The sequence below is a fragment of the Elaeis guineensis genome, chromosome 2 (genome assembly GCF_000442705.2).
Source record: "Elaeis guineensis isolate ETL-2024a chromosome 2, EG11, whole genome shotgun sequence".
NCBI lineage: Eukaryota > Viridiplantae > Streptophyta > Magnoliopsida > Arecales > Arecaceae > Elaeis > Elaeis guineensis.
The window spans coordinates 98,720,288-98,792,376 of NC_025994.2; the positions used below are offsets into that span (position 1 = coordinate 98,720,288).

Here is a 72,089-nt window from a genome sequence, read left to right on the forward strand (position 1 = left end):
TATGGAAGTCATTTTCATGTGAAGAGCCCATGAAGGCCAATGTGGGCTCCGTCCATTCCAGTTCCTGTTCATGTGTGTTGGAGCACCAATATATGTTTCTTGTCCTCCATACAATTTGCCCCATGGAGGTTTAAGAGATCTAATGTAACTGATTGGTCGATCGATGCATGGACACACTCCACGATGCCGGCACATTCCGTAAGTTCATTGGAGGATCATATAATAAAATTCAAGCATTCATCAAAGGTGTTGAGGTCTCTCACCTTTATTATTGTTTCCATTGATCATGGCTGGATAAGCTATTAAAATGGTGGCACCAGCCAAGCAAATATTATAAACAGTGGATAATGGGAACCCCGGCACCTGCCACAGATCCCTTCTATATCTTTAGCGGAGGCATGAATGATCACCTGGTCCCCTTGTCTATATCAATGGGGGTGGTTATGCATTAGGAGGGAACTCAACAACGAGCAAAGATCGCTGTGTCGAGGAAATAGAATAAGGCAAAGCAGACAGCGATTGAAGGCAGGGGGGAGGTGACCAAAGGAGATGAACTTATTTATGAGGATAAGTAAAGGAGTGGGGCCATCACATTAAACCCCCTATTCTCTTTTGCTAGCTTTCTTTTGTTTTACTGTTACAACCGTTACATCCTCTTTGTGCTTGACCTTCTTATGGGGGCACTATATGTCCATCCACAAAGGATGGTAGAGCCGAGCTCTTGTCATCTCGTGCTTGACTTCAGATGGGGATTGGATGGACCCTCAACAAGGATTGTCTCAGAGCCTGGCCCACTCAACCAACCTGCTTTTAGGTGCAAGCTTTTGGGTCCAAAATCAAGAGCCTAAACTGATAGATTAGGACAGCCCAATCAATACAGATGACATATAACTAGCACACTGTGTACATGCCTTATAGTATTTCAGTGTATAATATAGGTGCCAAAGAATTTGAATGTAGGACATGCATTTACTTGATTGTACTAAGGAGTTAGAAATTACTGGTGGATGGCAATAGATCAAATTGGACTGGACTTAGCTAGGTCCAAGGTATCAAGTGCACAGAAGGCCCAGGACAAACTCTGGCTTGGCCTAGTCCAGTCCACCGAACATGCAGTGTTTGTTAGAACTGGAAGCAAATAATTTGCTGCGAATGAACCGTCCATACGTAAGGTCATGATTATTGATATTTACCATAGAAAGAGGGGATCTTTTGTTATATGGAACTAGAAGTATTGCTTCTGATCTCTGCATCTGAGGTTGGATAGCCGAGGTAAATATTGTCAAAGTGATGCTGCTGCTAGAGTTCCGTCCGAGTACTTGCAAAAAATCCTCATCCTCCGACGTTCAAGTCACCAGATGGAGAACAATGAGAAGGAAAGAGTAGAAGTGGAGAACTTATTTGGAGAGTCTCTGTATCTCTTTATTTATAGGGAAGGAATAGAAGTTGTATACGTGTCGGAATCGAGATTGCTTTCCGGATTTGACGTGCAAATTGATTTGGAAAAATTATTCTTTTTTGTGAGAGACTGAATCATGGAAGAATCTTGTTTTCTCTGAACTTCCTCAATTTAGAAGAGAGGCGGACTCAGTCGAAGGAACACATAGCTCGGCTGTAACAGAGCTAAAATAAATCATCCACAGCCAAGATAAAATTCCAAGTATGGGCCTGAGTAGTGAGGACTGCCGCTGCTAGCTTGATGGAATGTATTCAGCAATCTTCACGCCTAACCCAACTAATGCCCATCTTTTATATTTCAGCTAGTGCCGAGGATGCCTGTAGCCAAGGCCGAGGTGCAGACCCATAAGAAGTGGTATGGATCATTTAGCCCCGATAAGAAGGGGCCTAAACTATATTCCTGGTGCTCTGGTTGATATTGAGCTCCAATATCAACCACAGAGAGGATTACACCTGACCACACAGGACATGGTCTGAGAGACCAGTCATAAAGAGGGTTAGAAGTGATCTCCGATCTATTTCAAAGGCAGGTCAGTTCCGGGCCTGATCTGATCTTTTTCCCAAATGATATCAGTATTGAGACCACGATTCACCCTCATATCAGATCCTTAAGCAGCACTAGGAATATCAGAAAGAGATGGCGCCGTTTTCAGAATTTACCATTTTCTGAAATGTGTGGTGGCTTTTACCGCTGTTTTGCTATAAAAAAAAAATCACCATTTTTGTCCAAGAAGAACAGAAGAAGAAAATTAATGGTGGACTCGTCAATATTATGGTAAATAAAGATGTCCACTAAAGCATAAAGATCAGATCCTGATACCAGTGCCTGGTATCCTTCCCTTTTTTCTTCATTGTGATAATAAAATGCTTCAACCAAATTCCAAGTTCCACTTCAAAAGTGTATGCTCGACCAAAGTAAAAAAGAAATGTGAGTTATATATCACAATACATATATATATGGATATGTGAAAATATAATATGCCATAATACTCCTTTTTTTCAGGACGCCCTTTGGGCAAGCTCTACTAATATGGACAGAAAACCTAGAGATGGTCTCACGGTCCAAACACACAGATCTGTTTGAGATGCATCAATATCATAGGACATCACCTTCCAAGCTGAAACATTGAGCTTCTGAAAGCTTGGAGAAGCTTTATCTTCCTCCAATTTATGTCAAAAAAGAGCTTCAGAAAGCTTGATGAGAAAGCAGACACTCCATGCTTTTTAATATATATCTTGCATCCTAGATCATATCCTCATAAAAGTCGATGAATCTGTCTGAATTACGATACCGTTATGTCTGCAGAAGAAATTGAAGGAAGAAATGAGAGTATAAAGCTTTTCAGGTTCGCAACCATTTGCTCAAGCTTTCTGATTTTTCAGCAAAATATCAAGGTTAGTCTTATCCTTCACTACATTGAGTGGTCTAAACTAAGATCAGTTTTTAGGCAGAAACCTACTTAAAAAGACAAGGACAAAGAAACAAAAGGAAAGTAAGAATAAAATAATATTAGTAGTAGTAACAAAATTACATGGGACTTCGCATGTTTTCTTCTTTTAAAGTAAACCCTGGAATTTGAGTTTTAGATGGAACATTGTTCATGAATATGAATTATATTAAAACAATAATGACATATTGACGATTTGAACTCAAGTTTGTCTTGACAGTGAGCATAAGCAATATCTGATGCTTCATCAGAAGGAGAAAAGAAGGAACGAGGAGGGGAGGGAGCAGCATTGTAGAGTACCCGCAGCATTTTTCATTTTTTTCTTTTTTCTCTCGAAGGAAAGTACCTGCATCATCTTAATTAGAAGATTCCGAGAACCAAGGAACATCCTCTCCAAAACATCCAATTAGAAAAAGTTTTCTAAAGAAATGCAAAGAACAAATGTGGTTTTTATGAAACCAGCAAGAAAAGACATATCTTGTCCATCATGGTATACAAAATTTTGTGGAAACTAACAATCTAAGATCAATGCCAATTATTGCAAGAATACACACACACACACACACACACACAAGTACTGTTGGAAAGATTCACAATGGACCCAAGAAACCAGACTGAGGTGCGCATAGGCAAGAGTTTGCAAGCAAGGCATATGGAAGCACATAAGTGTGATAAGAGAGGCTTCACAAGCACAATATGGTGCACAGAAGGACATGACTGGCGCAAGAAATTGCCCAAGAATAACAAAGGCAGACACAGGCATATAGCAAGGAAGAGGTCACATAACCATCCAAGATGCGCACAAAGCAAGCAACAAGCATGAAGCTCTAGAAGGAAGAGTTTGCAAACAAAGAACAGAGGCATGTGGCTGTGACAATGATGGCTTCACAATCACATGCTTGTGCAGATGTGAGAGGTTGCACAAGCATAAATGGTAGAAAGAAGCGTCATATCAAGGAAGAAAAAAGAAAGTAGTTGGCAAATGACGCATGCTTCAGAACATGGGCATGAGAGGAGGGGAAATGTAAGGAACTATGTAAGCACGCAAGAGCAACAGGAAGCATGCTAGCAAGGGAAAACGTCACATAGTTGCACAAGATACAGCAGAAATTTTGGTGGAGTTATAGATGAAGCACAGGAAACCTCGAGTCACAAAGCAAGAGTTTGCTAGTGATGCACTTAGAGGCAGGGCATGAGAAGAGAGTAATTTTAGGAATATGATAGGGTACAAAAACATGGTGTAGGAAATAGACTACTCAAGCACGGATTAGGGTATACAAAAGCACACTTGCAAGGATGAATGCAATGTAATTGCACAAGGTGCGCAAAAAGACAGAGGTGGTAGGATATAAATAGAGATAGCAAGGATGGAAGCATAAAAGAAAAAGAATGTAAATGAGGCATATATGGGAACGGGGGTATGATAAGAGAGGCTTCACAATCACAGACATGTCCAAGGCAAGAAGACTGTCCAGGCATGAAATGCAAATAGAAGCAGAATAGCATGGCAAAAGGCCACAGGATTGCTCAAGTTGCGGTAGAAACACAGAGACAAGGATATAAGTGAAGCATGAAACATACATGGAGGCACAGAGGCAAGATTTTCCAAATACTATGCAAGGAGGCACATGGGTATGAGAAGAGAGGCTTCACAATCAAACAGTCTTTAAAGGATTTCCAATGTAAGAAAGCAAGCAAGCACAAGACCCCAGACAAAAGAAAAGTAGCAACTCCAGCAGCCACATAATTGCACAAAGGTGCAAAGAATAGCACAATGACACCCGTAGGACTACAAGCTAAAGAGGACACATGCACGGTCATGACTCACAATAGAGAGGGGAATGTTAGGTGGTTGTGCACAAAGTAGTGGCAAGATGCGAAGTGCAGGGTGCAATGAAATCTCATAGTGTAAGCAGTGAAGCTCAGAACGAAACATGTGCTAGTAGTAGCACACTCTGGTGCACATGGCCGGAAGTTTAAAGAAGCACACAGAGCAAAACTACGCGGTTGAAGCAAAACATGGAGGTCAGATGCATATGTTCTGTGGCAAATGAATGCGCAAAGCATAGGCAAAAGTATGACCTGCATGCGGATGAAGCCAGAGAGAAAGGAATATATGCAATAAATTGTACCAGACAAGCACAGAGAATGAAGGGCTTTGAGTTTGATGCAGAATGGTGGGGAAAGAGCATAAAAATAAGAAACGAATAGATTAAGCCTTTCCCCAGTTATGATGTCAAAATTAAAAGAAAGTGCTTGCAATGACAGTCAGCAAGATAATATGGATGAAATTGAACAATTGCGTTATACTGTCGTAAAGGCCACAAGTGTTTGAAAACAGGCTAACTCTGTAAAAAGAGATTATCAGGAACCAGGTAATTTGCATGTAGGATGGAAACATACTTCAAGGAAGAGTGTGAGTCTTCATTCAAGTAGGAAGACTAACTGTTCTAAAACCAAGTCACATAGATACGGTGAATAAACGCCAGCCTCACAAGGTCTACGATGAATGGAATCTGCATCACGAAAAAATAGTGGATTGCAGTTAAAATGTTGAAAAATGTATCTGTCTTTATAAATTACCCGAAAAGGTTTACCTTTTACATTTTGTGACAATACGTTAGTGAGTGGCTTAGCAACAAAAGATGCCCCCCACCCACAAAAAGGTATCCTCGCCTTAAAGATAAAAAATTAATGTTGGGGAATACCCACCGACCAACCGACCGATGGCCGGAGGAACCGACCGACCGACTTACGGTCGAAGGGACCGACCGACCGATGGTCGAAGGGACCGACCGACCGATTTACGGTCGAAGGGACCGACCGATCGACTGCCGGAAGAACCGACCGACCGACCGACGGCCGGACCGACCAACTGACGGACGCCATCACCGGCTAATTATCGGCTCACGACCGACTGAGGATATGTCGGGCGCACCTTTCCCGACCGACTGAACCCAGAGGTCTGATGACCGACTCACGAAAGACTCGCCGACCAACGGAGGGGCCCGACGCCACTCAGCTAGCCACCGACTTAGGGTCGGTCGGCTCCTCCAATCGCCGTACAGCCGCCAGACCTTGTCAGCTCTGACAGCGACATGCGGCACGGCTATCTAGGGGCATTGTCCCGCCGAGGGCATTGTCAACCCTGGTGATTTGACGGCCACACGGCGACATGACACTTTCACGGCGACTCTGACAGTCTACAGTGAGTTGACGGTTCCTCACTTGTCTGCGCCATTAATGACGGCGCCATACCGTGCTCCACTATATAAACCGGGGAAGGCAACAGTGCGAAGGGGGGGGCTCCCACTTCTCGACTTCGAAACCACAGGCTCGCTCCTCTCTCTCTCTCTCTCTCTCCTGATCGAGCTCTCTGTCTTCATTTCACTGTTGCCCAGTCACCTCTCTGACTTGACCGTCGGAGGGTCCCCGTCGGAGCCGCCTCCGGTCAGTGTGGACTTCTCATTTTTGCAGGTGCACGTTCTCCGGCGATCAGACAACGAGGCGATTGGCCGCAACAGATTGGCACGCCAGGAAGGGGGGACAGCATGACAAAGACAAGAGCTCAACGATCGAGGATCACCGGATCGGTTAGGCGCTCTTCCCGCCGGGAAGAGGCCCCCCCATCACCGCCGGTGGCGGAGCCCAGCTCTCCGCGCCCCGCAGTGACCACGGAGGCGCAGATTGCGGCCATCGTACGGCAGATGACCGTACTGACGGACGCAGTCAAAAGCCTCCAGCAGCAACCGGCGGCCCGTCCGATGCCCTCCAGGAGCAGCCGCCGGCGACCGCGCCGATCCCCGTCGCCTCCATGCGAGCGCCCTCAACAGCGCTCCCATGGAGAAGAGGAGGGACGACCATGGCGCGACGACCGACGGTCCCAGCGGCCCTCTCCTTCCCCGTTGGAACGGGCAAGGAAGGAGAAACGACCGCGCACGCCGTCGGCCTCACTCTCAGAATCTTCCGGAGACTCCACTCCCGGGGTCTCCCAGCATCGACGAGCGGACGACTACGAGCGCCGGTTCGAGGAAATCGACCGCCGACTCGTCCAGTTGCAGATGGACGACCAGAAGTCTTCGAACGACGTCGACTTCCAGACCGTCCAACCTCTCTCCCGACTGGTCCTCGACGAGCCGATTCCCAGTCGGTTCAAAATGCCGCACGTGGAGCCATACGACGGCTCCACCGACCCAGTCGACCACCTCGAGGGCTATAAAGCTCTCATGACGATTCAAGGGGCAACCGACGCTCTTTTTTGTATCGGCTTCCCCGCTACGCTCCGCAAGGCTGCCAGGGTCTGGTACTCCGGCCTCCGGTCGGGAAGTATCCACTCCTTCGGGCAGCTCGAGCACTCGTTCGTGGCCCATTTCAGCACCAGCCGAAAGCCACCGCGAACGTCGGACAGCCTTTTCTCCCTCAAGCAGGGGGAAATGAGACGCTCCGACACTTCGTGGCACGATTCAACACAGCCACGTTTGAGGTCCGGGACCTCAACGAAGACATGGCTGTCTCAGCCATGAAGCGGGGCCTGAGGGCGTCCCGATTCACCTACTCTCTGGACAAGACCCTCCCCCGGACATACGCCGAGCTACTGGAGCGCGCGTACAAGTATATGCGTGCGGACGAAGGGGCGTCCGACCGACGTCTGGCTGAACCCAGGGGCCCGAAAGAGAAGCGGAGGAAAGGTCGGGAGCCCGCCGAACCCAGCAGGCCCTCGACCGATAGTCAGATCTCGCCGCCCCGACGAATCCAAAAGTCACCCCGGCAACAGACTCCGAGGCCGGCACGCCCCAGGTATGACTCCTACACTCCTCTCTCCGCTCCTCGTGCGCAGATCCTAATAGAGATCGAGGGGGAAGAATACCTGCGACGGCCTCCACCTCTGAAGGCAAAAGGCCTCGACCATCGGAAGTACTGTCGATTTCACCGAAGCCACGGCCACGACACCGAGCAGTGCATCCAGCTGAAGGATGAGATCGAAGCTCTCATCCGCCGGGGGTATCTCGGCAAATTTCGGAAGGGTCCGCCGACCCAACCAGTTGCCGATCGACGACCCCAGCCGACTGAAGAAGCAGCGAACAATCAGCCGACGGCCGGAGTCATCAACATGATCTCCAAGTGGCTGGGCCCAGGGACGTCTGCGGGAGGGGAGCCGACGAAAAGGCTGCGCCCGGATGACGTAATCACCTTTACGGAGGACGACGTTCGGGGCATCCAAACTCCCCACGACGATGCTATTGTTGTGTCGGCGACAATAGCAAATTATGATGTAAAACGAATTTTTATTGATAATGAAAGTTCAATGAATGTTTTGTTTTACTCGACCTTCTTCCAGATGCAACTGTCAATCGACCGACTTAAGAGAGTCTCCGTGCCCCTGATCGGTTTTGCCGGAGACGCCGTCACGACAGAGGAAGAAATCACCCTGCCCGTGACGGTCGGTACCGAACCACGGTAAAGCACGGTCCACCTAACTTTCACGGTCGTCCAAGTCCCTTCGGCTTACAACGCCATACTTGGATGACCCGGACTGAACGCCCTCAAGGCGGTCGTCTCGACGTACCATCTCCTAGTTCGGTTCCCGATCAAAAACAGAATCGGAGAGATGCGCGGAGATCAACAGCTCGCCCGACGATGCTTCCAAATCTCCGCTCAAAGCGACGAGTCGAGGGGTTCTCTGACAATCGACAAGCTGGACCAACGGGAGGAGGAAGAACGAGGTTCGCCGGCCGAGCAGCTCGAGGCGATTCTGATAGGAGAAAATCCCGACAGGAAAGTTTGGGTCGGGTCCCAACTGCCCGACACCGAACTACGCCGACTGACGGAGCTGCTAACGGCCAATGCCGACATATTTGCTTGGTCGGCAGCAGATATGTCGGGCATCCCCCTAGAAACAATAACCCACCGACTCAACATCGACCCGACGATGAGACTGGTGAGGCAGAAGAAAAGGTCCTTCGCTCCAGAAAGGCAGAGGGCCATCGACGAAGAAGTGGACAAGCTACTCGAAGCAGGCTTCATCCGAGAATCCATGTATCCCGATTGGCTCGCCAATGTCGTCATGGTCAAAAAAGCCAACGGAAAGTGGAGGATCTGCATCGACTACACCGACCTCAACCGAGCCTGCCCAAAGGACAGCTTCCCACTTCCCAAGATCGACCAGCTGGTGGACGCGACGTCCGGATTTCGACTGCTCAGCTTCATGGACGCCTTCGTCGGGTACAACCAGATCCGGATGGCGCCTGAAGATGAGGAGCACACCGCGTTCGTGACTCCCAAGGGCCTCTACTGTTATCGGGTGATGCCCTTCGGACTGAAGAATGCCGGCGCCACCTACCAGCGACTTGTCAATAAGGTCTTCAAAGACCAGATCGGCCGCAGCATGGAGGTGTACGTGGACGACATGCTGGTGAAAAGCACGCAGATCCCGGACCATGTTCAGGATCTCGAGGAGACCTTCCACACCCTTCGACGACATCGAATGAAGCTCAACCCGACCAAGTGTGCTTTTGGGGTGACCTCAGGGAAGTTCCTCGGATTCCTTGTTTCTCAGAGAGGGATTGAGGCCAACCCTGAGAAGATAAAGGCAATCTTCGACATGCGTCATCCGAACACCAAGAGGGAGGTCCAACAGCTGAACGAAAAAATTGTCGCTCTTAGCCGATTCATTTCTCGATCAGCTGAAAGGTGCCTCACATTTTTCAAAACTTTGCGTCACGCAAATGGGTTTTCTTGGTCGGATGAGTGCCAACAGGCCTTCGAAGGCCTGAAGAAGTACTTGGCTTCCCCACCGCTGCTCGTAAAGCCGTAGGACGGGGAGACCTTGTATCTCTACTTGGCCACATCTTCTGAGGCGATCAGTTCGGTGCTCGTCCGAGAGAATGAGTGCCGAACCCATCAGCCTATCTACTACACCAGCAAGGTGCTCCACGGCGCAGAGGCCAGATATTCAGAGACGAAAAAGGTGATTCTCGCCCTGACCGTCTCCGCGCAACGACTCCGTCCATACTTCCAGGCCCACGCCATAGTGGTGCTCACCAACCAGCTCCTGAGAACGATACTGCACCGACCCGACACATCTGGATGACTCGCGAAGTGGGCGATGAAGCTCAGCGAGTTCGACATTCAGTACCGACCAAGGCCTGCCCTGAAAGCTCAGGTCTTGGCCGACTTCATCGCCGAATGCCCGACAACCGACCAAGGGTCGGGAGCTGAAGACCCAGGACGAGATGCGGTCTCTGAGTCAGACCCGATCTCCACCTGGGTACTCCACATCGACGGAGCCTCAAACGCTCAGGAAAGCGGGGCCGGGCTCCTACTTACGAATTCGGATGGGGTGGTCACCGAGTACGCCCTCCGGTTCGACTTCAAGGCCTCCAACAACCAAGCCGAATATGAGGCACTCCTCGCTGGCTTAAGGATGGCGAAGGAGCTGGGCGTCGACAGCCTCCGGGCATTCTCCGACTCTCAGCTGATCGTAGGGCAGGTCAAGGGCGAATTCGAGGTGCGAGATCCGACCATGGTCAAGTACCTTCAGAAAGTGAAGGGCCTCGTGGCGCGCCTCAAGTATTTTGAAATTTCTCACATCCCTAGGTCGGAGAACGCCCGTGCCGATGCACTCTCCAGACTGGCGACCTCGGCCTTCGACTCCTTGGGTCGGACGTTCGTGGAGAACCTCGAGCAGCCGAGCATCGATCGGGTCGAAGGAGTACAGCAGCTAACATCCGAACCAAGTTGGATGGACCCGATCGTCCGGTATCTGACCGACGGGATCAGTCCCGAAGATCCCACGGAGGTCAAGCGACTCCGATGGTCGGCCTCACAATATATCATCATGGATGGCCGACTCTACAAGAGATCGTTCTCCCTTCCCCTGCTTAGGTGTTTGGGACCGACCGACGCCGACTACGCTCTCCGAGAGGTTCACGAAGGAATTTGCGGGAATCACCTGGGGGGCAAGTCCCTGGCCTACAAGGTCTTGCGACAGGGCTACTACTGGCCTACCATGAAGAAGGATGCGGTCGAGTTGGTCCGGAGGTGCGAGCCATGTCAAAAGTACGTAAACATCCAACACCAACCGGCCAGCCAAATTGCTCCTATTGTCGCTCCGTGGCCCTTCGCCCAGTGGGGAGTCGACATTCTCGGTCCATTTCCACCAGCGTCTGGTCAGAGGAAGTTCATAGTCGTCGCCATCGATTACTTCACCAAATGGGTGGAGGCCGAACCATTGGCGCAGATCACCGAGCGGAAGATGGAGGACTTTATCCAGAAATCCGTCATCTTCAGGTTCGGATTGCCGCACACCATCATCACCGACAACGGACGGCAATTCGACAACCAGGACTTCAGAGACTTCTGCGCCAGGTTCCACATCAGGCACCGACTGACTTCGGTCGGGCACCCCCAGTCCAACGGCGAGGTCGAGGTGACCAACCGAACCTTGCTCCACGGACTCAAGACCCGACTAAACGAAGCCAAAAGTCTCTGGGTCGACGAGCTGGGCTCCGTTCTGTGGGCTTACCGAACGACCCCCCGCATTCCGACCGGGGAGTCGCCTTTCAGTTTGGCCTACGGAACGGAGGCCATGATCCCGCTCGAGATTGGCCTGCCATCTTCAAGGGTCGAGCGGTATCGAGAGCCGGACAACTCCGAGAGTCGGAGGGCCGACTTAGACCTCCTCCCCGAACTGCGGGACGAGGCCCAAATTCACATGGCTTCGTACCGACAAAGGATCGCCTGGTATTACAACGCCAAGGTCAGACCGAAGCTTTTTAGGCCTGGCGACTTGGTCTTGAGGAAGGCAGAAGTGTCGAAGCCCTTGGACCAAGGGAAGCTGGCTCCCAATTGGGAAGGACCCTACAAGGTAGCAGACACCTACGGTCCGAGAGCCTACCGACTGGAGACCCTTGAGGGGAGATCCATTCCCCGAACTTGGAACGCCGACAACCTGAAGCTGTATTGCCAATGAACTTTGTAATTCGATAGTCGGAATATAAATTCAGTTTGAAAGTTCAAAGTTTTAACTCTTCGACTGATGATCGGTGCTCATCAAGGTCAAGCCCCGACATGCCAATGTGGACTTAGTGTCCTCCTGGAACCAACGGTCTTATCGCCGATGATCCATCGGACTCTTGCGAGGACCGACTCGTCTACATGGTCGGGAGTTGACACTCCTTCGATGATGCGTCGGACCCTTACAAGGATCGATGAACTCTTATTGACGGGAGTTGACACTCCTTCGACGATACGTCGGACCCTTACAAGGACCGATGAACTCTTATTGACGGGAGTTGACACTCCTTCGACGATGCGTCAGACCCTTACAAGGACCGATGAACTCTTATTGACGGGAGTTGACACTCCTTCGACGATGCATCGGACCCTTACAAGGACCGATGAACCCTTATGGACGGGAGTTAACACTCCTTCTACGGTCGAACTTTCGGGCCAAACCATCGGCTGACAAGCCGATCGGACCCCGACCAAAAGAGAGGCGAAAAGCCCACGCGACTATCGTCGCGACTCCCGACCAGGCTACGGCCGGTCGAAGGATATTCGGCTTACCACCGTCTATCGCACAACGCGACCTTAGTCGCATCCACGACTTGCCGACCGACCTACGGCCGGCTGGACGATATTCGGCTTACTACCGTATATCGAAAGACACAAAACGAATACCCGACGCAAGAGCATGGGGATCCGACTTGTTGTCGTTCCCCCGACACTGCGTCGGACGACATTCGACTGATCGCGTCCATGGAAGCCCGACTACCGAACCTTTGCCAGGTTCGGTCGGCTCCCGACTCGACAAGACGCGCCCGACTGACAAGCTCGACTATCAGAAGCCGACCTAAAGTCGGGACTTACCCCTCCTTCGTAGCGGCACGAGTTGCCGAACGTCCTACCGACTTATGAGAGTTAGCGACTTACACAAGTTAATGACTCGCTAAGGCATTCAACTATACATTTGGAAAGAGGAAACAAAGGGAAAGCAGAAGAAATTTTCATTCAAAATTTTCATTCAAAATGTACAAAGTCGGGTCGAAGCCCGATTACATACATTCCAAAAAACAGAAAAAGCAAAGGAATCGGTATGGCCCGATCACCCATCTGAGTCGATCTCCTCAACCGACGGGAGATCGGGGATGACTGGCGTGTCGGCCACAAGTGGAGCCGGGTCGACGGCTGAAGCTGGTCCTTCGGTCGGCGGGGGACTGGCAGTCGGCGCCGCTTCCTCCGGGATGACTTCCTCCGCAGCAACTACGCCTCCCGACGGCTGGTCGGCCATCTCCTCGGTGGCTTCCTCCTCGGCCTCCGGTGGGACGATGCTGCTAAGGTCAAGCTCCGGATACAAGGCCCGGACTGCCTCCCGACCGTCTTCGTACCCCACCCGGTACGAGGCGAAACCCGACTCGAGCATCTCCTCCCGATATTGGTCGGAGACCCTGAAGTCTTCAACCGCCCGGTCGGCCGACTCCCTCGCCGACCTTGCCTCTTCCTCCGCCCGACCGAGCGACTCCTTCGCCGAATCCGCCTCCGCCTTTGCTATGTCGGCATCGGCTTGGGCGATCAAAAGCTCCTCCTCGGCCTTGGCGAGCTTCTCCAGGCTCACCCGAAGCTGCTCGCGCTCGCCTTGGAGTTCGACGGTGGCACCGTCCCGTTCGTGCCGAAGACGACGCACGGCCCGACCCTTGTGCCTGGCCTCCTTCTTGGCCGACTTAAGTTCGGACCCAAGCCGGGAGACCTCGTCTACTAACTTGGCCTCCCGGTCGGCCGATTGCTGAAGGTGGTCGGCCAACATCGCCCTCTCGGCTTCGGTCGCCGCCGACCTCTCCTTATAAGCGGCCCGGACATTGCCGAACCTCCGGTACCCGGCCTCCAGTTCCGACATTGTATAGATCAGCTGTCGATTGCAAATGCTTCGTCAGGATCACATAACAAGAAAAATTTCTAAGGAAAAGAGAAGGTGATGCGAAGCTTACCTCGACCATAGTCGGATAGAACCTGGACAGCATCTCGGTTACCTGCCGAGATCTCAGCGACTCAACGTCGGTCGGAAGAAGAATCCCCTGGCACAACCTCCTCGCCAGGTTGTGGTCGGCCAACGCCGACGCGCCTTCGGGGAACTGTGCGCTGGGCGGCACGGATCGGCTCCCCGACCTTGTCTCGTCCGTGGGGTCCATCGGGGCTTTCCCTCGATCGGCCGCCCCGACCGACGGAACCGGCAGCGAGGGGATGCTCGAAGTAGAACCAGCACCCCCCACTGCGGCCACAGACGCCGCCGGATGATGTTCGATTTCCCGAACTACATCCGGCTCCACCACCTCCGGTGATGCCGCCGACGTTCCTTCGGCCGCTTCACCCATCGGCCTCTCCTCCGAACGCGTCACCGGAGCCGCGAGCGCGATGACGGGCTCGGATTGATCGGTCACCGACGCTTCGATGATCGGCGCCGCTGGAGCAGGCTTCTTCGGCGGACGCGAAGGTCCGGCCCCCGATGCTGGCCTCTTCCTTGTCGCGAATTGCCGAATCTCCGCGTCTGTCGGCCGCATTCTTGGAGGTGTCCTTGCAATACCGACAAAAGTGTTAACTAAGGAACCGGACTAAGGGTCGGATGAAAAGGAGACCGGGAAATCGGACGATACCTAGTCGGGGGACCAAGCTTAAGCCGGCGTCATAGAGAGCTTGTTCGGTAACAAGCTCCCTCTGCTTCGGGACCGACATATCTTTCAGTCGGTGGAAGTCCTCCCGGTCGTCCGCTTCCACCCGACTGTTGTCATTAGCTTCGGTTCGGGGCACGCCCCAGTGAGAAGGAAAGCCCCAAGAAGATGGAGAAGAAACAAAGAAGAATTGGTTCTTCCACCCATGAATGGACGATGGAAGACCGGTGATGAAGGAAAGACCCTTCCGGAGGTTGAAGAGCCACCACCCTCGGGCTTTAGGGTGGGGTCGGAGCACAAAGAAGGCCCGGAAGAGAGAAATACGAGGGTTGGTCGGCAAGAGCTGACACAACAACGCAAAACTAATTATGAGCCGGACAGAGTTCGGCGCTAGCTGCGCCGGACAGAGTCCGTAATAGTTTAGAAGATTCCGGACGAACTCCGAAATCGGGAGCCGAAGACCTGCGCGGAGGTCCTCGACATACAGCGCCAGCTGACCAGGCGGAGGGCTGTTAACCCGACCGCCGGTCCCTGGGGCGGACAGTTGAAACTGCTCCGGGATGCAATATTGCTCCCGAAGCCGATCAACATTCGGCCCCGAAAGCGAGGAAACCTCATCTTTCGGAGTCGACCGGGAGTCGTCAGTCGGGTTCCCTGACCGAGCTCCCTGAGTCGGATTTCTGGCCATTGTACCGGAACCGAATGAGAAAGGAACGAAGAAGAAGAAGAAGATGAGGAGGACGAAGAGGGGACCACGAACCGGAGGAGCTCTTCTGGAAGCAAGAAAGCTCTGCCCGCGACGACTGAAAAATCGCCCGGACAGAGTTTCGACAGCGAAATGGCAATGGTGGGGTCTTGGGTCCGAGAGGTCCTATATATATAGGCCCGACCGACGGCCAAGATGACTCCGCACCGACCGAAGCTCCATGGATGCGCGACACGTGGCGGCCTCCGAGTGGCTGAGGATTCGGCGCACCCCGTCCCGGGACGGCCGCACCGCCCGTATTAAACGCGGGGGCACCGGCCAACCACCTTCGACACGCGGCGCGCGGGGATGCGGTTCCGCATTTATGCGCCCGCGCCGATTCGCGTTCCCGATGGGACGCCTGCCAGCGCCCCACGCTCCCATGATCGGCGCCGGATATTCGGTCGTCTGACACCGTATCGTCCGGTGCCCGATCTCCTGACACCGACGTAACGTCTGACGACGACAAGATGCGACGCCTGACATCAGACGTGACGTCTGACACCTGACGCCGACGTGACATCTGACACCGACTAGACACCCAAATCGCTTGGCATTTATGAGGCGCCTGACATCGGATCAATCGGCGGTACGGTCGGATCCGTGCATACGACAAATCCACTCCCAGTCGCCCAGGATTGCTGCCCGAATGGAAGCATCGGCCAGCTCACCATCCGACTCAGGAGTGGAGGGGGGCAACTGTTGGGGAATACCCACCGACCGACCGACCGATGGCCGGAGGAACCGACCGACCGACTTACGGTCGAAGGGACCGACCGACCGACGGTCGAAGGGACCGACCGACCGATTTACGGTCGAAGGGACCGACCGATCGACTGTCGGAAGAACCGACCGACCGACCGACGGCCGGACCGACCGACTGACGGACGCCATCACCGGCTAATTATCGGCTCACGACCGACTGAGGATATGTCGGGCGCACCTTTCCCGACCGACTGAACCCAGAGGTCTGATGACCGACTCACGAAAGACTCGCCGACCAACGGAGGGGCCCGACGCCACTCAGCTGGCCACCGACTTAGGGTCGGTCGGCTCCTCCAATCGCCGTACAGCCGTCAGACCTTGTCAGCTCTGACAGCGACATGCGGCACGGCTATCTAGGGGCATTGTCCCGCCGAGGGCATTGTCAACCCTGGTGATTTGACGGCCACACGGCGACATGACACTTTCACGGCGACTCTGACAGTCTACAGTGAGTTGACGGTTCCTCACTTGTCTGCGCCATTAATGACGGCGCCATACCGTGCTCCACTATATAAACCGGGGAAGGCAATAGTGCGAAGGGGGGCTCCCACTTCTCGACTTCGAAACCACAGGCTCGCTCCTCTCTCTCTCTCTCCTGATCGAGCTCTCTGTCTTCATTTCACTGTTGCTCAGTCACCTCTCTGACTTGACCGTCGGAGGGTCCCCGTCGGAGCCGCCTCCGGTCAGTGTGGACTTCTCGTTTTTGCAGGTGCACGTTCTCCGACGATCAGACGACAAGGCGATTGGCCGCAACAACTAATATTCTAATAACCCGCAGTACATGAATTTCAGATGATAAACATTGTCCCATGCTTTGTTCGTTCAATTAGCTCGAGCAAATTGTGTTCATTGACTGACATTAAAAAAAAAGAAAGGACCTCGGATAATATTAAGCAAGAACCAGTCTAAAAAGATATCAAATAGTTCATCTATTTTCTCTCATCAGCATCAGAGAACATATCTCAGCAGCTCACTCGAAAAATCAAAATTTCAACTACGTTAATAGAATATTGCACTGTAAGTATTGCGAACAGAACAGATCGTTATCGCTAAAAAAAGAACAAACTGTCGATGAGAATTGACAAATCTACATCAAAGAACCACAAATTTTGTAATTCACAACAACGCAGCCAATAATGACTAATTAACTAAAATAATTGTACTCAAATCCAAAGAAAGGAGGAAACGGTACACTTTTCTAAAAGTATTGTTTTAGGATGATAGAGACGCGAGCTCTCTCTTCCAAACGATCTAGACCTTGAGGGAAGGGCAATTGCACATCACGAGGAGCCCTCTAATCCGCGGAGAAGAAGGCTCCTCGCTCTCTTGTCTCTCCCCTCTCTCCCCTCTCCCCTGGATTCTATCCGAAGGGAAACTTCCATCGGCGATTGAGAGCAAATCAGCGAAGGCGATTGGGTCGGTGGTCAGGAGGGAAGGACAATGGAATTAGGTAGTTAAGGAAACGAAACGAACTCAGATGTAATATTAGATTATGGTAGGGGTGTCTATGAAATAGTCTTTTGCTGCGAAACTAAACTAGTTCCGGCACATCGCCCGCCGGCATTAGTGAAAAGTTGCCACAATAATTATTTCAGATGAAGCACCATCAAGTGGATATATTGTATATATGATATCGAAGTTTCTCATTGCAACTTTTGAGATAGTCTTGACACCTGTTGCAGGTATCAGACGAACTTTAGAAACTAATCATTAGATATAACACCCTATCAAATACATATATTATATATATTTCTCATATGGGACTTTGAACCGGTCTCGGCAAGCAACGGGCTGACACTGGTTCGAAACTGAGAAAACAATTATTACATATAACCCCCTCAAGAGACGAGAATTATAGGTAAGTTTCCGATGAAACTGTATGTCCATCTATCTTAGAAAACTTGAGGGCATGTTTAGTTCGGAGTAGTTGGCTATGAAATAGGAATGAGAACGGGCAAGAGTGGCTCCTATTTCATTCATTTGATTTGGAAGAGTTTCATTTCTATTTTGAATATTAAAAAAAAAGTCATTCCTAACTCTTCCTTAGTTTTCAAATCCCATTAAGATTCCGATTTTGATTCCAATCATAAACCAAATGTTTGTAAGAATATGACCATTCAAATTCATTCCAATACTAATTTAGATTCCGATTCTAATCACGAATTAAATGCATGCTCAATATTATTTGTTATCTTCTACATTTTAATATTATGTAACATGATTTTGTAGATATTATACAATATATAAGGATTAGATATTAATATTATTAAATATTATGCTAGTATATATTCTAATGATAATTAAATAGTACTACTAAATTACTAATCCAAGTTAAACCTATGTTCATTATATATAATAAAATAACAAAAATAAAAATATATAAAGTATATAATTAATACACAACTACAATACATCAAATTTATTCTGAAATTGAAAATTTTAGTACTCCTGTGGGGTCAAGTGACTAGGAATTTCTAGCACATGCAATTTGAAGTAATCATTTTTCAGTAAATTTCTATATAGGATCATTGCTTCTATCAAATCTTAATATTGAACCACTTAGTACCGGTATAGTATTTATATTAACAACACATACCTGATTTTGATGTCTAAATTTGATCACCAAAGTTGAGATGAATTAATTATTAGTGCGGGGATCATGGAGTATAATCTATATAGTCAATGTGCATCATAATATTAAATCCCATAGAATTCATTGTCTTCTTATCATAACATGATATAGCATATAAGCTTGCACATGAATTCATGCAAACATGCAGGTTAAATTGAATTAATTATTAAAGGTATAGAGCATGGAGCATGATCTCTGCAGTCAAATAACATTGTTAAGATTTTCCCCTAAAACTTTGGTATCTTTTTATCAAGAACATCATGATAATAATGCACCCACAATGTTTTAAAATATGCTGCATATGGCTATATACGAGCCTGCATATGCGAATTCTATCCCTCAACTTCACTACGTTATGCATAAAAGGTTATCATATGCTGTCACATTATATAGAGATCAGAGCAATGCTCTTAAGATTATTCAGTCATATATGCAACCTTCTTGACGTGGTGCTGCACAATTCACCTACAATTAGTATTAGATGAATGGTTCAGCCACACGAGAAGATGAGAAGAGAAGAGAGGGAGAAAAAAAAATCCTTAAATCAAGCCCACAGAAAAAGAATGACAGCTCCTCAGGTTGAGCTAGCGATGGAGCTTACGGACCACCGCAGGTGAACATCATTAATCATTACTTGGATGGCTAGGGATCAGAGGATCTTCGAGCAAACCCAGGTGCAGCAAAAAAAAAAAGGAAAAAATCAAATCATTCAAAAAGCAGAATTCTGAGTTGTTGAAGGTAATACTGCCTCAAAACTTCCTCAGCAATCAAGGAAATCTGAGGAGGCCCTCCTAAACAGAGCTTTGAATGGCAGCTTATCCACTTCCCTCGTTCGCCCCCCTGCCAACCCCTGCAATCGTGAATGTTAGTTTTATGGCTCTGTCAAACATGATGGATCCTGTGGAGGAGCGGGTCTTATAATTCGCAGTCATCACTCGAGGATTCTAGCTGCTGGGGGAACTCATTTATGTGACACCACTGTGCCCATAGCCGAATTGCGGGCAGTTTGGATAGGAGTCGGAACCGTTGTTCCCAAGTTGGGGGCTACCAAGGTCTGGCCGGAAGGTAGCACGGCCAAAGTCATCAATTCGATAAAGAAGAGCTTTAACCAAGCGATGGATACCCATCTATTTATAACAATTGAGAACTTCATTCAAAAAAATTTATCCAAAAATATCATTTTCATTTTTTAATTTTATATAAATATTTTAATTTTTTTTAATAAATAATTAATGTGAAATTAAAAATACATCCTTATGGATCCTCGTACTACCATTGATACTATTATCCCCTGAATTTTCCTTCCTGCTACAAGATATTTTACAGCCTGAACATTTTGGTTGCCAGTACAGTCCTATTATATGAGGCTACCGATGTAATAGAGAAAAAAAGACATTTATTTTTAAAAGAATTATAAAAATATATATATATATTTTATACATCATGGGAGGTACAGTTTGCGGTTCGTGGTGATTGACTCATGTATGAAATCAAATACAATATAAATTTTTTTTTTTTTTTCTATCCTATGCGGGAGCCGATTATCATGAACGGTATGTACGGAGCTGCACTGTTCGTGATGCACAAAGTATTTCTCAAAAAAAAATCATCTTAGGATTGCCATGGTGAAGGTTGGCTCATTTGCCATGCATTGCTTGATGCAGTTTAAAGGTTGTGGTTGGAACCTCATCAAGGAAGTTTCAGAGGCCGCCATCGGAAAAAAAACAAAGTATGAAATGTCATGTCCTGTGAGCCACATCTTTTATTTTTTTATAAAATAAGTCAATTAAAACCAAATGAGTATAACTACATCCATAAGAATCAGCAAATAAAACATCCATTAATTGTTCAGAATGAAAGAAAGCTAGGGCAATGGTATCCATTTTAGAGGTAGGAACCTCTCCAATTAATTTTTCAAAATGTTTGTTGTTACACAAACATACCTGATTTTAGTATGTTTGTTTTTGTCACCATAGTTTTTGAGTGCTTGGCTAATTAAGAAGTTCTGAGTCCAACTTGAAAAGGTGGCATTTCCATTGCTATTCTTAAAAGAATAAATAATAAGTGTTTTAAAAAAAAAAATACCTATTGAATTATCTTTTACGTCAACCTCATGTAGGGATGACAATGGATAGAATTTGAAACGGATATTATATTATCCATCTCCAAATTCGAATTTAATATCCTATACCCAAACCCTATCCGATATCGGATAGGATAAGAAAAGAGATACCCATCTCCATATCCAATGGGTTCGGAGATATCCATGGATAATCCATTTCCCCATATCCAATCCATACCTACCCCATACCTATCGCATACTCAAAAAAAATAAATAATCAAAATAATTTTATGCATATTATCAATCAAAACAAAATTACCAATACAACCTACAACATAATTTATAAGTCCAAATTTATAGAAATTAAACATAGAAATAGAATTATAATTCAACATAGAATATATAAATAACCAAAATAATTTTATACATATTATTAATCAAAATAGAATTATCAAAACAGAATTATAAACATATATATTCGCGTATAGATTCGGATATTATCCATACTCGTAGATTAGGGTCGGATTCGAGTTCGAGTTTGGATAGAAAACAGCCTACCCATATTTTACTCATATCTGTGCTATAGTTTTCAGATTTTATCCAAATCTGAATCTAAATCCTGTCAAACCCTATGTTTTGGATTTTATCGGATTTGAATAGGATGCATACCCATTGAGTCAAGTCGATTTTGCCATCCCTAATCTCAAGAGCTATGATGGCTGAGCCCAACCAAACAATCCATGTAGATAAATGAAAATAAGTGGATAGCGATGATCCTAAGATTTAAGTTGTTTCTAAATAATAAATATACTCTCACTTTTAATTACAAACATTATGTTGTTTTTCTTTTAAATAGAGAAGGAACAAAAGCGACTAAGGTGATGTAATTAATAAATTATACGTTTTTATAAACAATCAGCACCTATTGACAGATTGCTTCCTAGAACCCAAGAGGCATCAAATATTTCCACTCTGCTTTTGTTCGGGGTGGACCTGACCCAATTACAGAAGGTTTGAAGGCCCAAACCCACCCCAGCTGTGCCTGGAGAAGGTCCAAATTTTCCCACCTTACTTGAACCAGCCTTGTTCACCAAACGGCTCATCAAGAAAGGAGAGGAGAGGATAAGAAGGCGCCAAATATCATCTCTCCCACACTCACCAGCACTCGCCAAGAAAAATCTCTCTCAGCCAAGAAGCACAATGCTCCCCATCCCTCCTCCACCGCCTTCCGCCGCCTCCCGCTTCCTCTCCCCACCCCCGGCCTTATCTCTCTGCCGCGCCTCTCCGCCCCCCATCACCGCCGCGTCCACCACCGCGGCCTCTGCCGCCCCCAGCCCCCTCACCTCCCTCGAATTCCGCCGCTACGACTTCGCCCCCCTCCTCGAATTTCTGTCCTCCTCCTCAGCCCCCACCGCTGACGCCGCCGCCCCCCCGGCCCAGCTGGACCCGGCGGAGCTCCGGCTGGCGGAGTCCTACCGCGCCGTCCCCGCCCACCTCTGGCATGCGCTCCTCAAGTCCCTGGCCTCTTCCCCCGCCACCCTCCCCTCTGCCGCAGCCCTCGTACCCTGGTTGGAGCGCCACCGCCTCTGCTTCTCCTTCGATCTCCTCTACTCTATTCTCATCCACGCCCTCGGCCGCTCCCGGCGCCTCCACCACGCCCTCCTCCTCTCCACTTCCGCACCCGGTCCCCCCTCCGCCCTCACCTTCAACGCGCTCATCTCTGCCTCCGCCATCAACGGCCGCCCCGGCCAGGCCCTCCACCTCCTTTCCCTCATGCGCCGCCACGGCTTCCTCTCCGACCACCCCAACTACACCCTCGTCCTGCAGTCCCTCCTCCGCTCCCCCGACCCCCCGGATCCCTCCCTCCTCCTCCGCCTCCTCTCCGACCTCTTATCCCAGCGCCTTGAGCCCGATGCACGCCTCATCTCCGACTTCGTTGTCGCCTTCTCCCGCGCCGGCGAACCGGACCGTGCCTTCTCCCTCCTCGCTGCCGCCCAGGCCCAGGGACTCACTCCCAAGACCTCCGCCGTCGTCGCCCTCCTTTCCGCGCTCGGCGCCGCCGGCCGGGTCGCCGAAGCCGAGGCTCTCTTCCTTGAGTTCCACGCCGGCGCTGAGCTCCAGCCCCGTACCCGCGCCTACAACGCCCTCCTCAAGGGTTACGTCAAGATCGGAGCTTTGAAGGACGCAGAGCTGGTGTTCGAGGAAATGGAAAGATGCAGCGTGTCCCCTGACGAAGGGACCTACAGCCTCCTCATCGATGCATACACCAATGCCGGCCGGTGGGAGAGCGCAAGGATCTTGATCAAGGAGATGGAGATGAACGGCGTCCAACCCAATTCATACGTGTTTAGCAGGATCCTCGCAAGCTTCCGGGATAAAGGGGAATGGCAGAAGTCATTTGCGGTCTTGAGGGAGATGAGGAACAACGGAGTCCGACCTGACAGGCATTTCTACAATGTGATGATTGATGCTTTTGGGAAGTATAATTGCCTTCATCATGCCATGGATGCTTTTGAGAGGATGAGGTCCGATGGGATTGAGCCAGATGCAATCACCTGGAACACGCTTATCAACTCACACTGCAAGGCAGGGAGGCATGATAAGGCAATGGATCTATTTCAGGAGATGCAGGAGAGTGGATGCATGCCATGCACTACAACGTATAATATCATGATCAATTCATTGGGTCAGCAGGAGAGGTGGGAAGAACTGAAGGAGATGCTGGAGAGGGTGAAGGGGCAGGGATTGTTGCCAAATGTGGTGACCTACACTACACTTGTGGATGTTTATGGGAAGTCGGGTAGGTTTAAGGATGCAATTGAGTGCTTGGAGGCCATGAAAGCTGGAGGGCTGAAGCCTTCTCCAACCATGTATCATGCCTTGGTAAATGCATATGCGCAGAGGGTATGTGTGGTAACATTCATTGGCTATTATCTTGTTTTTTTTTTTCTTTTTCCTTTTCTTTTTTTGTTTTAATACTTCAATGGCTTCTAATATTTGTTTGTGAAAAACTTGTATGCACTTAGGGCATGGTTTGGATGAATTAGTATGTAGCATATGTAGGATCACACTCAGCTACATGTATGAATGCCAATCCAATTGATTGGAAAATCTCTGTTTTCTAGATACTGCATACAAGTTTTGTTTGTGTTCTCTTTCTTTTAAGGCAGCACATGTCAAGATACCATTATGCAATAATGCATCTTTCATGATTAGACTCCTTATAATGTTACTTATAATCCACAGCTGAGTATGAGTCGAATGCCCTATTTGATTTAATTACTTTTCTGTGCACCACTCTTTGGTATCATATATTGAAATCTCATATAAATATAATGGCTGGTCCTAGTTTGTATCTATCCTTTCTGGATTTATGTAGCTTCATAACATAATATGTGCTAGCTACTTATTGTGGACAATAAATGTACTAACCGTGCAGTCCAGCAATTGGTTGAAGGATGTACGACAAGGTTGTCAAATTTCTTTGCGCTGGCTTTTCTCTGTTACTCTTCCAGGCTGGGATGCTCCACTAGTGGAGTTTTTGAAGTACATCTGTAACATTTTTGCTGATTTTTGGGGCTGAAACTAGATATAATGTTGTTCTTTGGTAAATATTTGACCAACTTAGCCACAACTTATTAACTTCCTGTTGGCTTAATATATCTTCACTTTTTATCATTGCTAAGGCCAGATCTACAAGGTTTTTCATGTGCTCTCACAACTCTCACCCAATCCCAAGGATTGCTGTTTACTGGATTTTGTTCTCCGTGTGCTCCTTTGTAAATGTGCTGCGGGTTTCTCATTGACATATCCTTTACTGATTGACCAACTGACCCGTCTCCTGATACATCCATTTCTAATTTCTAACCCTATTATTTTAGTTTGATGGAACATCAACTTTAGTACTATCATCTCAATTATGCTCATGTTACATTCCAGCATTCTATACCTTAAACATTGATATGGCAGTTATTAGAAGCAAGTTTGCTTATGCTGTGGTGTTAAACTCAATCCTGAACGATAATCTCGTTTTTATGCTCTCATTTCCTGTGCAATTTGAGTTGTGTCAAGCTACCTCAATCAATACCTTTCTGGGTGATGTTCCTGCTCTTAGCCTCTTATTGGCATTCCCATTTCCCAGGAAAAAAAAAGTGGAGCTTGGTGAAGCAAATTTTGATTTTATTACCTGTCACCTGTGGTGAAATATTTACCCAATGACCTAATCAAAATCACATCATTTGAAAGTTATCACCATACAAAGTTACCATATCATGTGGTTTGAAGGAACTAACAGAACAGAATTCCTGATTGTGTTTCTGGATACTTGAGTTCACCGCATTTATTTCTATCATCATGCTTACTGACTTGCTTCATTTTGCAGGGCCTATCAGAACAAGCTATAAATGCATTCAGGGTCATGAGAGCAGATGGTATAAAACCTAGTATCATAGTCCTTAACTCATTGATCAATGCATTTGGTGAGGATCAAAGAGATACTGAAGCCTTTTCTGTACTGCAGTTTATGAAGGAAAATGTAATTGCCTGTTTCATTCCCCCCCTTTTTTGTACGCATGGTTTTGCAAGCATGCGTTATACATCCTCTCAGTATATGTATTCCCCAGAAGTCAAATTTATCCTGAATCTGGTTTGTATTAACAACTTCATATTTTGTCTATGACTGCAGGACCTGAAGCCAGATGTTGTGACATATACAACACTCATGAAAACTCTAATCCGAGTTGAGAAGTTTGAGAAAGTAATGACTCCTGTCCTGCTCTCTCTTTTCGAGAAACAAATGTACTTGTTTTGTAGTTTTGCAGTAGCTTTCCCAAACTTGTCTATATGATGTTAGGCTAGTACTTTAAACTGGCTGCTACTAGTGGTGGACCCAGGGGAGGCCGGGCCCCTCCAATGGATCTGAAAACCCCTCGAGAGATATGTATAGGGTTGGTGCCTCCTTAAAACTTGAACTCAAATTAGAAAAAAAGGTGCCATATTTCATTCTTTAAGAGGGAGGGTTGGTTTTGTAGTTTTTCAGCCACAAGATCCCATTCATTTCTGTCTCTACAATCATATCCACTCTTCATTGAAATCTGGCTATTGCTCTCCAAAGTCCAGATCTGACGTGTCTTTAGCTCTCTCATGCACACATTAAATGAAGGAAAAAAAAAGAAAAGAAAAAGAAAAAGATAAAAGAATAAGAAGAGGAGTTCAATGAACTCCATAATGTGCCATGCACATTACATTGAAAAGCCACTCCCATAAATCCTAGTAAAAAGAACGGGGAGAAATATTTACGATCGATAATCCAGGCACAGCCATTTGCTCTTTTCTGATGAAAAGGGGAAAAAGAAAAAAAAAATTGTATTCTCTTTGACTGACTGACATTTTTTTGGGGGGAAGCTCACTGTTCTTTTGGTTATTCATTATTTCTTCATCGATTAGACTTATTAGATTCCATAGTCTTTGTCATTCAGTTGTCTTATGTATTCACATGGTTATTAAGGCATGTTAGTCTAGCTGATTACTATTAATATTCTTACCATTACAATTAATAAGCTTAGATATCCAATCACAACAGTCTCTCATATTTTATTATTTAGCAACATGAATTTGACACTTTTTTGATTCTATTTATTTGGATCAGATCAAACTGAATTACTGTTTACTACGTTCCTTTCCTAAGCATAGAAATAATTTTTATTATTTGAATAACATTTTCTCCTTTTTTAGAGCACACAACACCAAGATTTAAAAAACTTAGGTAGAACTTGACAGACGTCACCTTTTCAGTAGTAAATTTTGAGATCATACTATCTCATAAAAAGAAAAATATTTAAAACTTAAGATATATAAATATATCCAATGGCTAGAATTCTAGTTAAGTTAAATGTTTGACCTTTATAGTGTAGAGATTTATGGATTACTTATTACTTTGGCCTGCTCAAGGAATAAATCCTAGCTCCGCCTGCATGCTAAACACTTGACTCCATGTAAGTATTCCATGCTCACATGCTGTCAATATCAGTTAGAATGAAATTTCATAACCTACACGATGTACAGAAGAAAATCTCTGCTCCACATCACTTGCTATGCACATGATTTAGGAGTTCACCACAAACTGATAAAATGTCTGTTTGTCAAACTTGTTCATTGGATGGTCTATGTTGTAGAACCAGATGTGCATTTTGTTTTCTTCTTTTCATTAGTAAATTCTGAATTTGTTTTTGTTTTCATTTCTAAGTGATCAATTGTCTGAACTATACTTATTTATTTTATTTATTTTGATATGCATCAGTAGCCTAGCATCCTATTGTTTTTCGGTCAGACCAGGTTGATTTGTCTGATTCAGATTTCCAGAAATAGATCTGTCAAGTTTGATGGTCAAAGCAGATGGTTTGTGTATAAACTAGATCATGGAAGCATGTGGTTCTGGTAGAATCAAGATTTGTAATAACATTGGTTTTATCTACAATTACAGAATTTGCCAAACTTATTAAACAATAGTGAATTATTCATGTTCAATAGCTTAATTGAAAAATTTGATGAATAATTCATCAGTGCACAAGTTTGTCATCTATACATCACAAAATTCATGATATCTGCGAATAGTTTGTGAACATACAAATTATTCATTAATAACTTGTCAACAACTGCTTCGCAAATGATTTCACCACCATGTTTGCGTTTTGAGGCCCTGAAGCGGGACACGACCATGGAGCAAACTGGGATTGGGAAAACAAGGTTTTGACTTGAGAATTTTTCTTTCTTTCTTTTTTTTTTTTTTGAAATGGAGCATTCAAAGCTACTCTGTAGCTCTCTTCCATTCTCTATTTTCTCCTTCACCATTCCTTATTTTTTCCTTCACTTCTTCTCATCCTTCCTAACCTCCCACTATCCACAATCGCATCTCATCCTCTCCTTTTCTCAAAGGAAAATTATCTCCTTTTTAAGTTTGGATCAGTTGTATATTATGTTAGCATATATAACTATCATATATATATATAGTATATATCAAGGTACGCTGTCTTGATATCAGGCCCTATACTAGTGTCATCCTGTTATTGAATCAGTATGTTCGGTATGAAGGCCAGTTCGGCATATCGAGTGTCAATGCGCCCCTTGTAGCGCATATCGGTTTGATACCAATATGGTACGGTATGATGCATACCATCTGGTTCGGTATGGCATGGCATACCTATATATCATATTGTAATGTTATAATATATATCATATTGCATATAGAGTTGGATTACATTAACTTCTTAAAAAGAAGTTAATGATCCAAATTCAATGATAACTTTCCAAATTGAATATCGAAATAGTTGAAACATGATCTATATTAGAAAAAATGCCTAGAAGTCAAAATTTGTATATTTTGGTGGTCTCTAACCTTTGCATCAAATCAGTACAAAAATGAATGGTCTCAATTGCACTAGTATAGTACAATATATGAAAGGGCATACAAATTGAAAATCCATTTTATGGATCATGATCTAAATATCTTAAAACATGGGTAGATTTAAATTCACAAGATTTTGATGACTAAATCATAAAAGATGTAGTATCATGCTATTAAAGCCCTCCATGTTGCTATTTATTTGATGATTGGTTTAGAAATGAAAAAACACATGAATTTTAGTTTCTAGGCATTATTTAGAATGTAGATCATGTTCAGCGACAAATCTTAAATTTTAATGGTCCATCATCGATTTTGAATCATTAACTTCTTGAACAGGAAGGAGTTAATGTAAAGTGTGTAGTCCAACTCTTGTATATAATAAGATGTATATTATACTGATAAGCACTTCAGAAATGATTTCATCACCATGCTCGTGCTTCGAGGTGCTAAAGTGGGCTGTAGTCATAGAAGAAATTAGGATCGAGAAATTGGGTTTTGAGTTGAGAATCAATTATCTTTTTTTTCTTTTTTTTTTTTGGAAAGGAGCATTAAGAGCAACTCTCTGGCTCTCTTTCCTTTTCTTTCTCTCCCCCTTTCTATCGTTATTCTTCTCTTTGTCTCATTTGCCCCACCCTTCCATGGTCTACAACCTCATCTTATCATCTCCTTTTTTTCCCAATGAAAAATCTTCTCCTATTTAACTTTTGATCAGTCATATATTGCTATATTAATATGTGTGTATCATATACAAATATCATACATAATATATAATAAAGTATGTATATATATGTGTGTGTGTGTGTGTGTGCATATACATATATATATGTATACATACATATATATATGTATATATCTATGTATACATACATATATATATGTATATATCTATGTATACATACATATATATATGTATATATCTATGTATACATACATATATGTATATGTATATGTATACATACATATATGTATATGTATATGTAGGTATATGTATACATATATGTAGGTATATGTATACATGTATATATGTATATGTGTATATGTGTATATGTATATGTGTATGTGTATGTGTATAGGTATATATCTATACGTATATAGATGTATATATATACGTATATAGATGTATATATATATATGCATATGTATGTATGTGTGTGTGTGTGTGTGTGTGTATGTATGTATGTATATATATATATATACACACACATACATATATATATATATATCTATATCTATATATGTATATATATAGATGTATATATATACGTATATACATATATCTATATATATGTATATGTATATATATAGATGTATATATATACGTATATACATATATCTATATATATGTATATGTATATATGTATATATATACGTATATACATATATATATATATATATGTATATGTATATATGTTTATACACACACACACACACATACATACATATATACATATACATATACATACATATATATATATATATATATATATATATATATATATATATATATGTATATATATATATATATATATATATGTATATATATATATATATATATATGTATATATGTATATATATATGTATATGTATATATGTATATCTATATATATATATGTATCTATATGTATATCTATATATATCTATATATGTATATACATAGATGTATATACATACGTATATATACGTATATACACATATATGTATCTATACGTATATATACGTACGTATCTATACGTATGTATATATATGTACGTATATATACCTATATCTATATGTATATGTATGTATGTATATGTGTGTGTGCGTGTGTGCATGCGTGCATGCGTGCATGTGTGTATATATATATGTATACAGGGCAGACTTGGGTAAGATCGATCGGATTTGGACTCAGCTCCGGTCAGGTCAAGATTGGACAATGGGGGTCCTACATCAATGATTCAAGCCGTTGGATGTGATCTACTACCCCAAAAGTGCTTGTATATAAAAAATTATATGATTTGAAGACCTCTAGCCTATACATCAAGTGATCAAAAAATATATCCAATTCAATTTTATTTAGGCTATCCAATTTTTGATTACTTGATGCATAGGCTAGGGGTTTCCAAATCATATGATTTTTTGTGTGTAAGTAGTTTTGAAGTATTAGATCACATTCAACGGCTTAGATCATCGATGTAGAACCTCTATTATAGAGTTTTGACCTGACCGGATCTGAGTTCAAATCCGATCAACCTGATTCTCTCTCTCTCTTTATATATATATATATATCATGTGATATAATATTATATATCATGCTGTGTATAGTATTTTATATAACATAATATAGATAACATTATGAACATTATTTTTTTATTAAATATAATAAACTTCTCTAGAACTTTTTTTTTTGAATTTGTTTGGTTTTTTTCTGAATTGTCAACTTCCTAATCTTTCTAAGTTGTGTTCTTAGACACTGAGCTTGTGACTATGATTTCATTTATATGTTTTGATGGTACTCTTTTTTGAGTGTCTGATCTCATTCCAGGTCTTAATTGCCAGCACATGCAAATGTTTTGAGCCCAATTGTTTGGATGCATCGCCTCGGAGCTTTGCTAGGTCGGGCCACCCAAAAACCTGGATTTATGAAGATCTGTTTAGGTGCATCAAATGGTTGAGCTGCATCACCTGTGTGTTCTAATTGCTATCCACCCTTCCAGTTTATATGTTAAATATGAATAAACCTTATTTTAGGGCTCGATCTAAGTGAGATAGGGAGAAGACTGAGGCCTGCATGATACCCATGTGAAGGGGAGAGAAGGAGTCCCTCTTATGGCATCCATGGTAGATAGCTGATTGCTGTCACCGAAAACCATTGTTGGATATGTGGTTCCATTGCTAGATCTGTGATGGAGGAGCCCACTGTCACCAGATTCATGGTAGAGGTGCTCAGTATTGCTAGATCAACAACATTTTGTCGCGAAATACATGATGAAGGATGTCCTCATTGTGCATCAATGTTGGATAATGTCCATTGTCTCCAGATAGATAGGCAACTATTAACAGGATATGGAGGAGGGCCCACGATCCATAGCAGATGATGCCTGCAATGATTCATCAACAATGAGATGATGGACTGGGCCGACTGACAACAAATCTCTCTTCCTCTCTTAGTCCCTCACTCCCTCCTCTTCCTTTCTGCTTTGGCTCAACAACAAATCTAAAGTATAAGACCCCATCATAACTATTGAAACTGGGAGAAGCAGATAACAGATTGACCTGTTTTGACTGTGATTAATCCACAGTGAGACTAATAACCATGATCCTGACAATGATGATGAGTTGGGCTACGTCAGCAGGTTCAGAACACTGTGTGCAATGCACATGCTAAAAGATTCATTTAAGAGAACTTGGTCATCAACTTTTTTTGGGGAATGGTTTTATTTTTGTGGAGCCTAGCTTCACATGTCTGATTTTTAAGAGTTCTTTTTATATATAGCAGATGAGGAGTAACTACTACGATTAGATAATGTTGTTATAATTATCCAAAGACTGTTTGTGCATTCCATATTATAAAAGCTTATAGTGCATACAAACTCGTGTCAGGCATAGCAAAAACTGTCCTATCCAGAAAGCCAAGCTGACCTGATTCTATTTGGGCTCAGTTCCAGAGGTTTTTTAATTAGGATTAGGTTTGGGTCGAGTTTTCAGACAAGAACTCTTAATTGATTGGGTATGGATTAGGGCTTTGAAGCTACTTGGGTTATGAGGGAAGTGTTCCATTTGGTTTGAAAAAATTTAGGTTGGGCTAAGTCACCATCTTGGATAAGGATATTTCAGGTCATTGCTCTTTATCTAATACTAGTTATTTATATCAGCTTAGAAAGGAACCAGCAATATTGCAAGGATTGGATTCAATATGTTAGGTTGGGTGCATTGGAGATTGACCCTTGCATATGAATTTGGTGAGGTTAAATGGATCATTTAGGGTCATGGATGTTGACCATAGGGGGGTATGGATAGAGAGGTTCTGACCCCATGTCGGGATGGTTTGAGCATGGGTCAAGGTTTTGCATGTTGTTGTCCTTACTTGACCCTACTTGAACTGGACGTGACCTGACCCATTGCCACCCCTACTTGTGTTGAAGCAGGTCTGGCTGGTGACAATACCTACACCCAAGAGGTTCCAATATAATTCTAGATTCATGAGATGCTTTTTTATTTGTAATGCATTAGTTATGTGGCACTAGATTTAAGTGATTTCGCATGAAGGGAAATATTCACCTCCTCTTTACCCTTACTATACACATAAGGGACAGAGAGCATGGTAGATGCTTATTCCTCCTTTCGGAACTGACCTCTTATCCTCACCCTTTCCTGAAGATCAAATTAAAGAAAATGTGAGTATGAGAGCAGAATTTATCTAGACCTGAAATTCTGTGATGCATCTTTAGATCTGCATGCATATTGCTGGTGATGACTTCACGATCTTCCTTGATCTGTGCTTTTTTGCTCCATTATAAATAAGAGAACTTTGAAGGAATTGCATCTTAACCCTCATACTAGGATCCTGTGGCAGCATATGCATAACAAGGGGTGTAGCTTATTGCATGCACTATCTTACAATAGTCAGGACTTTGCATTTTTATTTTTCACATTGTCTACTTCGGTACTCAATTTCTTAATTCCTATAATATGCTTAGTTGATAAAAAAGTTACTTTTTTCTGTAACTTTGTCTCTTAGCATCTTATTGAGATACTCTATTATGGAACACATTTACACTTGCCCTCATTCATGCACTATGAACAGGTTCCAGCTGTATATGAAGAAATGATTTTATCTGGATGCACACCTGATAGGAAAGCTAGAGCGATGCTGCGCTCAGCTCTGCGATACATGAAACAGACACAGGATTCATAGCACAGGCAGCACATCGTCATTCAGGGAGCAAATCACATGGATTCAAGCTGCTGCTTCAATTCCTAAATACCCATTAAAGGTTCATTTAATCCTTTGTATAAATAGAATTAATTGTTAGGAAACAATATTTTTTTTAAGGAAAAAAAACTTATCTAAATACTTACTTTTATGGATAACATGCTAGTGAATGTAAGTCCTTTTCTTGTTATGTTTACTCTTTTAGCTAGACTTCTAAAATTACCTAGATGACTCCAGCTAGAAAGATCAAAATTCAGAAGAGTCGATATTGTTCCCTCATCGCTTAGGCATCTTTAACTGTTGGAGTAAGAGTTTTGCAGTATAGATTTTCGGCCTTGTGCAAGATTTCATATAGTTTGTGCCCTGCAAAGTGATCAAATCCTTTACGTTTTATGTGTTATGGTGAGCTTTTCTTTTTTTCTTTTTTTTGTTTTGGAGGGGAAGAAAATTTTCAATTTTATGGTGAGAACTTGGTAGCATCATAAGAGGCAAAGCTAGAAACTCTAATTGAAGCCATAATTATCAATCATTCATGCACAATACGTGTATCAATCTTTTCCTCCAGTCTGACAGGGCTTTAATGTTCACCAGCTGCATATTATCTGTAAAGGAAAAGCAATTGTTCATCAATCTTGCAGTTACACTGAATCCCTCTTCAATCTAACATACAATTTTTGTGTTGGGTCGGTGGATGACCTTGACACAGTCTAACGCTCACATCTTCCCAAGTTGCTTATGGATCAAGAAGATTGAGAAATTATTGTGACCAAATTTGAGATATAAATAATCTTGGCCTGTATTATCCCAGCAAAAATGAACCGAAATATTCTGAGATACTGTTCAGTGGATATCTGTTCTGGCCAATATTTTCCAATCACATTTGTTACTTTATTAAATTGATATTTTGATTAATAAATTTCAGAATCAATCCCTCTTTGTATATCGGCTGAGATTTCGACATCTGCTCTAAAATATTGGCCAAGATCTTGAGAAATCTTGGACCTTTCCAAATTTCCCCACCTTCCATCTTGGCCAAGGTAAATCATGATGTTGGTTTATCTTGATCTTTGTCACCCCTGATATGACTGATCTCCATCTTTCCAAAATTGATCAGGTGTTGCATGTGGAATCTGTCATTTTTGTTATAGTTGATCAGTGTGTTTTAGCTATCTAGCTTGTTCTTGTCAAGTAACTTTTTTACATTGTCTTCACAATATTTCTTCCTCTCTAACTGGTTTAAGCAAGGCATGCTAGCACCATATGATTGGCAAGTTTCGGGACACATTTTAAGATTTAAAAAAAAAAAGAAAAATCTTCTTGTGATCAGTGCTCCATAATCAATCCTTATGGCTTAGTTTATGTTGGTTGTGTGTATTGGCAATGTATACTTTCTAAGATACTCTAGTCTTTGGTATTTCCTGTGTTTCAGATATCCTGATCATGAAACATAATATGCAGATACCACATATTATTATATTAACATTAGACCAATGGCGGGAACTTTTAAGATTCCAAAGATTTTATATGCTTAGTTCACATATGTATGAGCTATTGTGAGCAGCTGTTGTTGCTCTGTTTATATCACACTTGCTGAGCAGAATTTCTGCTGTGTTGATGCTACTTGATGTAATAGAAATCTGTATCTTTACTTCCAGGAAATGCTGCCATATCTGCTATTGTTTTTGGCCAGACTGGAAATATTCACTATTAATGGAAGCCTGATGTTGGTCTTTGAAACAATAAATTGGTCAGACATGAATCAGAGGACAGTCATAATCAAATCGGATGAAATGAAATACTTCACCGCAAAGGTTAGTTTTCCTTTGGTGCTGATTTGCCCATGTTAATTGTTGCACGTATTATGCCTGTACATGTATGTATAAATTACTGTTGCTTTAATTGTCAATAGACTCACAGACCTTATTTGAATTACTCACTTATGTGTTGCTTTTAATTAAGAGTGAAGGAATTAGTCTCTACTGGATGTCATCCATGCATTGATTGTTCATGGACAGATGAATCCATCTTATTCCCAACAGCTGATTTAAAATGATTTATTCATACTAAAGTTTGCTAATGGTTCTAATTGTTGTCGTATCTGGTATTTCTTGCAAAAATCTCATTCAATTGGCAGAAAAATTTGTGCATGCTATTTTGTAGCCTTAGTATGTATTCAAGGAACTGACAAACAGGAACTCCGTTGCTTTGTTTACTTCCAAACAATTGAATGGGTCTCTTCCACCCAAACAAGCCAGTTTGTCTACTTCAGTTAAGGTGACTATAAACTAAATAATGTAGATTGTATGGGGTTGCTTAAATGCTACTCAAGATGGGAGTTCCTGACTGGCCTGATCTTAGCTTCCTTTGCTGTTTTACAACCATTAGAGGGTTGGTATTTAAGTTTTTGTATAGCATGGCTATCTTTTTTGCCAACATGGAATGACCAAGGAATCTTGATATGTACATGATAAGACAGCTACTGAGGTGTCTTCCTTTTTTTTTTCAATTAAAGATGTGCACGACTGCTTTGCCACATCATCTCTGTGATATAACTTATTTCTGTACTTACATGCCAAAATTATGAAGCAATTTATGCAGCTAGAATATAATTTGACATCCTCTTAATCAATGTTTACATCAACTATTGACTGCTTGTTCATCTGATTTGTGTACCATAACTTTTGCACTTTAATTTCATATGAACAAGATCAAAAGGATGATTTGTAGTTTTCATGTTATCAGATTATTTTCTCACTCTATGCTTTCTTATATACAGTTCCGGTCAAACTTCCTGTTCTTTTCCTGGCTTATGGCTACTTGTATTTTCCTTTGGCTACTTACATTTTCCTTGTACTCCAACAGAATAATAGGAAGAAAGTTTGAAATGATTTGTAGCATAAACTTCGTTAGATGTTTCTATTATTTCCAGAAAATTTCTCCTTTTCATATTCTAGATTGTCTTTTACATGCATAGTTGTCACATAGCCTAGGTGAGGGACCCTCCTATGGACTAGGAGATCACTCAGGATTAGGTGACTACCCATGCGGCAGACTTTGTGCAAAAATCATAAAATGATTTATGCCTTGATATATTTCAAGTGTTGAGCAAAACATGCATTATTTTCAATAAGTCATCTATAGTACATGACTGTAGCATACATCACTAACAACTAATGTATAAGTTCTAATTTGAACTCGATAAAACTTCCAAGCTCCTTACAATTGTATCATTTGTACTAAAATTTTCTCTTTCTAAAGCAAAATAAAGAAAACATATCAAATATTAGCAACACTAGTCTATTCCTAATATTGAAGATATATGAACTACATATATGTATATATACATCTTTTTAAAGCAAAATAAGACAACCAAGACAGACCATAAAGGTAGAAAAAATTAGCTTTCAATATCTTATTACCACATAGAACAGAACCTCAGAAAAGGAAAAAAATACTGGTTCAAAAAACCCTTCTTTTCCCTCTTTTCAAAAAGAGATTGTTGATCTTTCCCTCCTCTATGAATTACGGCCAGTGAGAGAAATAGAAAACAGAGCAAAATTTCATAATATAAGAGACAAGGAAATATAAAACAAATGCATGAGAAAGGAGCGAAATTCCAGATTATATTTGAAGTGCTCTAGTGGGCATGGTCAAAAACAAAAAGAAAAGAACAACCATGATTTTGAAGTTTCTATTGACCCTACTTCAGGTTCAAAAACAAATAAGCAAAGATGAACAGAGAGGAAGAGGCTCTCTGCTCATTTTTCTGGGGTTTACAAAACAAAAAAGAAAAAAAGATAGATTTTTTTTTTTGGGTGTGTTTGTGTGTGTGGTGTTTGTTTTGTTGGGGGGTTGGGGGGGGGGGTGCTGTTGGGGGGTGGGGGGGGGGTTGGTTTACAAAACTTCCTTCCCACTTTGCCGGTTGAGACTTGCCTTTAGGTCAAGAGCAAAGAGCAGACGAGGGAATCAAGAGGTTACATTCCCCTTTCCCTTTTTTTTTCCCCCAATTTTGTTCTGGCTTGGATTGAGTTAAATGTGAGAAATATATCTGATTGGATTTGCTTAGCTTGGGCTAAGTGAGCACTCAGTAATGATGGGCCATGCAATAAATGCCCACTTGCCTAAGCAGGCACTGAATTTATAAGCCTCCTAATGGTTCATCAAGGTAGGCCTCGCCTAGGTTCTCGAGGCCTATTTGGGTGCCCACACGACCACCTAGGATCTAGGCAATTGCCCGCAACAACTATGCTTACATGTTCTATATGCAATTGCCTGTAAAAAACTATGGTTACATATTCTATACTCGTGTTAGAAGCTAACCTTCATGTATTACATGGTATATACTATATACAATGCAAGAACCTTACCGTCTGGACGTTTGCATTTAGCTCTGGGGCTTGCATTGCTCCCGCTGGAATACAACTTGTGTGACTCATGTATCATGAGACATTCTCATCAATAGCGAATATGATTGTTGCCTAGATATGGAGCCTAAGAGGGAGGGGGGGTGAATTGGGTCTTTATAAAATTTTTAAGATTTGTGCTCTAAAGTAATGTGCTAAGGTGATGAGTGGAGTGAGTTGATTTACAATGAAAATGAAATCAAACACAAATAATAGGTAAGCAAGAATAAAGCACAAAGAACAAGTAAAGAGATGCAAGTACAACAAACACAAAGAATTTATAGTAGTTCGGTGCCAACCTTGTACCTACATCCACTCTCCAAGTCCCTGCTTAGGAATTCAATCCACTAAAAGGATTTCAAAGATACAACACGTCGAACAACTCTGACCCTTGCTATCCAAGCAAGAACACTTATTTTTCGGATACAAGCCAATCTTCAATAATCCGATTTCAGGTTCGGATCAACCCAACCGAGTTTTGGAATCCTCCAAAACTCAAAACCCAAAGTACAATGTGAGAAAAAATAGGATACAGAAAATTCAGCACAATATCTCCTTAAATGAACATAATAAATGCAATAGAAATACAATACTTAAGGAGAAGAAGCTTTTGCTGAACACCCTCAATGAATTGCACACTTGATTGCAGCTGGAGAGTGGTTGGTGAGTTGATTGAATGCTTTTTTTCCTCTCTTTTAGGGATTTTTGAACTTTTCTCGGATGTGAGCTTTGAATGCTTGCAAACTTGTGATTTTGCATTTCAAGAGAGCATTTATAATCACCATTTACATTTGAGAATGTCTTAGTGTCAGTTTAGAGCCATTGGAGAGTATTTAATGCGCATTAAATATACCAAAAATGGGCTGAAAACTAGTCGTTATGCGTGCTCGCAAGAATGGGATGTCCCAATTGGCCAGACAGAAAGTTCAGCTTTCTATTTTGATCTCAGGGTCTCATGGGTCGTCCCAAGTGGATCGTCCCACTGCATAGGTCGTTCCACTGTGTGCCATAAGCCAAAACAAAGCGTGCCGGCTACCTAATGAAAGGGGATGACTCAGATGGGTCATCTCATTTTGTGCCAACCTAATTTTTCATGCATTTAAGGTCCGAAACTTACCAGAACACTTTTAAATGCTCTCAAATGGTTTCAAATCAATTGGATACTCTCAAAAGGCTTCGAAAATTTTTTCAATTTGCAAAAACTTCAATTTTGGCACACTTGATGAAGCTTTTCAAATCCAATCTTTTAGATTATCTGAAACATCATAAAAACATTCTCCAAAGACAAGAAACTCATTAGTAGTCTCCTCAAATGGTTTGTGATCATCAAAATCAATTTTTGGAGCAACAATCTTTCCCTTTTTGATGATGATAAAACATTTGAGTGTTCATAAAAGAAGTCTTTAAAGTTTAAGAAATTTGGGTTTGTGAAGCACTTATAGGAATATGCCAAAGATTAAGCATGGTGAAACGTGAGATACATATTTTCAGCAATTTTAATATTTCAATTCATTTTGCTGAAACTCATTTGAGAAGGTATTATAGTTTTTCTAAAGATTGTTTTTAATCAGCCAAAATTCTTCCCTTTCTTGTATGAGACAGATGAAAGTAATTATTTTAACCATTTTGAAAAAGATCTCTCCCTTATATAAAAAGTGGTCAAGTTGTAAAATTTTTTTATTGGAGTAACGATGGTTTATAAAAGAAATTTCTTCTTCTCTTCTTTGTTTTTAGTATTAGAGCAATATGTATAAAAAAAATCATTCTTTCTCTTTTTCTTATTTTGACATCAAGGTAAAGATGAAAACATCAGAGCAAGAATTAAAAGAGAAGATATTAGAGCATTTTGCAAAATCAAAAATAGATGTATCAGGATATTTTGGTATCAAGGCAAAAATGAAGATATCAGAGCACTTAAGAAAAATGGATGTATCAGAGTATTTTTCAAAAAATGTCCAAATTAAAGTAAAGATAGACGTATCAGAGTGAAAAATGGACGTATCAGAAGCGTATCAGTGCAAAATACTATATCAAAGCAAAAAATTTAAAAGAGCATTTAAATTTAAAAAGTTCAGATAGATAATACATAGACAATACATTACTTTCTCCCTCTTTTTGACATCATCAAAAAAATGGACTAAAGGGAGTAAGATTTTTCATAGTTGTATGTCAGGTATCAAAATAATAGTGTACAATCATTCATTCATTCAAGAAAAAGAAATGAGCTATATAAAATGATGATAACCTCATTCATTAATTACAACAAAAAGAGAAGTTACGAGAGTCATAATATATATCCATGAGCATAAGGCTCTCATACATTCAATTACTAAAACAAAGTACAATAACAAAGTAACTTAAAAAGTCTAGTACAAAATGATCAGATCAGTGAGAATGGGCATCGGGCTCAAGATCAAGATAGGTAAAATATGATCAGCCTCGTCCTCGACCGAAGGGTCTAGTCCGAGAGGAAGATGTCGGAGGACGGAATGCAATGGACTGGACAAAGGCTGGCTCACTGGATGCGAAGGGTCGGGACTGAAGCTGTCTTAATGGCATCAAGTTGGGATAAGATTTCTCTCACTGAAACTCGGAGCCCATCTAGATCAAAAGATACGAAGTCCCTAGAGTCCCTGATATCTGCTCAAATCAGTTCAAGTGAAGAACGAAGCTAGCTGCGGAGTCTCTCTATCTCTCGAGCTAAATCATCCAACTGAGGTGAAGAGGTGGTCGATGTGCTCGCTCTTGTCGATAGAGAATCTAAAATCAGTCTGATCTCCCTCTCAATGTCAAAAATTCTGCCATTGAACCTAAGCAAGGAGCTTTCTACACCCTTCAGTCTAGAGCTCAGGTCAGACAAAAGCTGCATCAATGAGGATATGTGTGGCACAACAGAAAAATCTGAAGAAAAGTCAGAAAAAGAACTCGACGGAGGCTGACGATACTGCTGTTGCACCAGCTGGAGGATGTGCTACTGAAACTGGTGAAACTACTGAAGAATCTGATCCTGAAATCGTTGCTGCTGAACAGATAGAATGCCTGCCACTCTCTCAGCCAACAATCCCATCTGATCCCCCTCAAAACTAAAAGATGGCATGGTACGGCTCGAAGATGGGGGGACACTGATCGAGGGCCCTGCCTCAGGCTCCAAAATAGGGTGATTATCAAGGCTCTATTTGGGCACAGATGAGGGACCCTCCCCTCAGCACGCTCCTTATCATCATCTTCCTCGGCTGCAGCTGCACGACCTTTGGCCCAGTGGCCATTCACTTTGATAAATCCCATGCGCCGAAGGGAGTGATCGTTGTAGGTGTCAGTGTTTGATAATCTACAAACAACTTTCCCCTCAAAGCTCACTCCTGATTCCCTAAATAACATTGTAAGAGCCATACCATATGGCAAGAGAGCCTTGGATCTGTTCAAGGTCTCCCTCATGGCATCGATCATTAAAAAAGGCAGATTCAGGAGAGTCTCAAAGACAACATGGTGTATCAAGAAATATCCCTACCAGTCATCAAATCATATCTTCCTCCTCTGGGAAAGAAAATCCTAGACATCATGTGGTGGAGCAACCTCATTTCCACACTCAGATCTTTGGTTTCAATTTTCAAAAAACCTTCTACATCTTCTCTTCCAAGGATAGTCCTAAATCCAATTTCTTTTCTGGAAAGCTCATCTAGGCAGCTACTCTCACAGGACATCTGAAGGAGTCTATCTAGTTTAGGTGCATTCAGAATAATTTGGACATCCTTCACCATAGACCTCAAAACTCCATCAGAGAAGTCTAAATTTGAGTAAAATTTTTTGACAAGATCAATATACACAGGTTCAGATAAATTGCAGAAAAATCTCCATCCATGTTTAATCAATTCCTCTCCAATGAAAAAACCATCACTCCTTAAGAAACGAAAATCTATATTTCTTCTCAAAGCTATTTTTCATGCAGATAGAGGGATCTTACTTGGTGTAATCGATGGAGAAGCTTGAGTTGGTGCTTGAGCTGCCTTCTTCCTTCGTTCCTCAGCCTCCAAAGACTTTACAGACTTCCTTCTCTGCGGCAACCTCATTTTGGGGGCCATTGTCCCAAAGAAAGGAGGAAAATCGATCAAGAGGGTAGAGAGGGATGAGAGATGAATGAAAATGAAGAGGAGAAGAGGGTTTAGGAGTGTTTCTCATGGATTTTGCAGGTTAGGGCTTGAAATTTGGTGAAGATTATGGGGGCAAGCTGTGAGAGGGAGAGATAGCTTAAGAATTTGGGATGATGATCCAAGGTTTTGTGAGGTTTTGAGGTTGGTGGAGATCTAAGAAAGGATTCTTAGGTTTGGGACGAGAGAAAGAGGAAAGATTTTGGGGTTAGAGTCGCCCCAAATGGATTTTAAATGGAATAGAAAATGGGTCGGCTTAAGGGAGAAAAACTATACCCGTTTAATTGGGACGTCCCATCCAGAGTTGCATCAGGCGATGAAAAAAATATTTAAAAATAAAAAAAAATTCAAAAAAAAAAATTGAAATGGGTCATATCGAGTTGAGATGATCATGAGAAGTTCAGATAAATTTTGGTATGATTTTTGATTGAATATTTCAATGGAAAAAAATTCGAGAAGGTATCTGAATAGCACTGATGATTTTTTAATTATCTTGAAAAAAACTCAAAAAAAAAGATGGCTCCCAAAATTAAGATGATGAAGTTAAAAAATTTTAGAAGGATTTTGGGAGTGAAATTATGATTGAAGTTCAAGCAGAAGGGTCTAAGATGTCCAATTTTCTTCTAATTTTATAAAATTTATTTTCATTTAGTGCTTTGGTGAAAATGTCAGCTAGTTGTTTTTCAGTGTTTATGTATTCAAGTGTTATATCATTATTTTGAACATGTTCTCTTATGAAATGATGTCTAATTTTAATGTGTTTTGATCTAGAGTGTTGGATTGGATTTTTGATCAAATTGATGGTACTAATATTATCACATCTTATGGGGATGTTTTTAAATTCAATACCAAAATCTATGAGTTGTTGCTTAATCCACAGGATTTGAGCACAGCAACTTTCGGCTGTAATGTATTCGGGCTCGGTCGTAGACAATGCTAACGAATTTTGCTTCTTGTTAAATCAAGAGATTAAGTTAACTCCTAGAAATTGGCAAGTTTTATTAATACTTTTTTTATCTAGTTTACATCCAGTAAAGTCTGTATCTGAGTAACCTATTAAGTTCATAGAAGATTGTTTTGAGAACCAAAGTCTTAGGTTTTGTGTTCCTTTTAAGTATCTAAAAATTCTCTTAACAGCATTAAAATGAGATTTTTTAGGATTTGACTGATATCTAGCACACATGCATACACTGAACATTATATCAGGTCTACTAGCAGTAAGATATAGTAAAGAGTCTATCATGCATCTATAGAGCTTTGAATCAATATTTTTATCATGTTCATCTTTTTTAATTTACAGGAAGGGGTTATAGGTGTACTTACAATTTTTGAGCTCTCCATTTCAAATTTCTTTAATAGTTCTTTTGTGTACTTACTTTGGGTGATGGAGATTTCTTTCTCCATTTGTTTGATTTGAAGTCCGAAGAAAAAAGTGAGTTCTCCCATCATGCTCATCTTGAACTCTTCTTGTATGAGCTTGGCAAATTCTTGGCACAAATCTTCATTAGTAGACCCAAATATGATATCATCAACATATATCTGTATGACTAGAATTTCTTCATCTTTTCTTTTTATAAATAGAGTTGTGTCAAATTTTTTTCTTGAAAAATTTTTTTTTAGTAAGAACTTAATCTTTTATAACAAGCTCTAGGAGCTTGTTTTAAACCATATAATGCTTTGTTTAACTTGAACACATGATTTGAAAATTTATGATTTTCAAAATCTGGAGGTTGCTCTACACATACTTCTTCAGCAATATAACTATTTAGGAAAGCACTTTTAACATCCATTTGAAATAATTTAAAGTTCATAAAATAAGCAAAAGCAAGCAGCATTCTTATGGCTTCTAGTCTAGCAACAGGAGCAAATATTTCATCAAAATCAATTCCTTCTTGTTGATTATATCTTTTAGCAACCAATCTTGCTTTATTTCTGATTACATTTTCATCTTCATCTAATTTATTTTTATATACCCATTTAGTTCCTATTATGGGGTGATTTTTAGGTCTAGCAACAAGTGTCCATACATTGTTTCTTTTAAATTGATTTAGCTTTTCTTGCATGGCAATTATTCAGTTATGATCTTTTTCAGCTTCATTTATTGTTTTAGATTCTAGGTATGAAACAAAAACTACATAATTACATATATTTCTAAGAAAGGATCTAGTTCTTACCTATTATGTCGGATCATCGAGGATTAATTCTTTGGGGTGATTGTGGACATACCTCCATTTCTTTGAAAGATTACTTGTATCTTGAGGTTGTTCTTGAATGTTTTGATCATTGATGTTTTCATCCTCATGTTTTTCTTCTAACTGTTCCTTGTTTCGTTCATTTGAGTCATTGATAGTGAGCTCTTTCATTCCATCTTCTATGATACCTGCATCATCAACATCCTCTCTCTTTCTTGATGGAAGATCATTAGTTTCATCAAAAATTATATGAATTGACTCCTTCACTACTAGAGTTTTTTTATTAAACACTCTAAAAGCTTTGCTAGAAGTGAAATACTCAAGAAAGATAGCTTCATTAGATTTAGCATCAAACTTACCTAAGCTATCTTTGTCATTATTTAAAACAAAACATCGACAAACAAAAACATGAAAATAATCTATGTTAGGTTTTCTACCTTTCCATAATTCATAAGATGTTTTTTTTAAAATTGATCTTATTAAAGCATGGTTTAAGATGTAATATACTGTGTTGATTGCTTCTGTCCAAAAGTACTTTGGGAGCTTGCTTTCACATAGTATGATACAAGCCATTTCTTCTAAAGTTCTATTTTTTCTCTCTACAACTCCATTTTGTTGCGGTGTTTTAGATGCTGAAAAATTATGATCTATACATTTTTCATCATAAAATTTTTTAAAATTTTTGTTTTCAAATTCAGTGCTATGGTCACTTCGAATAGAAACAATTGGTAAACTTTTTTCATTCGAGACTTTCCGACAAAACTTAGAGAATGCTGTAAATGCTTTATCTTTAGATGCTAAAAATAAAATTCAAGTGAAATGCGAAAAATTATCAATAATTACGAAACCATATCTTTTACCTTCTAGACTAGTTATTCTTGTGGGACCAAATAAATCCATATGTAAGAGTTCTAAAGGTTTAGAAATTGAAACAATGTTCTTAGATTTAAAAAAAAATTTGTTTGTTTACCTAATTGACATGCATCAAAAATTTTATCTTTGTCAAAATTAATTTTTGACAAACCAAAAATCAAATCTTTTTTAATGATTTTAGAAAGTATATGCATACTAATATGTACAAGCCTATGGTGCCAAAACCAACTAGTCTCATTAATTTTGGCATTCATGGCCACAAGACATTACATGTTTTGAAAAGAGAGATTATCCAAATCAACCATGTATACATTGTCATGCCTATGTCTAATGAATCTAGTGCTAACATCAGAGGGACTAGTTACAATGCACATAGATGATTCAAAAACTACTTTGTAATCTTTATCACATAATTGACTAATACTTAAAAGATTATGCTTGAGACCATCTACAAGTAATACATTTTCAATACAAATTGAGGGAGTGGTATCAATGTTACCAATGCCGATGATTTTTTCTTTGTCATTATCTCCAAAGGTGACCATCCCTCCATTCTTGGCTTCCAATGTGATGAATTAAGATTTATCACCAGTCATGTGTCTTGAGTATCCACTATCAAGATACCACTTTTGTTTTGTTGCTTGGGATGTAAGACACACCTGCACACATGAAATTAAGTTTTAACCTGAGGTACCCAAGCTAATTTGGGTCCTTTGGAATTAGTCGCAATGATTTCTTTTGGAACTCATATTTTCTTAATATTTCTATCATCAAATTTATTTGATAAACATGAATAAGTTTTATGCCCTACTTTATCACATTTAAAATAAGTAATATTTGACAATTTTCTTATGGATGCATTAACAAAAATATTTTTCAAAAATTTTTGTTTTCTAAGAGTGTTATAGCTAAGTCTGGCTTTATCATATACAGCTTTTTGACTATCAATGATCATCTGAAGTTTGTTTGAACTTAATGTAAATCTATCAATTATAGGTTTCAACTTGGTTACTTCTTCTTTTAGTTTTTGATTTTCTTTTACAAGAGTTTCGTTTTGGCTTGAAATTTTATTTTTTTCTTTTAATAGAGAGTGATTCTTTATTTCTAATTCTTTATTTTTGCTGTCAAGTTCTTCTTTTTCTTTAGCTAAAATTTGGTTTCTTAATTTCAGATTTTTATTTTTTATTTTTAATTCTTTTAGATCATCCAAAAGTTCATGAAAAGCTTCTTGCAGTTCATCATAAGAAAATTTATTTTGAGTTTCGGAGGTTACCTCATTTTCATGTGCCATAAGGCACAGGTTGGCTTCTTCATGAGATTCTTCATCTGTGGTGGAGTCATCACTGTCGCTCCCTGTAGCCATCATAGTTTTTTTTTCTTGAACTTCTTTTGACCTTTCTTGAGTTGGGGACATTCTGATCTGAAGTGATCTGGCTTCTTGCACTCATCACAAATGATGGGCTGTTCTTTTTCTTTTTCTTTACTCGGCTCCTCCTTAGCTGGTTGTTTTCTCTTGGTCCCTTGTCTTCTCCTCATGAAGTGTCTAAATTTTTTGATGATTAGGGCCAAATCCTCATCTTCCTCGCTGTTCTCTAATTTTTGTGTATCTTCTTTTTCTTGAGCTGTCGACTTGAGAGCGATGGTCTTTTTTCTTTGTCTCCTTCTTAGAGTGTTGCTTCATGGTCAGTTCGTGAGTCATGAGGGATCCAAGTAGCTCCTCCAATGGTAGAGTATTCAAATCCTTGGTTTCTTGGATTGCAGTGACCTTTGTCTCCCACAATCTTAGTTAAGATCTGAGCACTTTTCTCACAAGATCACTGTTAGAATAATATTTGTCAAGACTTTTCAAACCGTTTATGATGTCAGTGAAACGGATGAACATTTGAGTTATTGACTCCTCAGGTTTTATTTTAAACAGTTCATAGTTGTGCACAAGCATATTAATTTTAGACTCTTTTACTTAGTTTGTGCCTTCATGTGTAACTTCTAACCTATCTCAAATTTTTTTAACTGAATTGCAAGTAGAAATATGATTAAATTCATTTGCATTTAAAGCATAATATAAAACATTCATGGCTTTAGCATTGAGCTGAGTCAGTTTTTTATCAAATTCATCCCATTCACCTTCCGACTTAGAGAGAGACACACCATCAATCAATTTAGTGGGTGTGTGTGGTCCATTTACTATGATACTTCACATATCATAGTCAAGTGCTTGAATGAAAATTTTCATTCGAGCTTTTCAATAGGTGTAGTTTGACCCATTGAAAAGTGGAGGTCGGTTTGTGGATTACCCTTCGGCTAGGGTTGTGCCAAATTGGGCTGCTATAGATTTTTGGCTCTTGATGGTTAAATCAAGCAAGGGCTAGAGCACCGGACTCTGATATCACTTGTTGCCCAAATATGGAGCCCAAGAGGAGGGGTGAATTGGATTTTTTTAAAATTTTTAAGATTTGTGCTCTAAAGTAATGTGCTAAGGTGATGAGTGGAATGAGTTGATTTGCAATGAAAATAAAATCAAACATAAATGATAGGTAAGCAAGTATAAAGCACAAAGAACAAGTAAAGAGATGCAAGCACAATAAACACAAAGAATTTATAGTGGTTCGATGCCAACTTTGCACCTACATCTACTCCCCAAGTCCCTACTTAAGAATTCAATCCACTAAAAAGATTTCAAAGATACAATACGTCGGACAATCCCGACCGTTGTTATCCAAGCAAGAACACTTGTTTCCTGAATACAAGCCAACTCTCAACAATTCGATTTCAGATTCAGATCAACCCAATCGAATTTTGGAACCCCTCAAAACTCAAAACCCAAAGTACAATGTGAGAAAAATAGGATACAGAAAATTCAGCATAATATCCCCTTAAATGAACACAATAAATGCAATAGAAATACAATACTTAAGGGGAAGAAGTTTTTGCTAAATACCCTCAATGAATTGCACACTTGATTGTAGCTGGAGAGTGGTTGGTGAGTTAATTGAACGCTTCTTTTTCTCTTTTTTAGGGATTTTTGAATTTTTCTCGGATGTGAGCTTTGAATACTTGCAAACTTGTGATTTTCCACTTCAAGAGAGCATTTATAATCACCATTTACACTTGAAAATATTTTAGTGTCGGTTTAGAGCTATTGGAGAGTGTTTAATGCGCATTAAATGCATCAAAAACGGGCTGAAAACTAGCCGTAACGCGTGCTCGCAGGAATGGAACGTCTCATGGGGCGTCCCACTGGCAATGAGACGTCCCATGGGTGCTCCAATTGGCAGATAGAAAGTTCAGTTTTCTGTTTTGATCTCAGGGTCTCGGGAGTCGTCTCATATAGGTCGTCTCACTGCATGTCATGAGCCAAAACAAAGCGTGCCGGCTATCCAATGAAAGGGGATGACCCAAATGGGTCGTCCCATTTTGTGCCAACCCAGTTTTTTATGCATTTAAGGTCCGAAACTTATCAAAACACTTTCAAATGCTCTCAAATGGCTTCAAATCAATTGGACACTCTCAAAAGGTTTCGAAAATTTTTCCAACTTGCAGAAACTTCAACTTTAGCACACTTGATGAAGCTTTTCAAACTCAATCTTTTGGACTACCTGAAACATCACACAAATATTCTTCAAAGACAAGAACTCATTAGCAGTCCCCTCAAATGGTTTGTGATTATCAAAATCAATTCTTGGAGCAACAATTGATTAATCTTGACTCTGTCTTCTAGACAATGTTTTAAGAAAGGGAAAATGATAGAAGTATAACTGGAAAGTAAATGTGTATTTATCACTGTAACATCCTTCATGTGGTTAGGACTGCAAAATTGTGGGGGGTCACATCTGGGCCCAGCTTGACTCAGACCAAATCCATCAGGTTTTGGGTCTAAGATCTAGACCACTTCTAGCCTATCAGTTGGTGGGCCTGTCTGTTTATATCTCTTTGCTGGTTGAATGTAGGTTTTTAAGTTTAAATCTGGATTTTGGAATTAACTCGTGCTGGTCAAATTGGTACATTTGGGTTTGATCTAGCTCGGTTTAATTTTATGAGATCCATACCTGGTCTGATTGGAAGTAAGGTCCTAATTTGAGAACCATGCCCGATCCATTTGTCTTAACCTTGGGCATGAATCTTGTTAGTTTTGTTATGTTCATGTTAGTCCAGGTCCGCCCAATCCACTTACAACCCTGCCTGGGATGTGTTAAGATTGTACACCATTGATATATAGAAATGACATGTATTTTGGTCAACTTACATTCAGTCCCCTGAAATTCTTTGGTAAAGAGGAAAATATAACAAAAGTTGGGAGAAACAATATAGGGACTGTATGGGTATTTCTTAGGCATGATTGTTTTTATTATGCATCCCAGTAACTAAATCTTTTGAATCAATAATTGCCCAACCATCTACTTAGTAATATCTATTAATGAGAGAGATTAGGCACATGGTACAGATGATGGTTGAGATCTATTTTTAGGGAAAGGTGGTTGGCATATCTTCGCTAAAAACTTTGCCAAGTTACAACTCAGTTGGCAGGTTAAGGCAGATTTCAGGGTATGCTCATGGATGGATGAAATGTATGCTCATGGAACACATAAGAAGATTTCAAGGATCAAAAGAATTCCATTTCTAGACTTCACACACCTCTCTTAAACAGGAAGGACAAAATTTTAAATATTTTCTTTTGAGTATCTTAATCTAATTTCTATAAAGGTTCATGACTAAGGGATTATAGCCATCCATCAAATATTCCTTCCTCTTAAATTAGTGACGTGCATTGCTGTGCTGCATCATCCTATATTATGCTTGAAATAGTTTTTTGCCATGTATATCATGGTCATTCAACACCCAGTTGATGTGATGTTACATTCACCGCAAAATTCCTTTCCCACATCATCTTCCTTGTGAGATCACATCTATCCAGCTAAACCGCACCCCACACCATGCTTTCTTGGTGGATCCCACTGAAAATATTTTTCTTTTGATTGCATGTGCATCAGATGTGCCAAAAGTTGCTCTTGACAATGCCAGTGTTGGTGCAAGACTCCTTCCATTTTGACATATTATTGACATCTCATGTTACTTGTCCCAAGCAAAGGGTGGGGTGAAAAGCATATAGGAGAAACGCAAGAAGCATATATTCTCATAAGAAGAATGCTCTTGAAGGTTAAGGCGTGCCTGATTCTCTGAAGTCAACAGTTGGAGGTGATTTTGAAAGAAGATGACTGCTAGATGAACCAGGGCCATCCATTTGTGTGAGATGTCCTCAAGGAAGTCTTAGATTTCCAGAGTCTTCTTTGATGGAGGATCTTATGTGCCAAAGAGAATATATGTTGAAGATTTTTTGATATGACTATAAGCAGTGGCGGAGTGTAAGAGGGACCGGGGGGACCACTGCCCTCGTAAAAAATTTTAAAATACTTATTACCTATATATTTATATATATGATGGCCCCCCCCCCAATATTTTAATCTTACATACATTACGAGTCCATCAGTTTGAGAAGAGGCCAATATAATTAATTCATATATTAATTTTTTATTGAAAATAATAAATTTTTTAAAGAAAAAACGGTTGTTTATCTATTCTTTAACCCTTTATTTATTCTTCAACCTTTAATGTGGAAGAGATTAGTGAGATTTTTACACAATCAAAATCATTTTGCAGATGGCATAAGGTAATATTTTTTACTTATCTTTGTTTATACATAAAATTAAATATTTATTGACATTTTTATAGTATTTTTGGATATATATATCTTTATTTTATTATTTATTATAAAATATTTATTTAAAAATTATTAATAAATTTTATTTTGCCCTCTCAATATTTGATGTCAGGCTCTGCCACTGACTATAAGCTAAGATTAACCAAAATCATATTCGGCAAAATTTGTTCTCTTGGTTTGAGGTCTCTAGGAAGCCTACGTATGCGAACTAGTTAAATAAAATATCTGACGGAGATATGGGAGGAAGGCCTTGACCCTATATTTTTCTTATGCTCATCTGCGGTTGATCTTAGACTGGATTGGACCATAAGCAAATCTTTTTAAGCATCAAGGACCATAGGTTAGGCCTAGACCTGGCGCGCTTATTGATTAGGGTTCAATTTCAGAAAACAAAAAAGCTTAGAACATTTTTTGTACCTGCCTTAGCAAGATTGAGTTATAACCAAATCCATGATTTTGTACAGACCTTACCTGATGGTAAGAATTTGGATTCACTTAAATATATAGTCTGATCTGAACTTTAGGTCTACTTCAGTAGATCAACCTGACCTGGCCTGATCTATTGCCAGCCAACTGCCAAACTTCTGGCTTCATATCACCAATCTTGTCTGACTTAAGTTTAGAAGACCCAGCCCACATAAGGTTAACTACCATGGGTTTGGATTTCAGACCAAAACCCAATGGAGAAGTCCTTTATACGATCTAAACTTCAGATCCTCTGGTGCAGATGGGAAAACATGGACTGAATATATCTGCAACCCGAAAACAAATCAGCTATAATTAGAATGAGCGATCATTTTCATTCTTGTTAAACATATGTGTAGTTCTCTAAATTAACCCTAATGACTTCAGTTTGACAAGGGTCAGAGATGTGATTTGGATATTGGTCATTCATGTTAACTTGTCATTCTCTAAAACTGAAAGTTCTTATCTTGATTATTATACAACTAGGCTTAGTCCAGAGCAAGACACACTAGAACTCATCCGGTCATCTATTTGATATTTAAGCCCTCAATGACAAAACTGGGCCGAAGGAATCTTAGTCCTAAGACATGCATAATCCAAGAGTGCAAAAGATCCTAACAACCTAAACAGACAATTAGCATCCCAATATTTTTCATCTGGCAGACTAAATGCTATTGTTTTTAAAGAGTTGTCTCAGTCGACATGGCCTAATATAATAGTTAAGATGCCGGAAATGCTGCTCACATTAGGCACCCAGAGTTGTACCATGAGAGCTGTACTTATTTATTTATTTTTTCCTTGAAGGCAGGTGAAATTCTGTATAGAATATGGTATTCTTCCAGAGCAGTTATAACAATCCTTTGGACTTTAGTGGATTTTCTGTTCCAGAGCTAATTCTGTCTATTTCATGGATTAGTGAGAGAACAAAGGTCAAGCCTATTTGTCTTGAACCGATGATGAAGTTCTCATGATAGTTCCTTTGTTTACTCAAAGCCAGAGACTTTTAATTTACATGACAGAAGGTTTGGGAATTTGCCTCAAATAGTTTTTTTTAGTGGGGGGTAGCTTGTCTGTGATAATATACGGTGCAAAGGTGAACTTAAACATCTTAATCAGCGGCTTGCCTTCACCAGAAAATTTACATATACAGAAAATAAGGTTCGAATGAAGCATATGATGTGCTTCAATAAGGTATAAAAGGCTTTCAAAAGTCAAATTATTCATTAAATAAAACATATAGTGTCCTTCATATCTCTCCAACTTTTATACCTGCAGATTATTTTCTAAGTGCAAGGACTTTTATAGCTTTTGATATATCTGAACAATGAAACCTGAATACTGGATAAAATATATATTTTTTGGTTCCAAACCGTATAAAAGATTTGTTGAAAGGAAAGAGGGGGAAGAAAAAGTTTCTTAGCCTGACTTCCGCAACTGTGGTTTATTCCTGATATTTGAGTTACATTAATGAACTCTGATCAGAAGCAACAAATATGCTATTATTATATCCGTTCAAATTGCTATTATTTATGTTTTCGTCAATTTAGAATCTGGTCACTTATAGTCTCTTTTCCAATATTGTACCATCTGTTTTAGGAGCAAGCTGATTGGGTCCTCACAAGACCTTCAATGTGCTTTACTCAATAATTTTCATGGTCCATTGGAGTCACCATATTCTCTTATTTATTCTGTTGTATATAATGAAAACATCTTAAATGGGACCTGGGACCCTCGCAAAGTGTTAGCTTTATCAAAGCTAGACGACATTTCATCTTTTGGAATAATGTTATCTTTAATTATGCTTTGGAACCTTTAATAGACTTATCTTGACTCTTGCTCTTTCGCTTAATCTTCTCATTAATTTCTTCTCCAAGTATCTATTGGGTAAAGTTGTATTTAATAAACATCTGTGGGATCTTTCTGTAATAGCATTTCATTATTATATTCCTCTGTACATAAGAACCAATCATGCTGTACTGTCCTCGAATCATTCACGAATATTATCATCAACACTATTTTCCTCTTTATTGAATGGAATAGGACGGTCAGGAAACCAAATTGTCTCACATCTTTGTTTTCAGGTTTGAACCTTGATTACCGTAAGTACCCAAAACAATCTCATATATATTAAACTAGTGGCCCTCGGGTCAGCGTTTCATCCATCCTCTTCATGTTTAATCCCATTTGGGTCAGATATCATGACTCTAGATAGGATCTGTGATTTATTTATCTGTGAAAATGTTGAGATGGTTCTGTTTTGGATGTGATGCTTGAAAGAAGCCAACTTTATTAACTTACGCTTGTGGGCAAAGCAAACTTATTTGAGAACTAGAAAAGAAAAAAGTAGTGTGTAGGGATACGCCAGTATGAACAAGCTAATGTTATTCTTCCAACTGCAATGATGGCCGAAGGGAAAGGAGATGCGAGGAGTAGGTCCGACCCATCCTTCAGTCTCCCCTCTCGCCATCATGAGACCAAGAGACCCCAAAAATTATTTCACGGGTCAATGGATTTAAATCTTCTCTAACAAACCTAAGCAGCAACTTCGCACCAGCATCCCCTCTGATGCAATCCTTACGTCACAATCCGCATGAGATGACCTAAAATTGACACACTGAAGTCATGTCTGTCGATATGCTTAAAGATGAGATTAGTAGAAACCTAATTTGCTAGTAACAGGTTAGGGCAAATATCTCTAGTTACAACGGCTCCATTCACATTCCAGTTCGATTCCAGTTAACGCTCTAAACGCTGATTGTTAGCAGCCACTCACTTTTTAACACCGACTCCAAAACACAAGTAATTCTAGAAGGTAAAAGCAAAATCAATGTTATATTTTGGGGAAGTTATGTACCAACTACTAAGCTTTTCTTGTGCATGTTATCCTTGTGCAAGGGCATGCTAATCTTCTCAGTATCTATGAGTTATCTGCCAAGCTACAGATACAAGATTTTTTATCCACTATATGCTGATGATCCATGATGTAAGCTTGTTACTTCCATTCATCCAGCATCGCATTGGAGACTAAGGTCTATATGCAAAGCAACATTACTATTTTAGAAAGAGCTAGAGACTGTACACGATTCATGTCAGCTCTCAATCAGATATAAAGTTTGCAATGGAACTAAAGCTTTGTTTTGGGAAGACAGCTGGCTTCAAAATCATTCATTCAAGGACCTATTCCCTCAATTATATACGAGAGCATTGAATTATAATACTTCAATGGTGACAGTGTTAAGTGGCCGGCCTCTTAATAGATCATTCAGCACTTTACTTTCGGAGCAAGTGCTGGACGACCTCTAAAGATTAAAGGTAAGCATTGATCAGGTTACTTTAACGGATCAATCTGATACTATAGTATGGAAATGGTTCAGCGACAAGTTTTATAACAAAAAAGATCTACCACTTCCTTCAAGATGGAGGAGTAAGGCCATTAATGAGTAAAGTTTTATGGAAACTTCTGATACGAGAAAAAGCCAAACTATTTGTTTGGTTGTACATCCATAACAAAATTCCCACAAAAGTCAATCTTCGTAAACAAGAAAAAATCGAGACAGCCCACTACATTCTCTGTGGAGATGCCTTAGAAACAAATGACCATCTAATGCTTGACCGCCCTTTCTCAAGAACAGTTTGGAATCAATTATTTTCAGACCTGCAACTATCAGAACTTCCATTCACACTAGACTTCTTTTGGAGCTCATGGAGAATTACTTATGTAAATCGAGAGCAAAAATATGGACTTAACGTGCTTCTCATTATAGGTCAGTGGTGTCTTTAGAAAGAATGGAGCAAAAGGTTATTTGACTTCCATGCTTTCTGTCCAAGACCAGTTGCTCAGCAGATTTTAACGCACTCTCTCTCCTGGACATCCCAAGTGACATCGAAGCAGATGAAGATGTTAGCCCATATTCGAAATGTTCTCTTCTCTTGTTTAAGAACGGGAATTCTCATTCTTCAGAGATTGTTCGAGATGCAAACAGGTGATAGCGAAAGCTTCATGAGTGGCTCTAAAACAGTTGGTCGCATGCGTGCTGAGATTAAGAGAGATATTAGGACTTCTGATTTAACATAATCCTGTATGAGGAAATATTATCATTTCCTCCTTTGCAATCCCCTATCATTAGCATTTTGATCAGGATACATTAATTGTCACCATGTTACGTCTCTGATGTAACCAATCTATATTTTCATAAATAAATGAAAAACGGAGGTTTTACCTTCTCTCCATCAAAAAATATATGGTCATAAAGGAAATTGCTAAACCATAGATTTTTGCATGGCTCCATGATATGTATGTATGTATGTATTGTTGATTTCCCGTGTAGAAAGCATGTTCCTTTGGATTAGGTTCTGCTGGCACAAAAGTTAGCACGAAGGCACGGAATAACCTGTCTCCCATCTCATGCGTGTGGGCCCACCTATGACCTGAGGAGTACACTAGACATCAAACAATGGGTCAATGCCCGTGTCAAACACTTAGTTGCATGTGTGGCGTAAATCTACTCACCCAATGATTAAGGAATTTGGTATTCTTGAGATAATGGACTAAAGCTCCTTTACGGTTGAATCTTCGGCACAATATTTCAACTCCAGATAGGAAAGGAGAAAGGTCAATCTAAAGGAGAGTAGATCTTGGAAGGAACGTTTGATCCAGACGATACATCTGGAGCAAGCATTCCATGAGGGGATGGTAAGATTGTAGAGGTGGACAATTGTGCTTGTGTGGGTGGTGGGGTGGGGAGAGTCTTACATGGATCAAATTCCTTTTGGAGAATGCCGTAATGAGGGCCTGGATAGAGAGAAGCATGCTTCAGAGTTCCTTTTCTTCTATAAATATTTTTTTGGGGGGTGAAGAACTTCTATATCTTTTATTTTATTTTATTTTTTTCGTAGAGAACTTCTATATCTTTTATTAGTAGCATATCCTATCCAAATTTTTAGATCCGCATTCATTTGTCACATTACAATTTGCCCATCTTTTCAGCCTACCAAACTGCGAGGATGGCATCCTCCTCCCACTATGAACATATTGTATGCAGTTTTTTTTATTTGACAGATATCCTAGATGAAACTTTCTACTCATTTAATATTCGTGGCTTCCACTAGTTCATTAAACAATTCAGAGGTCCTCTCCCTCTCTCATGTCAAACATCACACTTTATGTGCAGAGCCCACTAAAGATTTCATCAGTCTTAAATTCTTTGTGGTCCTCCATCTTGTCCGTCCAACCACAACCATCATGGTCCACAAGCGTATCGGTGACGCCATTCACAAGCAACGTTTTACGCTAAACAGCTAGTTGACTATCCAATATTTAGATGGACCAGGTCCAATACATTAGTCCAATAGGCACCACATTATTCTCTTATATTAAAACATTTCAGCGTTAAACGAGGGTTGTCTGTTATCCACCATTCATTTGCTTCAGAATTTGGGTTGGTCCACTGGACGTGTTCCATGCAATGAATTCTCTGTTGGACCAATCAATCTATTTCCATATTTTTTTAGATAAATGCATACAATAACAGAAAATTTAATTTTGGATTATTATGTTTGGTTATAAGTTTAGATCCTCTTCAAGGTGCCTCTTATTTCTGATGAATTTTCTGTAATTTTTTTTTAATTACGAGCTGTCATTAATTAATTATTTTATTTTATTAAAATGGACTGATTATATGATCTGAATTGATGGACATGCATGTAAGTCCATTACTGTTAGTAATCCTTGTATTTTGGATTACACGGACTTTATGTTGGATGGTGTGGTTGGATGGCATGGTGTAGGCCAGAACCTAACTTAAGCCCGTGATGGGAGGGTCTGTTAGAGTTTGTTTCATATTTGGCTAGGTCTCCTTTCTGCTTCCTATAAATACCATGGAATTAGTTCTCAGGCTTGCTCCATCGAGTAGCCACCTGTTTAGAGGAAGTTGGGGAGGACTTGGCCTTTGGTGTTCGTCGGAGCATATGTGATTAATCGAGTTTTATGAATCAATGACGAATACAGATCTAATCTTCTGCGTATGATCTTGAAAAAATCTCTACAATTGGATATCAAAGCACGATATTTTTTCACGGAGAATTAGAATCAAAATCAATATTTTTAATTTGATTCGATTTGATGTAATAAAAAAAATTTGAGGAAGAAAAGAGACGGATCCTTGTGGCCGTGCCCTCTTTTCTTTTTCTAGTCGCCAGCCGGACCGATCTCCGACGGGATCAAGCTCTGGCGACGATCGGGAACAGTCGATAGTGATGTGCTCGTTGTTCCGATCTAGATCCCAAGATCCAAAACAAAAAAAAAAAAGGAGGAAAAGCGGAGGGGTGGCGGTTCTCACCACCATGCCCTCCTCTTACCCTATGATGACTGCAGGGGGTCATCATGCATAGGCCACTGACGGTCTGTCGGCGATTAGGAGGAGCCGACGATGAAGGGGCAGCCATCTCCATCCCAATTGAAGGACACAAATATATATATATATATATATATATATATATATATATATATATATATATATATATATATATATATATATATATATATATTAAGACCATTGGATCTTAATGGACCGAGGTTTCTCCTTAATTGTTGGTGGCTACCGGCAGGTGGCGTCAGGGAGACAGCGGCGGCTAGCTGATTGGCCAATTTCTGATCGTTGTCGATCGGATTTTATGGAGGAGGGCGTCGGTTTGGCCCCCCCTCTTTCCACTGCTCATTGTGAAGGAAGAGACGCAATAACGGGCTTCGAATTTGGGTTTCGGGTTCGATTCAAAATTTGGACCTGATTTGATAAATTGGTTATATAGTACTTTTGCATTTTAGTCCCTGCAGTATATAATATTTGATTTCAGTCCTTAATTATTTATATTTTAGTTTCTGTGATATAATTTATTATATAAAATTTTCTGTGTTATTGTTTAGCCCCTACTGAAGTTTATTATTATATAATAGTACTTCAAAACTTTAGTTTAGTTCTTGATAAAAGTTTATTTTTGATGATAGTCCTCAAAAAAATAATTTTTGATATTTCTATAATTATGTAACATAATATGATATTTTTGAAATATTTTTTAAGACATAATAGCTTGAAAAATTATTGTGGCATGTGATAGACCCTCTGATAGCATGTACTTTCCCTGATTGCATGAATATCTTATATACCTTTAGCTTTCCTTTAGGAGATTAATTAGGTTAAAACTTAAATTATTTATTTGAGCTGTACAAATTTGTTACTGTGGCTTTAGAATGCAATATTATGCTATAATATGCTAAGTGAGATGCATGTTGTTAAGTATCTCATTCTAAATTTGATCATTTATAGGCATATATGTGGTTAAAGTATGTCGAATTGTATTATTTGAGCATTTATTTTTCTATATGGATGCTTTTGTGGGTTAGCATGAATATTTATCATCAAAATGATTTATTTATATTAGTTCATGGGATTTTTCATCATGAGAGGAATATTTTCTAGTTATAGTATATAATTGCCTGTCCAAAGAGGATTATTGTGTGTTTTAACTAAGAATTACATGGAGCATTGTGTCGCAAGGGTTCTCTAGCTTTCGAGGTCTATCACCTAAAGGGGATAGACTTCTGAATGCTAGGATTTTTCTTCTTGTGGCTTCATGTGAAGAGCATTTATATATGTTACATATTCTGTCCAAAGAAAAACTTATGATATTGTGTTTGGACTCTTGTTTATAGTTTATATTTTGCATACGCCTAATTTACTAATGTTTTGCATTTCTGTTATTTGATTGTATAGTTTCATTCGGTGTAAACAATAATATTGTTGTCATTGAGGTCTTGACTGGATCAAATTATAAAAAGCAGAAGCAAGATATGGAATTTGCTCTTGAAATTGCTGACATTGATCTGGCCTTATATGAGAATAAACTTGGTGATCTCAATGATCAAAGTATACCTGAATAAAAGGATTGTTTTGCCAAATAAGGAAAGTCTAACAGGCTTAGCTTAATAGGTATTAAGAGGTCTATTTTTGAGTATCTTTTGAGTGGCCTACCAGAGATTAGTAATGCTAAAGAGTTGTTTCTTGTTTGGTGCCATAGGACAGAGATACCTTGTGTCTGAAAATGCTGAGTCTGGATGTCTAATGAGAAAACTAACGACTATGAGTTATGATAATGTTGGGGGCATCAGAGAATATATTCTGAAAATGGTTCATCTCCAAACTAAGCTTAAGGGTCTCAAAATTGATCTGTCTAACTCTTTTCTTGTGCCTCATGCTTTGAATTTCTTACCTGTTGAGTTCTTCAAATCAAAACTATTTATAATACTCTGAATAAAACTTGGAGTGTTAATGACTTGATTACTAAATGTGTTGCTGAGGAAGAAAAACTAAAAAAAAAAAGAGTGAGAGTGCTCTTCTTTCCCTCCAATCCAAATTCCATTCTAGTAAGGGTTCTGTAAATTAGAAAAGGCATAAATCTGCTGCTTCTAAATAGTCTCAGGGTGTAAAAGAACGTGATAACAATTTTAGTCAAAATCATTCTGTAAGAGGCCCCAAAGCTACCATTAGGAAAAATATCAAGTACTTTCACTGTAAGAAGAAAGGCCATATAAAGAGCCATTGCTATAAGTTCAAGTCTTGGATAGAAAAAAAAGGAAAAAAGAAAAAGATAAGCCCCTAACTCTTGTTTGTTATGAATCAAATGTAGTTGATGTCTCTGTTGATTCCTGATGGATTGATAGTGGAGCCAAAACTCATGTTCCCATTAATTTCTTTGTTGGGGTTCATAAGCAAGTGAAAACTAAGTCTGAAGGAGGTGAGGTTGAAAGTAGAAAATGATCTAGAAGTTAAAGTTGAATATATAGGAGTTGTCAAATTATCTTTAGAGTCTGGTTTTGAGATTTTTTTGGAGAACACCTTTTATGTATCTTCTTTTAGAAAAAAAATGATTTCTATTTTCTCTTTAGATAGGCTTGGATTTGATTTTAATTTTCATAATGGAAAAGTTAATTTGATGTTTAACTCTTAGATTGTTGGTTATGATATTTTGAATGATAGATTTTATAAATTATGTTTAGCTTGTGATAATCCTATGCTTCTTTAAATGTTGAAAATATAGTTGCAAAGTATTCTAGGATCAAAGATAGATCCTTTATATTGTGGCACAAGTACTTAGGACATATATCTAAGAAACGAATGCTTAGATTAATAAAGGATGATATTCTATCTGCTTTAGATTTTGAGGATATGGAGACTTGTATTAATTGTATTAGAGGTAAACTGACTAAGACTAAAAGAAAAGAGGTAATTTGTAGTTCAAGTCTTTTGAAAATAATTTACATTGACATTAGTAGATCTTATTTTGCTATAATCTATGGTAATAAATACTTTATTATATTTATTGATAATTTTTTTCGATATGGTTATCTTTATTTAATTAAAAAAAATCAGATATTCTTAAAAATTTAAAATTTTTAAAACTGAAGTTGAAAAATAATTGAGAAAGATCATCAAGATCATGAGATCTGACTGTGGGGATGACTATTATGGCAAACATGTAGCAGGACAGTATATGGGTCTATTTGCCAAATACTTATAGGATTATGAAATTACTATCTAATATACCATGCACGGTAGCCCTGAGCAGAATGGTGTGGTCGAGAGGCATAATCGCACCCTTGAAGATATGATGAAGAGCATGATGAGTAGATCTAACTTGCTAAAATATCTGTGGGGTGAAGTTCTTAAAACTGTCTTATACATCCTTAACAAAGTTTCCAATAAATCTGTGCCTAAAATATCTTTTGAACTTTGGATTGGTAGGAAACCTAGCTTAAATCATTTTCGGATTTAGGGTTGTCCTGTAGAAATAAGAATATGTAACCCGATAGAGAAAACGACAGATTCTAGAACTAGTCATTGTTATTTCATTGGATATCCAGAACATGCTAAAGGATATATGTTCTATAGTCCTGTGAAAGGTAACAGAATTGTAGAATCACAAACTGCTAAATTTTTAAAATTTGATATGGCTGATATTGAATCTTTCCTAGCTGTTGATATTGATAGTGGTTAGATTGAGACTGTATTAGATTGAGACTGTCTCTATTCCTATGTCTGTATTATATGAAAATGTTGTTCCTACACCTATTGAAAGAATGGATATTCAAGCCCATGATCCTCCTGCTCCTGTTGAAAATCTTCAACTAGTCAACCTGTTGAGGATGTGCCATTAAGAAGATCTGTTAGATAGAGAAGACTTACTATTCCTGATGATTTCTTTATCTATCTTAGGAAAAATGACTATAACATTTGACATGTGGTTGATCCAATAACATATCATGATGCTGTGAACTATCCTCAATCTGATTTTTGGAAAGATACTATAAAAAAAAAATACAATTTATGGCTAACAATAAAGCGTGGGAGCTTATTGAGCCTCCTGAGAATTGTAAATCTATTAGGTGCAAGTGGGTGTACAAGACTAAGAAAGATTTAAAAAAGAATTGAGCATTTTAAAGCTAGATTGGTTGCTAAAAGTTTTACTCAAAGAGAAGAAATTGACTACACTGAAATTTTCTCTCCAATATCCTTAAAGGATTCTTTCAGAATTATCATAGCTTTAGTGGCTCATTATGACTTGGAGCTTCATCAGATGGACGTTAAAATTATTTTTTTGAATGATAATCTCAGTAAGGAAGTGTATATAAAACAGTCTAAGAATTTTCAGAAAAGTTAGAGAGAGCATTTAGTCTGCAAATTGAAGAAGTTAATCTATGGCTTAAAACAAGCATATGGATAATAGTATTTGAAATTTGATGAGATGGTAACCTTTTTTAGCTTGGAGCAAAACAAAGTTGATCAGTGCATCTATCTCAAAATCAGTGGGGACAAGTTTATCTTTCTTGTTTTATATGTTGATGATATCTTTCTTAGCAGTAGTGATTTTGGTTTATTTAGTGAGACTAAGCAAATGCTATCTAGAACTTTTGATATGAAAGATTTTAGGGAGGCATCCTTTGTCCTACGCACTTAAATTCATAGGGATAGATTACATCATCTATTGGATTTATCACAAAAGGTATACATTAATAAAGTTCTTGAAAGATTTAATATGCAAAATTATAAATCATGTGATATACCTGTTGTCAAGAGTGACAAGTTCAATAAAGATCAGTATCTCAAAAATGAGCTTGGGAAAGATCAGATAAAGAATGTACCTTATGTCAGTATTATAGGGAGTCTGATGTATGCTCAAATTTGCACCAAACTTGATATTATCTTCATAGTGGAAGTTTTTGATAGATATCTGTCAAACCCAGGGTTCTAATATTGGGTTGCTACAAAAAGAGTGATGAGGTATTTATAGAAAATCAAAGACTACATACTTGTGTATGGAAGATCTGATAATCTAGATTTGGTAGGCTATTTAGATTCAGATCTTGCTGGGTGCTTTGATAATTTTAAATTAATTTTAAGATATATTTTTATGTTGGCTAGAGATGCAATATCATAGAGGTGTATTAAACAGACCCCAACTACTTCTTCCACTATGCAAACTGAATTTATTGCCTATTATGGGGCTGCTGCTCCAGCTATTTGGCTAAAAAATCTTATTACAGAGCTTCAGATTGTTCATTTTACCACCAAACCACTGACAATCTATTATGATAATAGAGCTGCTGTGTTCTTTACAAAGAATAATAACCAAGGATTTGAGGCCCATATGCTTTATAAGGCATGTTGAAAATTTAGACATATTGAGTTCTTTTGATATGCTTGGTTAGTGGGAGTGACTTTATATTTATGTTTCTTGATGTTTTATTATTATGGATATTTTTCGTCTCATACTCTTATGATGAATATTGATATATATATTGTTGATATGATAAATTGATGGTATACTTATATTAATTCTTTTGGTTATGTGTACATATTTGTTTTAGTACACTTAGAGATATCTTTTGTTTATGTACCCGTTATATGAAACCTAAGATTAGGTGTTGAGTCTCACATATGTTGTGCTATCTCGTCATTGACATCATGTTGAGTATGTGAGACAGAATGACTTATTGTTGAAGCCATTAAAATTTTTTTTGCTTATTATATATCCAAGCATATTGAAGAGAAATTGAAGGATCAATAATGAAAATAACATGTATTTGGATCACTTTTGGATGCTATTTTCTTACTACACTAGCTACCACATCAAGACTCATATCGATAGTGTTAGTGATGTTCGTAACCATGGATAGATCTTGTATCAAATATGGGATACAATGACTCCCATGATTCAGCATGATTGATACTATTGGATCGAGTCAATTCCAAGATATTGTCCATGAATCATATATTTTTTTAAAATCGTGGCCACGTACTGTCTTTTCTATTGTTCAGCCCGAGAGTCATTTTCAAAATAAAATATTTTTAAAATTTTAAAATCATAATTAATATTGCTCAGTGAGAGAATGTGAGAATTTTTTTGATTATGGACTGCCATTAATTATTTATTTTATTTTATTAAAATGGGCTGTTATATGATCTGGATTAATGGACATGCATGTAAGTAAATTGTTGTTAGTGATCCTTGTGTTTTAGGCTATGCGAGCCTATGTTGGGTGGTGTAGTTGGGGCAGCACAGTGTAAGCCAGAACCTAACTTAAGCCCATGATGGGGGGATCTGTTAGAGTTTTTTTAAATTTGGCTAGGTTCTCTCTTCACTTCTTATAAATACCATGAGATTAATTTTCAGGCTTGTTCCATTGAATAGCCGTCTATTGAGAGAAAGTTAGGGAGAAGGACTTGACCTTCGGTGTTCGTTTAAGCATCCATGATTGATCAAGTTTTGAAAATCAATGGTCAATACAGGTACACATCTAAGATTTTATTTCCTAATCTTTTGCATATGATCTTGAAAAAATCCCTATATTTTTTTCGTATCTTTCCAAGGAGGATTTAGCAAATTTAAATTTGACCATGACTAATGAAGCATTTGTTGTTCAATGTAGCTAAGAACCCAATATAAATTTGTTCTGCTGTTGATGATCCAAATTCGTCTTTATGCCCATTTGTTTTTTAAGATAGAACATATGTTGGTGCAATGGTAAAGGCTTCTGGTTCATAGAATAGTGTGGATTTGAGTCCTGAAACAGTCATTTTGGGTTAAAAAAAAAGGGAGCTAAATATTAGATTTGTCCCTACTCCGTCCCTCATTGGACCCCGGATTATCTATGACTTTTTTAAGGTTGCCGAATCAGGATCTAGACGGTGGGAGGAGAACCATTCTTGCAGGGTCCTATCACGTGCAATGCATGTGTACTTGATGGATCTTTTTTTAAAATATATGATTGGTTTCCGAGTTGGAAGCCAACCAACTTATAACATTTTTTTATTAAAATGCTCACGAAGATGGTACCGGACTCTAAATTTCGCTGATACATGTGTCTAGTAGATAACAGTTTGAAATTTTGTACCGTATCATAAATTATAAGTTCACTTAAGATTGATTGATTTAGGGGAATTTAGTTTCTTCCTACGAGCGTGTCAAATTTATGAGTACCCTTGGCCAAATTTTGAGCGACGCGTATCATGCAGCAGGTCATTCTCTCGGGCGACATTATCGCTGGTCTTGTGACGCTGCTGGAATGTTGGCCTCATAGATTCTCTCTCTATCTCTCTCTAACTTTTTTTCTTTTTTTTTTCTGTGGTCCATGGATTGGCGTTTGTGCTCCACCTCATGTTAAAAATCGTTCATCGCCTTGACTAGGACTATGGGCGGCTTTGAACACCGGCTTTGACTAAGTGGGAGTGACACGAATGATTGACACGACCCTATGGACCAAATGATGCGTACCGAGTAACATTCCATCAGTCCAAGCCACCATCGTTTCCACATGGAAGTCTGCTCACGGTAGCAGAAAGTCAACTCGCTCATTAATCCCACACGCGAACACCACCTCCCACGTGCGACCAGCCAAAATTTTTTAATACGTAATTGCCGGCAAGAGAGCTCGTCTCAGTCTACGAGTTACATCATCCATGACATCATCTTGATTCCGGGAACGGGCGCGCACACACGAATGCATTCTACGCTTGAAAAATGGGGTGGACGTCGTCTGATCAAGAATATTTCTTTGATTGTGCACTGAAAACTAATTTGTTCCTTACATTGCAGCTATATCACATTACTACATAAGAGTGCAAACCCTTGAAGCGATTCCATGAGAACTATTAGTATTCTCATAATAGTCCTCTCTGCATGCATGCAGAAAGAAAATTAGCGGGCCTATGGGGCATAAGATTGAAATAAAAAATGAAAAAAATTGGTTATGACTTCAAGTTCATAACATTATTCTTATCTTGTATATCATTATTATGAGATGTGCAAGTTGGTGGTTCTATAATCTCTTTATGTGATTTATTTGTAGAGTCATTATTATCAAGTATTTTAGTTAATCAAATGTCTGATCTATATATGAATGAACTCCATCGGGAATACTAAATTATAGCATTTCAACCATGATTCCTTGTACATATAGTAACATAGAACTGATCAACTTGCATTGAATCTGATAGGTGATGTCATAAAAAAAATAATAAATCCTCAATTTTTCCCCATCTATATTTACGAGAAATAAATATCCATCAGAACAAAATGGTGAAAAAAGTGAAAATTCTAGTAAACGATAATATACAGTTAGATGAGAGTCAATGATTGTAATGAGTGATCTTGCTAGTTCTAGGTTCTGGTGTTGATATTGGTTGACCATGCTTGCTTATTCACATTTCTTTTTCTACTAATGGAATTTTTTCTCTAAATTAGCAACTTGTGTCATGTACCATAGAAATTAGGATGATCTTTTTCTCAACAAGCGAATGTCATGTGTATCGTTTTCAATGTTAAAGGCATGTGGTCAATTTAAGTGTGTGATGACACACCACAACCCTCATTGTCTTAAACATTTTATAAGTTAACACTTCACTAGTAAAAAACAAATAGCCAATATGATTGGAGGTGGGGAAAGGGAGATACAGAGGGAGAGAGAATAAAAGGAGGCACAAGAAGACAAGGACAAAATCCAAAGAGTGGATGGGTAGGACCTGACATCCTCTGGAGAAGACCAGAAGCGACCATGGTGTTGGAAAGGTCAGCACACTACTAATTGAGTCGTTTGTCCGCTACCATCCACCGCCCACCACACATTTCAACACAGGCCAAGTCAGCGTAAAATTTATAACTTGTTAACTCTATGAGCAGCATTTGTGGAAAGACCACGTAGATGTCATGTTTTATTTTATTTTTTTTGTTCTATTCTAGAAGTAATTTTTTAAGGAGATCTTTGGTTAGAGGTTGGAATTGGAATCGAAATAGATTGAAATAAAAATCAGAATAGCCATATCCCCTGCATCTGGTTTATAATCAGAATTGGAATCAAAATCGAATTTGGAATGGAGAATTGAATCTTTAGAAGAGAGTCGAGATTAAGTTTTAGGAGAATTGAGCCATCCTATTTCATCTCAGGATTGAAATCAAAATAGGATTCCTCCCAATTAAATGGTTGGAATGAGGTCCATTTGTTGTAGTCAAGAGCTTATAGCTCGAATGAATCAGTCTTCGCTCCTGCGTATATGAGATATTATTTGTTTTGGTCTCTGACTGCTATGGTATAGGACCTTACGATTTTGTCCTTCAAAATGCACCTGATGGAAGAGAGAAGATCCTATTTCATATAAGTTAGACTCCTCCTTGACTCACAACTAATATGAGACTAATGATATCGTCCTTCCATGATATAGCCTACTAGTCAAAAGGGAGTCCATGTATGTGCCGGAGGTCTATCATAATCTGATTCTTAGAGACAGTACCAATATTGTGGTTAAGGGTTTATGGCTTGGTTGGAACAGTCTCCACTCCTGCGCCATAAAATATTGTCTATTTTGATCTGTGGTCGTGGTGGCATGGGGCCTTATAATTTTGTCTTTTAAAAGATACCTCCTGGAAGAAAGAAGGTTCCATTTCATGTAAGCTAGACTTTTTCTTAACCATAATCAATGTGGGACTAATGATATCGTCTCTCCATAATATTATTTATTTTAATTTCCCCAACTGAGCACCCCAAAAGTTCCTTATTTTTTCTATATATGATTGAACTGATGCCAAGGGTTGCACTTTTGTTAAGGTCATATTGCTTCATATATCTTCCGAGTTATATACCCTTGAAACAGAAATTTACTGATAATGCATATGTTTTAATTAAGATTAGAACACATTAAGTTATTGTTTAATTTTTCAAGAAGATGCGAATCCTTGATTGATTCCTAGATATGAGGCCCTAAGCCAGTGTTTTGCTTCTAAATTATTTACAAATTTATTTGTAGATGAATTATGGAATTTTATTGATTATTCACAATATATATTTTCATTTAAAAAAGATCATGCATTTTTCTAGGGTTTTACATTGATGTCATCGGCCCTCCTATTCTCGCAGCCTGAGCATTGAATTTAAAATCTAAAAATAATTCGCATCACGCTTTGGTTTTGAAACAACATAATTTATATTCTCAAAGAAATCATTTCCTTTTGGAGATGTGAAAAATTTTGATAAACCTTTAAACCCTATTTCTTGCTCTCCATTTGGATTTATGCATAATTGCCAAACCAGTGGATGTCCAGTACCATCGTCATCTTGGATTTGAAAGTTAGTAGGTATTAGTGACTTCCATCTGAACTATTTTTACTATCTACCACAATTTAAACCTTCAACTACTTTTGTCTGGACTTAGAATTTCATTTGACAATGTAAAGCAAGAAAGATTATTTTTTTGTAAAATGAATAGTTAAAAGCTCTATAAATTTAGAGAAAAAAACCAAACATTGACTTCCATGTTGTTTGATTGTTATTGAGTTTTAAAACATGATTTTCTCTAAAATAGGTATTATGAAAAGCAGAAAAATCTATTTTTTTTATAAAACTCATTTTTTTAATTTTTATGACTTGTCAATTTTCCCAAAACATGTTTTATAGAAAAACAATCAAATAACTATTTTTCCAAAACTCATTCATTTAAGTTTTTTATACATCCATTTCGATACAACTTGACAAATAGATAACATACCATGCGTTACATTTTTTCCAAGATTGTCTATATTGTTGGTGCAGACCCCCAAATATACTTGGCACACAAACCTACAAAAATATATCGTTAGGCAATCTTTTTTATTTGAAAAAAAATACAATAACCACTGCCACCCATATTTAGAAAGGAGCATCAAATACCTAGCATCCAAGTTTGCCAATTAAAACCAATATCTCCCATGAGAGAGAGAGAGAGAGAGAGAGAGAGAGAGAGCCCTTCTGATGGTCAAAGATTCCAAATAATATCTCTGGTTGACGCTTCTAATTCAATGAAAACCATACACAGAACGAATGGTTTGATCTGAAACCAGTTGACCAGATGAATGGATTTCTAACCATTTAGATCGAGCAAGAGACAAAACATGGGTGAGATTGTCAAAGGAGGGAGGAAGAGAGAGAGAGAGAGAGAGAGCCCTTCTGATGGTCAAACATTACAAATGATATCTAGGGTTGACCCTCCTAATTCACGGAAACCCATTCACAGAAGAAACGGTTTGATCTAAAACCTGTTGACCAGATGTATGGATTTCCGACCATTTAGATCGAGCAAGCGACAAAACATGAGTAAGATTTTCAAAGGAGCCATCCATGAGAACAATCGAAGCAAGCTTTGACATTGAAAGGGTGCAGCGGGCAAGATGTCAAAGGAACAAAGATTATTTTGCTACGTGTGAACCACGTCAAACCAAATAAAAACACGGAGGGGTAGAGCAGGGGTCGCTTTCGGGTTTTGACTCTAATGGGAGAAAGGAGGCCCAGGCCCAGGTAGGCGCCTAGCACGCGCGCACGCCGTGTGGGGCCCATGTTGACCTACGACAGCCCAGTCATGAGCATGACGCCAGCGAGGTCTCCACTCCCGCGTTTCGCCTGGCGCCGCCTCGACCACGGATGGGATTTTTTTTGTAGTTTTCACATCTAGAGAGGGTGGGGGAAAAAAAAAAGTAGTAGTACGTGAATAATATAAAATATATACAAATAATAAAATATAGTGTGATGGTGGGAGGAGGTCCTGCGGCCATTCCAACTCTTCCTGCTGCTCGTTTGCAGGGAAATTACAAAAGACTGCCCTATCAAGAACCGTATTGCCACCGGAATCATTGGATGTTAGTGATGCTAAACTTTTGATGACCAAATTGTCCTGATAGAATGTATTGTATGTAGAACAAGATACTAGTCTATCATATTCCTCGTAGGCGTATGCATCACTATGTCTCGAGCTTAGCTAGTGTTCTTGATCTTTAGTCTTTAATTATTTCCGTCTATATCTTAATTTATGTGTATCTACTTAGCAATTTATGTGTGTTTTGGCTTGTTTATTTGTTCATTCATTCCTTCCGTGAAGTAGGCTTTATTGTCTGCAATTTTTAAGAACAACAGAAATTCATGTGCTAAAATCCATGTATCATGACCTAAGGTGAAGTGGTATGCTGTTTCCCTATAGAAAAACACTTGGATCAGCTTCTTAGAATATTTCTTGCCTAGAAATTCCTGTTATAATGTTTTTAGATCAAAATTATAAAAAAAAAAAAAAAAAAAACAAACTACTTAAAAAAAGATTTGAAAATCAAAAATAGTTTGCCTATATCATCCTTTATGTATGGATCTGCAACAATTTCATCTTCAAGGTATATGTTTTTGAGGAAAATCTTTAAGGTATAATAATCGGACTCAGTCCCGTTCCCTTCTAATATGATCTTGTTCCTATGATACAACAACCGGACTCAACCTGATCTTTTTCTAACGAGGACGGTCGTTGAAAAGTTTAATCCAAATGATTCTTTCAGATAGATACTCAAAAAAGAAAAAAAAGTATACTCATAGCACAGCCAACCAAGCCCAGCGCATCGGTATGGTCATCAGCTGACTTTTCTCGAAATCCAACCTAAGCTTCTTGGGAAAGGAATCCTATTTAACCAAGAAGATTTTTTTCGCATTTCCGATATAGAACTAAAAGGAAAAGAGTTTTTAAAACATTTGACGGAACTAACAAAGAAGAGATAAAATAGGTTTTATTTTTAAAATTTAAATCTTTTTATAAGTTAAAAACCCCAACACAGTCTATGTCGTGTTCTTGGATTGGAAAAGAATATTCTTGTTTTATTGGCCAGAGAATTTGCATTTCTTCCTTGGCAGTTTTCACCTTTTTTGGTTCAACATAATCTAAAGTACTAATGTGTGACCAAGATGTGTGTTTTGGTTAGCCATGATTTTTTTACGCGTCTTACCTACTTTTAGTTCAATTCAACCATGAGTGATGACTTTAGGACTTCGACTTGGCTAGCAAATATGTCAATCGATTTTTGGCAAGCCAGCTTAATTTTAGGCTCACGAGATTTTGACTTTGGAGCTAACTAAATTCCAGGCTGCGCCGCCTAATGACATCAACGCGTGTCTAGCTACATATCAAAGGAATCTAGCATTTATTTTCAACCCTGTAAACTTTTCATGATCCCATAGAATGCAGAGCATAAATGAAAAAGAGTGAAGCAATTGAAGTCCATACATGTTTCACATTTAGATCATAAATATAATGAGTGATATTACATGAAAAAAATATCACTCATTATAGATTCTTTTCTTGAGAAAAAAATAATTAGTAATAGATTCAACTCACCAATTTCCATGGTTTTATTTTCCAACAGAAAAATATATTCAAACCAGTTCTTTTATTAATGATTTGATGTTTTGAATCCTGTTGTTAAGAATGAATCCATGAAGGAGACCCTAATAGAGAGGGCACTATTTTTAATGTGCTTGGCATGCCTTACAAGATCCCAAACAAGAAGAACCGTCTAATGGATGGGATTTGAGTGGATGATCATATCTAGTTGCTTATCAACAAAGTCCAATAATTGAATCATATAGATCATATGAGATGAACACAGGGTTTTAGTAATTGAGTTGCTATGCTGTATCAGTCCTTGTTTGGTACAAACCTTTTTGACAGCCCGGTGAAGATAGCTCTAAAACCGGATGCTTCAAAAGGTTGGAGCTTGGATAGAATGCACACTTGAAAAACGTAGGTGGAATTTGATCACATTTTTGGAATAATTCTGTGGAGGGGCCTAAGTAAACTGACACAACAAGAAAATTGATAGTGGGTGCAGAAGCTGGAAAGCAATAAGCGCTAAAAGCTTTTCTAATCTATATGATAGGTGCCAAAGATAAAGCTTATAGGGATTATCATATTGAAAAAGATGAACAAGCGTGTTCTTTGTATGTAGCCCTACAATCCTGACCCTTTGAATGATTGTAGGCACCTTTTTTATGTAACAAACACAATTTTCTTGTGGATGATTGAGAACCTAACGAGTTAGTTATCGTTGGAAACCAAAGTGCCTACCCCTTGCTTTGGGAAAGAAAACGTACAGCTTAGGTTAAAGAAATGAAGATATGTACATTGATGGGCCCGGTCCGTAATTTAAAAAAATTATACCTATGTGATCATGCACCATACCAATCTCCATATCGGCTAACTATTGGAAGGAGTGCATGATGAATGTGGCTCATAGAGAGAAGCTGCAGTGATTGATGTGGTGCACGATCATATAATGCATATCGTGTACGATATAATATCCCATTAACTTGTCATTCGTGGTCATAATAATATATTTATCTTATTTGGGCAGCCAATCTTAGCTAGTTAATTATGGAAGCTTGATTGAATTCCTCAAAAAATGGCCTTTGAGCTGTTGTATTTTAGGATGCACGAAGGTGCACTTCTCAAGCCTACTAGCGTGCATGCAAAAGTAACGAAAATTCCTTGCAGCATGGTTGCGAAATATGATGTTAAGGTTAATCCTATCTAACTAGGGAAGGTTCTTACAAAATTTGGCTAGGCACTTTGCAAAATAGAGGCTCGAACTTGTTTTTATGGTCACACCTTTTGCTTAACAATTAGAGATTTTAATATCAAGTTTTGCCTGGTGCTTTCCTAAGTTTTTTTGGCCACAACAACAACAATAACAGCATTATTGTATTAGTTTTTGAAGAAATAAGTCGTATGGATTTGTTTGGCATTAGCAAGATCATCATCTTATAAGAAATTTCAACCATCCATTACTAATGCATTTGGGTATCTATCAACACTAAATATCG

At 39.7% G+C, this 72,089-nt stretch overlaps 1 protein-coding gene across 1 annotated transcript; it reads left to right on the forward strand.

Annotated features, from left to right (window-relative positions):
* Window positions 1-21,885: 21,885 nt before the first annotated feature.
* On the forward strand, window positions 21,886-49,826 carry LOC105050369 (uncharacterized). Its single transcript, XM_010930354.4, has 6 exons — window positions 21,886-23,677; window positions 25,155-25,307; window positions 25,458-25,529; window positions 32,959-33,148; window positions 34,743-34,898; window positions 49,689-49,826. The coding sequence occupies exons 1-4, from the start codon at window positions 21,974-21,976 to the stop codon at window positions 33,067-33,069; spliced, it is 2,040 nt and encodes a 679-aa protein (XP_010928656.1). The 5' UTR covers window positions 21,886-21,973; the 3' UTR covers window positions 33,070-33,148; window positions 34,743-34,898; window positions 49,689-49,826.
* The last annotated feature ends 22,263 nt before the right edge of the window (window positions 49,827-72,089 follow it).

Excerpts from the sequence above, each read along its gene's own strand:
- LOC105050369 (XM_010930354.4), top strand. The coding sequence starts at position 21,974 with ATGCTCCCCATCCCTCCTCCACCGCCTTCCGCCGCCTCCCGCTTCCTC. Across the intron at positions 25,308-25,457 it reads TGCAGTTTATGAAGGAAAAT|GACCTGAAGCCAGATGTTGT; the intron begins GTAATTGCCTGT and ends CTATGACTGCAG. Across the intron at positions 25,530-32,958 it reads GAGTTGAGAAGTTTGAGAAA|GTTCCAGCTGTATATGAAGA; the intron begins GTAATGACTCCT and ends CACTATGAACAG.